The sequence below is a fragment of the Pongo pygmaeus genome, chromosome 10 (genome assembly GCF_028885625.2).
Source record: "Pongo pygmaeus isolate AG05252 chromosome 10, NHGRI_mPonPyg2-v2.0_pri, whole genome shotgun sequence".
Classification (NCBI taxonomy): Eukaryota; Metazoa; Chordata; class Mammalia; order Primates; family Hominidae; genus Pongo; species Pongo pygmaeus.
In genome coordinates, this window is record NC_072383.2 from 7,773,701 (window position 1) to 7,837,761 (window position 64,061).

At 40.7% G+C, this 64,061-nt stretch overlaps 1 long non-coding RNA gene and 2 pseudogenes across 1 annotated transcript; 2 read left to right on the plus strand and 1 right to left on the minus strand.

Annotated features, from left to right (window-relative positions):
* Positions 1–5,169: 5,169 nt before the first annotated feature.
* On the minus strand, positions 5,170–7,085 carry LOC129009904 (MKI67 FHA domain-interacting nucleolar phosphoprotein-like; annotated as a pseudogene).
* Positions 7,086–8,778: 1,693 nt separating this feature from the next.
* On the plus strand, positions 8,779–9,212 carry LOC129010381 (clathrin light chain A-like; annotated as a pseudogene).
* A 29,550-nt stretch (positions 9,213–38,762) lies between these two features.
* LOC134737639 (uncharacterized) lies at positions 38,763–52,206 on the plus strand. Its single transcript, XR_010122732.1, has 3 exons — positions 38,763–38,901; positions 49,560–50,171; positions 50,431–52,206. It is a non-coding gene; the product is annotated as an uncharacterized LOC134737639 (long non-coding RNA).
* Positions 52,207–64,061: the final 11,855 nt, after the last annotated feature.

Sequence of the window (64,061 nt, forward strand, 5' to 3'; positions counted from 1 at the left end):
CTGGAAACATTCCCTTTGAAAACTGGCACAAGACAAGGATGCCCTCTCTCACCACTCCTATTCAACACAGTATTGGAAATTCTGGCCAGGGCAATCAGGCAAGAGAAAGAAATAAAGCGTATTCAAGTAGGAAGAGAGGAAGTTGAACTGTCTCTGTTTGCAGATGACATGATTATATATTTAGAAAACCCCATCGTCTCAGCCCAAAATCTCCTCAAGCTGATAGGCAACTTCAGCAAAGTCTCAGGATACAAAATCAATGTGGAAAAATCACAAGTATTCCTATACACCAACAACAGACAAACAGAAAGCCAAATCATGAATGAACTCCCATTCACAATTACTACAAAATGAATAAAATACCTAGGAATACAATTTACAAGGAATGTAAAGGACCTCTTCAAGGAGAACTACAAACCACTGCTCAAGGAAATAAGAGAGGACACAAATAAATGGAAAAACATTCCATGCTAATGGATAGGAAGAAGCAATATCGTAAAAATGGACATACTCCCCAAAGTAATTTATATATTCAATGCTATCCCCATAAAACTACCAATGGCTTTCTTCACAGAATTGGAAAAAAACTACTTTAAACTTCATATGGAACCAAAAAAGAGCCCACATAACCAAAACAATCCTAGGCAAGAAGAACAAAGCTGGAGGCATCATGCTACTTGACTTCAAACTACACTACAAGGCTGCAGTAACCAAAACAGCATGGTACTGGTACCAAAACAGATATACAGACCAATGGAACAGAACAGAGGCCTCAGAAAAAACACCACACATCTACAACTGTCTGATCTTTGACAAACCTGACACAAACAAAAAACGGGGAAAAGATTCCCCACTTAATAAATGGTGTAAGGAAGAGTGGCTAACCATATGCAGAAAACTGAAACTGGACCCCTTCCTTACACCTTATACAAAAATCAACTCAAGATTGATCAAAGGCTTAAAGGTAAGACCTAGGACCATAAAAATCCTAGAAGAAAACATGGGCAATACCATTCAGGACATAGGCATGGGCAAAGACTTCATGACTAAGACACCAAAAGCAATGGCAACAAAAGCCAAAATTGACAAATGGAATCTAATTAAACTAAACACCTTCTGCAAAGCAAAAGAAACTATCATCAGAGTCAACAGGCAACCTACAGAATGGGAGAAAATTTTTGTAATATATCCTTCTGACAAACGGCTAATGTCCAGAATCTACAAAGAAGTTCAACAAATTTACAAGAAAAAAACAAACAACCCTACCAAAAAGTGGGCAAAGGACATGAACAGACATTTCTCAAAAGCAGACATTTCTGCAGCCACCGGACATATGAAAAAGTGCTCATCATCACTGATCATTAGAGAAATGCAAATCAAAACCACAGTGAGATACTATCTCACACCAGTTAGAACGGTGATCATTAAAAAGTCAGGAAACAACAGATGCTGGAGAGGATGTGGAGAAATAGGAATGCTTTTACACTGTTGGTAGGAGTGTAAATTGGTTCAACCATTGTGGAAGGCAGTGTGGAGATTCCTCAAGGATTAGAACTAGAAATACCATGTGACATGGTGATCCCATTACTGGGTATATGCACAAAGGATTATAAATCATACTACTATAAAGACACATGCACACGTATGTTTATTGTGGCACTATTCACAATAGCAAAGACTTGGAATCAACCTAAATGTCCATCAATAATAGACTAGATAAAGAAAATGTGGCACATATACACCATGGAATACTATGCAGCCATAAAAAAGGATGAGTTCATGGCCTTTCCAGTGACATGGATGAAGCTGGAAACCATCATTCTCAGCAAACTGTCATAAGAACAGAAAACCAAACACTGCATGTTCTCACTCATAAGTGGGAGTTGAACAATAAGAACACAAGGACATAGGGAGGGGGACATAGGGAGGGGAACATCACACACTGGGGTCTGTCGGTGGGGTGGGGGGCTATGGGAGGGGTAACATTAGGAGAAATACCTAACGTAGGTGACAGGTTGATGGGTGCAGCAAACCACCATAGCACATGTATACCTATGTAACAAACCTATGTAACAAACCTGCACATTTGCACATGTACCCTAGAACTTAAAGTATAATAATAAAAAAAAGAACAAATTGCAATTTGTTGAAAAATAAGTTAAATATTCAGGACACCCGATTAGTGAAGGGAAGTGGAAAATAAACCCAGAAAGAATATCAGGAATAGTGGGTCTGCCTTTGTCTAAGACAAAGTGAGAACTCCAAAAATGTCTTGGTTTAACTGGCTACTGTAGGTGCAGGCCCTCATTACAGCCCCAATCCTAGCCCTCCTATTTTTAGAGAAACTAGCCCATCTGTTTGTAATGGTAGACCAGGGTGTGGCCCTTGGGGTGCTCATTCAAACCTGGGGAGGGAAGAGGCAATCTGTTGCTTTTGTCTCCAAGCTACTGGATTCTGACTCTCAGGGATGGCACTAATGTGTGCAAGCAGTACCTGTCACTGCCCCACTGGTAGAGAAAGTTGAAAGATAATCTTTGGTGGGGCCCTAATAGTGAGCACCACACATCAGGTCAGGAATATATTAAATCAAATATCTGGGAGAGAGTTAATGGATTCTCAGATTCTAAAATATGAAGCTATATTATTAGAAAAAGATGATTTGGTTGTAACAACAGATACTTGTCTGAATCCAGCCAGTTTCCTATGGGAAGGAGAGAACAAAGAGGCATGAGACCATAACTGCTTAGATATCATAGAACACCAAACCAAAGTTAGACCAGACCTTAGAGAAGCTCCTCTACATAATGGGATTAGGCTGTTTGTGGATGGGTCATCCCAAGTGATAGATGGTAAGATACATAATGGTCATGCTGTCATTGATGGAAATGAACACTTCTTATGTGAGGAAGGTAGATTACCTAATGGCTGGTCAGCCCAAACCTGTGAATTATATGCTCTTAACCAGGCCCTAAATCTCCTTGAAGGCCAAGAAGGCACTATATATACTGACTCTAAATATGCCTTTGGGAGGTACACACCTTTGGAGAAAATATAGACGAGCAGGGCTTAAGAAATAGCAAGGGAAAGGAACTGATACATGGGAAGCTAATCAGCAGGTCTTAAAGAGCCTTCTGCTTTCAGCAGAGATAGCCATAGTTCATATAAGTGGCCATGAGAAAGGGAACACTATGGAAGCTGTAGGGAACAGGCTTGCTGATAAAGCTGCCAAACAAGCCTCTCTACAGGAAGAAATTAGACTATTTAACCTAATTCTAGACATCTTGAAGGTAATATTAAGGCCCCAATTCACTAGAGAAGAGAAAGAAACTAGGCAAGATAGGGGCCACTCAGACTGAAAATGGAAGGTGGGTACTTCCTGACGGGAGAGAAATGATAAGTAAACCCCTGATGACAGAACTAATGTCTATATTACACAAAGGGAGTCAATGGGGACCCCAGGCTCTGTGTGATGTAATACTTAAGAATTATGGGTGTATAGAGATTTACACCCTCACTAAATAACTACGTAGAAGCTGTGTAACTTGTCCAAGAATAAACAAAATGGTGATTAGAGAACAGGGCTTTGGAGGAAGACCTCCTGGACTAAGACCATTTCAGAGCATTCAAGTAGATTTCACAGAAATGTCCAAGGTAGGAAGACTAAAGTATTTGCTGGTGATCGTAGATCACCTTTCCAGCTGGGTGGAAGCCTTTCCCTTTCTGACAGCCACTGCTTGGAATGTGGTAAAAATAATATTAGAACACAGTGTACCTAGATTTGGCCTGGTGGAAAATATTGATTTGGACAATGGAAACCACTTTACCTCAAGGATGCTAAGGGGAATTATGGAAGGTTTACACATTAGATGGGATTATCACACTCCTTGGCATCTCCCTTCCTCTGGAGAGGTAGAGGGAATAAATCAAACTCTCAAAAAGCATATTAACAAACTAATCTTAGAAACTAAAATGCCTTGGAGAAAATGTATCCCAATAGCACTCCTTAGGATTAGGACAGCCCCAAGAAAATACTTGGGATTGTCCCCCTATGAGTTATTATATGGGCTCCCGTGTTTGGGCAGAGCTAGAGATCTTCCTACTAGGGAAACCAAGGACCAATTCTTAAGAAATTACATACTGGCCATATTCTCCATCCTGTCATCCCTTTGGTTAAAAAGACTTCTGACTGAAACTCCACCTCTTGAGTTCATGACTCACCACTTCCAGGCTGGTGACTCCATGCTGATTAAGACTTGAAAAAAAGACAACATCCACCAAAGCTGGAAAGGTCTGTATCAAGTGCTCCTGACCACCAAGACAGACATGCAAACAGCTGAACAAGAGTGGACTCACTTTACTAAGTCAAGGAACTGGTAAAAAAAGAAAAAAAAAAAAAAAGCAAGAAGGGAGAGGAAAAAAAAAATGGAGGCAGGGCAGTTTGGCTCATACCTGTAATCTAAGCACTTTGGGAGGCCAAGGTGGGTGGATCACTTGAAGTCAGGAGTTTGAGACCAGCCTGGCCAACATGGTGAAACCCTGTCTACTAAAAATACAAAAATTAGCTGGGTGTGGTGGTGTATGCCTGTAATTTCAGCTATTCGGGAGGCTGAGGTGGGGGAATCACTTGAACCTGGGTGGTGAAGTTTGCAGTAAGCCAAGATCACACCACTGCACTCCAGCCTGAACAAGAGAGCAAGACCCCACCTTAAAAAAAAAAAAGAAAAAAAAGAAAACCAATGCAAAGTGCATGGGTCACCTGAGGAAACCTTAAAATTAACTCTGAGAAAAACCTAAAAAGAAAACATGAGCTGACCTCATCTCTGAAAGTCAATATGGCTGGGATGGGTTACTATACAAAGAGCAGAAGGTCAAAATGGAAACTGGAAGGGGACTCCTCCATACCCAATCAAGTTAGTGATTAACGTGACCAAGACAGTAGCACCCCACACTATAAGATTTGATGCCTGCCACATTTTATCTCATGGGAATTTAGAAAACCAGAGACAGCTCTCACAGGTGGATAAATATCTTTGTCCTGAACCAGATACAGCTTATGACAGGGCATCAGCCTGCCCCAGCTGGGATGATGTATGGTGGACTACCAAATTTCATGGTTGGACAATAAATGTGGGGTGGGTAACACTGAGCTGGAGACCCTTGAAGAATAAACTACATCTGTCCAAGGGCTCCCCACCAAATAACTGCCAGAATACAGAATGCAGTCCTACACTCATCACCACTGACAATCCAGCCGTTCTCTAGACCAAGAACCAAAAGTAGTATCTTGAGTATATGGTTAGGGGCAAACATCACAGGAAAAGCCCCCATAGGGTGATTTGTTCTCAAACTGATTAAGAACTTGACCTCCCATTTGCCTGGGACTACTCCAACCCCAGACCCTAACAAACTTTAATCCACCAAATAATGACCCTAAAAGAGTAGAAATAATTGAAGTAAAGGATTTATGGCAGACCTTAGAAACTGAGACAGGGAACAGAGATGTGAATGCCTGGGTCAAATGGCTCAAATTTTTAGTATAAACACTGAACAAGAGCAACTGCTACACGAGTGCTGTGGCAGGACCTCAGGCACAGGTGTTTCTGTTTCCCCTAGGCTGGGATATTGATCCTGAAGGAATGTGTTGCATATTGGCTCTATACCAGGACAAGGATGCATGGGGAAATGAGACTCATAAGAGTCTGTCATTGATCTTTCCCACATTGTGGAGGTCAGATTCCAGAGCAATCCCCTCCTTCTCTATAGGGAATATGAACCACTCCTCTTGCCTCTTTAGGAAGGGGCAGAGTTCAATAAGCCTATGGGAGAACTCTTGACTTGTACCCACATCCTAAACATCACTGGTAAGTCAGGCAATGGCAATTACTCAGCTCTTATATACCCTGGGCTGATGTCTGATGGTATTATGGGAATAGAAACCTCGGTAACCTGTTACCATCTAATTGGACCAGGATTTGTGCTTTAGTTCAATTGGCCATTCCCTTCACCCTGGCATTCCATAAAATACCTGAAAATACACATGGCCATTGAAACCAGAGAGACTTGACAAATTCTTTTTTTCTCATAAAAATATTATATTTTTCAGAAGAAATATTACACATAATACACTGAAAATCACTGATTGCTTTTTCTTCTTTTTTCTGTGAATGTGTAGGTGTTTGAGTCTCTTGTATTTCTTCTTTTATACAGAATATGGGCTGTTTGAAAACTATTTCATTATATTTATCATCATCATTCATTTCAGCCACTTCAGATTTTTGTCTCTCCAAAAATGTTGGTGTACAAACTGGTGTGGGGCCCTGGCTATCCACAGTCTTCTCAGGAGTGTCAAGAGTGCCTAAAACCTTTATCTTCTTCTTACATAAAACCTTGCCTTTTGTAGATGTCTGATGATTAGTTTTTAAAATACTTTGTTTTCTGTAAAATCAAAGAAGGAAAATCATAATCAATTCCTTTTTTAGCTCATTTCTTCCTGAGTAATCTTTGTTTCTTTTTAAATTACTCCTCCATCCGTAGCTTTTGTGTTAGTGTCCGATTCTGATTATACCATTTCACTAATGATAAGATGGCTGCTTAAATGGAATATTCCAGTCTTTAAAGAGTTCTTTATGTACTTTTTCAGGTGGCATATAATGACACTCCAAGAGTCTTTCACTAAACAGGTAGTTGTTCATTGTTTCATCAACTATCTTGGCAACATCCTCAAACTCAAACTTCGCAGATGCATAGCCTTTGCTATTTCCAGTCCTTTTACTTCTGAACAGTCTGAACCATGTAACAGTGCCAAACTGGGAGAAATATGAGAATATCTGGGTTTCATTAAGTAGGTGGCACACAAAGACTACTCCAGGAGTAAGTTGTTCTTGTTCTTTTCGCTGGGTTGTGCACTTGTGAACCTGTACCACCTCCTTTTGAAACTTGACATCTTCCTGCAGGTTAAGTGACAGGATTGGCCCAGCTGGGACAGAAAAGGAAAGGCTGCCATGCCAAAAGTGGCCATCACTAACTCCATGAGGCACTCCTGGAAACGTCAGGTTCTCAGCTCCCCGACAAATTTTTTTGATCATAATATATATGTTGCCTTAATAGGAGGTAACATATATGTTGCCTTAATAGGAGGTAACATATATGTTGCCTTAATAGGAGGTAACACCCCTAGAGGGGGTGCCTAATGAATTTAAGGCCTGAAACCAAATAGCTGCTGGGTTTCAGTCAGCACTCTTCTCATGATCAACTGTTAATAAAAATGTGGATTGGATTAATTCTATTTATTATTATCAACAGAGATTCATCAATTATACTCGGGACACTCAAGTATAATTAACTAGCCAGTTACATGCCACCAGTTGAATGGCCTGGGAAAAGAGGCTTGAGCTAGACATGATACTAGCAGATAAAGGGGGCATATGTGTTACGCTGGATGAGAAATGTATTTTCATTCCCAACAATACTGCCCCAGATTGAACTATTACAAAAGCATTACAAGGACTGAAAACTGTCACCAACAAATTGGCAGAAAAGGCTGGAATTGATGACCGATTTACCGATGACCGATTTACTAGAAGGTTGGTTTGGGAAATGGAAAGCCATGGTAGCTTCAATCCTTACATCTCTCATAATTGTAGCAAGGGCCTTAACGGCAGTGGGATGCTATATTATCCCTTGTATAAGGGGACTAGCACAAAGGTTAATTGGAACAGCTATTAACAAACAAATTGCCCATGACCTACCAGCAAAATAACTTACTCTTGTTAGACACTGAACCAGACTATGAAGAAGAAAGTAAAGTAGTTCTAAAATGATTTGAGGACCAAAGGACCCAAAGATTAAAGTAAAAATAAGACCAAAAGATGAAAAGAAAGAAAGAAAAGGAAAGAAAGAAAGAAAGAGAAAGAGAGAAAGAGAAGAAAAGAGAAGAGAAGAAAAGAAAAGAAAAAAAGGGAACTTGTAAGAAAACATTTTAATGGTCCATTTTCAAGGCATGATAGACCTAAGTACTAGCAGCCAGCCTGCGGATATGACAAACTGCACAGCTTATGCATGTAGAAAGTCATAATAAGCAAACAGAATATAGAGGAGGGGTCAGCCCATAAAAGGGAATAAAGTTTCGCTATTGGGAAATAAAAACTTAAGCAAGGAAGAGGACCAGGGTGTGACCCTATAAGGAGATAATGAAACTTAGGTGACATCTGGGAAGATTGTAACCCCATAGTACTCGACCAATGAGGAACTGGGGGAGGGACTTGCATGCTAGGAAATAAATTGCCTGCTGTTACTGCCCCAGGTGTGCCTGCCTACCAGACACCTGATCTTGCAAGACTACCATTAAAAGTCTCACTCCCACCTGGTGCAGTGGCTCATGCCTGTAATCCCAGCAGTTTGGGAGGCCAAGGCAGGTGGATCACTTGAGGTCAGGAGTTCAAGACAAGCCTGGCCAATATGGTGAAACCTCATGTCTACTAAGAATACACAAAAATTAGCTAGGCACTGTGGCATGTGCCTGTAATCCCAGCTACTCAGGAGGCTGAGGCAGGAGAATTGCTTGAACCCAGGAGGTGGAGGAGGCTGAGGAAGGAGAATCACTTGAACCTAAGAAGTGGAGATTGCAGTAAGCTGAGATCGTGCCATTGCACTCCAGCCTGGGTGATAAGAGCAAAACTTTGTCTCAAAAAAAAAAAAAAGAATGACAAGGCCTTCACCATCCTGGAAGGTGGTGCCCCCAGGCCCCAGCCACATGGCAAGCTGCCTGGGGGTCTGGATGCTGTTAATGGAGTAATGAATGGCAAATACTACCAGGAAAGTAATGGTCCAACAGACAGTTGTGCAGCATTTCACAAGTGGATAGATTGCAGTCAGAGCCTGAAAGTATCCGTAAGTGGAGAGAAGAGCAAACAGAACGCTTGGAAGCCCTTGATGCCAATTCTTGGAAGCAAGAAGCAGAGTGGAAAGAAAAGGCAATAAAAGAGCTAGAGGTGTGATATGTGAGATAGGATGAGCAACTACAGAAAACAAAAGCAAACAGGGCAGCAGAAGAAGCCTTTGTAAATGACATTCACCAGTTCTTCCCAGGCACTGAGTGGGAAAGTGTGGCCTGGCTGTGTAACTTTAACCCCAAGTCCAGAAAGCAGGCTAAAGACATCTCCCAGAGGTGCTCAGTCCTCATCTCCCTCAAGCAGGCCCTGCTGGTGCACTGAGGAGCCACCCTGTGGAAACACTACATCTGCAATATCTTAATTCTACTCAGCGAAGTTCTTCACAGTTATTGGATTAATAATGTTGAGTTATTTTGGACGAAACCTTTTTGTCTTTAGAGTTGGTCATTGTTTGTGATTGCATGTTTCCTTCAACTGTGTTCTACCTGGCATTCAGAGAGTAGGGGGGGTAGGAAGAGGAAGGGAGAGAAGCCTCCCAACAGTAGCCTCAACCTATGCTTTTGTGCATTATTCTGAGAATAAATTTCTGTTTCAAACTATTAAAAAAAAACAAAACAGGCAAAGGATGTGACACTTCCCAAAGAAGTCATACAAGCGGCCAACAAACCTATTAAAAATACTCAGCGTGATTAATTATCAGATAAATGCAAAGCAAAACCACAGTGGGATACTATAACATGAGTCAGAATGGTCATTATTAAAAAGGTCAATAACCAACAGATGCTGGTGGCATTGTGGAGAAAGGTAATGCTTATGCACTGCTGGTGGGAATGTAAATTCATCTAGCCAGTCTGGAGATTTCTCAAAAAACTTAAAATGGAGCTACCATTTGACTCAGCAATCCTGTTGCTCTATATATACTCAAACCTTCCTAGCTAACACGGTGAAACCCCATCTCTACTAAAAATACAAAAAAATTAGCCGGGTGTGGTGGTGAACCCCTGTAGTCCCAGCCACTTAGGAGGCTGAGGCAGGAGAATGGCATGAACCTGGGAGGCGGAGCTTTCAGTGAGCTGAGATCATGCCACTGAACTCCAGCCTGGGTGACAGAGTGAGACTCTGTCTCAAAAAAAAAAAAAGAAGATATATTATTTTACCAAAAAGACACATGCACTGGTATATTCATCACTGTGCTACTCACAGTAGCAAAGACAAAGAATCAACTCAGGTGCTCATCAATGGTAGTCAATGACAGATTAGATAAAGAAAATGTGGTACATTGTTTTGCTGGTACATGTGCTTGTGGGCAGAACTTGCCTCCACTTCCCTGTCAGTGCCTGTGTGGGCATGCACCCTGACATGCTACAGCCGCTGGCATGAGTACACTGCACACCTTCAACACCCTGCTGTGCTGCTATTACCATTGAAAAAACACCATTCACAGGCACAGAAACCACCAGACTTGCACTCACCAGCACCCTTCCCCCATGCCAACACTGCCACTGGCAGAAAACTACCGAGGGAGACCAGCAGACCTGTCCCCAACTCAGTGGTAGATGCTGCCCATGTTAACGTGCACACAGAGGATGTACATAAGCCCATGCCAACCAGTGCTCTGCCAACACCACTGCCAGTGCAAATGTGTGCATGGGCACCACTGGGTTCCCCTACCCCCCATGCCATACAGCCACCACCAAAGCTGTGACTGCCTGCACAATGGCTGGCATATCTGCACCCACCAGCACCCCACTACAGTTGATGAGCATGCACCCTGCTGCACTGCTGTTGTTGCTGGTATATGCAAGTAAGGATGAATCCCACTGCTACCATGCTACAAAGTGCTGTAGCTGGCACTATCCATCAAAGTGTTGTGACCAGTGGTCCAGGAACAAATTGGCCCCTCCATATAGCAGGCTTCTAACCTTCAGGAGCTACAAAACAAAGCAAGGGGCTGATACCAGCTGCTCAGAATTACAGCACCACAGTCCAGTCCAGAAGTCCTGAGCTGAGCCTTGGACCCCTAAAATCTTCCAGAAACAAAGCCAGTTGCCTGAATCCACCTTAAATCACAATCAAATCCCCAAGGACATAAAGAGAATAAAAGAAAAAAAAAACCTACCCAAAGGTTAGCAACTTCAAAGTTGGAAGGAACATCAGACCACAAAGATGAGAAAGAACCAGTGCAAGAACTATGGCAACTCAAAAAACCAGAGTGTCTTACTTACAAATGACCACAGTGGTTTCACAGCAATGGTTCCTAACCAGGCTAAGATGGTGGAAGTGACTGACGTAGAATTCAAAATACGGATAAAAATGAAGATTATTAATATACATGAGAAAGTCAAAACCCAATCCAAGAAATCTAAGATTATAGAGCAATATAGGAGACAATGGATGAATGGCCATTGAAAAAAAAGAACTAAAATTATCTGAGAGAGCTGAAAAACACTCCACAAACATTTCATAATGCAATCACAAGTATCAACAGCAGAAGTGACAAAGTTAAGAAAATAATCTCAGAGCTTGAAGACTGGCTCTCTGAAATAATTCAGTCAGAGAAAAATAAAGAAAAACAATAAAGAAGAATGAACAAAACCTCTGAGAAATATAGGCTTATGTAAAGAGACCCAGTGTATGACTCATTGGTGTGCCTGAGAGACAGAAAGAGAAACTAAGCAACTTGAAAAACATATTTCAGGATATTGTCCATGAAAATTTTTGCCAACTCACTAGAAAGGCCAACATTCAAATTCAGGAAGTGCAGGGATAGGGAAGCCATGCAAAATACTACACAAGAAGACCATCCCCAAGACACAAAGTCATCAGATTTTCCAAAGACAAAATGAAAGAAAAACGTTAAAGGCAGCTAGAGAGAAGGGACAGATCATCTACAAAGAGAATCCCATCAGGCAAACAGCAGACATTTTAGCAGAAATCCTACAAGCTAGAAGAGATTGGAGACTATATTCAGCATTTTTAAAGAAAAAAAAATTTAACCAAGAATTTCATATTCAGCCAAAGTTTTACAAACAAAGGAGCAATAAGATCCTTTTTAGACAAGCAAATGCTAACAGAAATTGTTACCGCCAGACTTGCCTTACAAGGGTTCCTGAAGAAAGTGCTAAATATGGAAAGGAAAGACTGTTACCAGCCACTACCCCCCAAAAAAAACCGCAAAACTTCAGTGACACTATAAAGCAGGCACACAAACAAGCCTGCATCATTACCAGCTAACAACATGATGACAGGATCAAATCCACACATATGAGGGCTAACCTTGAACGTAAACAGGCTAAATGCCCCCATTTAAAGGCACACAGTGGCAAGTTAGATAAAGAGGCAAAACCCAGTGGTACGCTCTCTTCAAGAGACCCATGTCACATGCAATGACACCTATAGGCCCAGAGTAAAGGGATGGAGAAAAATCTATCAAGCAAATGGAAAATGGCAAATAGGAGTTGCTATTCTAATTTCACACAAAACAGACTTTAAACTAATGATGATCCAAAAAGGCACAGAAGAGAACTAAATAATGATAAAGGGCTCGATTCAACAAGAAGACCTGTTAAATATATACATACCCAACACAGGAGCACCCAGATTAATAAAGCAAGTTCTTAGAGACCTATGAAAAGATTCAGATAACTACACAATAATAGCGGTAGAATTTAACACCCCACTAACAGTATTAGACAGATCATTGAGGCAGAAGACTAACAAAGACATTTTGGACCTTAACTCAACACTTGACAAAATGGACCTGATAGACATCTACAGAATTCCCCACCCAAAAACAACAGAATATACATTCTTCTCATCTGTGCATGTCACATATTCTAAAATTGACCACACCATTGGACATAAAACACCCTCAGCAAATACCAAAAAAACCCAAACTAATACCAACCACACTTTCAAACCACAGTGCAACAAAAATAGAATCAATGCTAACAAAATTACTCAAAACCATACAATTAAATGGAAATTAAACAACCAGCTCCAGAACAATTTCTGGGTAAACAATAAAATTAAGGCAAAAATCAAGAAATTCTTTGAAACTAACCAGAGTGCCAAGCGCAGTGGTTCATGCCTGTAATCCCAGAACTTTGGGAGGCCGAGGTGGGCAGATCATGAAGTCAAGAGATTGAGACCATCGTGCCCAACATGGTGAAACCCCATTTCTACTAAAAATACAAAAATTAACTGGGCGTGGTGGCGCGCGCCTGTAGTTCCAGCTACTCAGGAGACTGAGGCAGGAGAATTGCTTGAACCTGGGAGTCAGAGGTTGCAGTGAGCTGAGATCATGCCACTGCACTCCAGCCTGGCAACAGAGCAAGATTCAATCTCAAAAAAAAACAAAAAAACAAAAAAAAAACTAATTAGAAAAAGATACAACATACAAGAATCTCTGGGACACAACCATATCAGTGTTAAGAGGGAGGTTTGTATCACCAACCACCCACATCAAAAAGTTAGATCACAAGTTAACAACCTAACATCACAACTAGAGGAACTAGAGAAACAAGAGCAAATTAACCCCAAAGCTAGCAGAAGGCAAGAAACAACCAAAATCAGAGCTAAACTAAAGGAGATTGAGATGTGAAAAACCGTACAAAAGATCAACGTATCCAGGAGCTGGATCATTGAAAGAATCAGTAAGACAGACTGCTGGCTATACTAATAAGTAAAAATGAGAGAAGATCCAAATAAACACAACCAGAAATGACAAATGGGATTACCACTGACCCCACAGAAATACAAAAAACCCTCAGGGACTATAACAAACATTTGTATGCACACAAGCTAGAAAACCTAGAAAAAAATGGATAAATTCCTGGAAACATACAACCTCCCAAGATTGAACCAGGAGGAGACTGAATCCCTGAACAGACCAATAATGAGTTCCAAAATTGAATCAGTAATAAAAAACCTACCAACCAGAAAAAGCCCAGGACTATATGAATTCACAGCCAAATTCTGCCAGATGTATAAGAGCTTGTGCCATTGCTTCAGAAAGTATTCCAAAAAAATTGAGGAGGAGAAACTTTTTCCTAACTCATTCTACAAAGCCAGCATCATCCTAATACCAAAACCTGGCAGAGGCACACAAACAAAAAGGAAGTTTCTGGCCAATATCCTTGATGAACATATAAGGTTGGTGCAAAAGTAATTGCAGTTTTTGCCATTGAAAATAAAGGCCAAGTAGCCAAGTGGCCAAGTGTGGTGGCTCATGCCTGTAATCCCAGCACTTTGGGAGGCCAAGGCAGGCAGATCACTTGAGGCCAGGAGTTCGAGACCAGCCTGGCCAACATGACAAAACCCCATCTCTACTAAAAACACAAAAATTAGCCGGGTGTAGTGGTGAACGCCTGTAGTTTCAGCTACTCAGGAGGCTGAGACAGGAGAATTGCTTGAACCTGGGAGGCGGAGGTCGCAATGAGCCAAATGGTGCCACTGGACTCCAGCCTGGTGACAGAGAGAGAATCCATGTCAAAAAAGAAAGAAGGAAGGAAGGAAGGAAGGAAGGAAGGAAGGAAAGAAACAAAGAAAGAAACAAAGACAGAAAGGGAAAAGAAAAGCCAAAACTGCAATTACTTGTGCACTAACCTCATAGATGCAAAATACTCAACAAAATTCTAGCAAACCTAATCCAGCAACACATCAAAAAGCTAATCCATATGAACAAGTACGTTTTATCCTTGAAATGCAAGTTTGGTTCAACATACATAAATCAACAAATTTGATTCATCACATAAACAGAACCAAAACCAAAAACCACATGATCATCTCAATAGATGCAGAAAAGGTTTTTGATAAAATTCAACATGCTTTCATGTTAAAAATTCTCAACAACCTAGTCATTGAAGGAATATACTTCAAAATAATAAGGGCCATCAGTAAAAAACTCAGAGACAACATCATACTGAATGGGCAAAAGCTGGAAGCATTCCCCTTGAAAACCAGTGCAAGAAAAGAATGCCCTCTTTCACCACTCCTATTCAACATAATAAGGGAAGTCTTAACCAAAGCAATCAGGTAAGAGAAGGAAGTAAAAGACATCCAAATAGAAAGAGAGGAAGTTAAACTATCCCTGATTGCAGATGATGTGATTCTATACCTAGAAGACCCCTATTCTCTGCCCCAAAGCTCCTAGATCTAATACACAACTTCAGCAAAGTTTCAGGATACAAAATCAGTTTGTAAAAATCAGTAACATTTCTATATACCAACAACTGTCAATTTGAGAGCCAAATCAGGAACACAATCCCATTCATAAAAGCCACAAAAAGAATAAAATACCTAGGAATATAGCTAACCAGGGAGGTGAAAGATATCTACAATGAGAATTACAAAACACTGCTAAAATAAATCAGAGATGACACAAATGGGAAAACATTCCACACTGATGAACAGAAAGAATCAATATTGTAGAAATGACCATACTGCCCAAAGCAACGTATAGATTCAATGCTATTTCCTTCAAACTATAAACATTTTCTTTACAGAATTAGAAAAAAACATTTTAAAATTCATATGGAACCAAAAAAGAGCTCAAATAGCCAAAGAAATTTATTTATTTAGTTAGTTAGTTAGTTATTTTACAAAAAGAAAAAACCTGGAGGCATCACAATACCTGGCTTCAAACTACATTACAAGTAATGAAAACAGCATGGTACTGGTACAAAAACAAACACATAGACCAATGGAACAGAATAGAGAGTCCAGAAGTAGTACCACACACCTACAACAATCTGATCTTTGACAAAACCCAGAAAAGCAAGCAATGAGGAAAGGACTCCCTATTCAATAAATGATGTTGGGATAACTGGCTAGCCACATACAGAAGATTGAAGCTGGACCCCTTCCTTACATCATATACAAAAATTAACTCAAGATGGATTAAAGACTTAAATCTAAAACCAAAAACTATAAAAACCCTGGAAGATAAGCTAGGTAATACCATTCTGGACACAAGACCTGGCAAAGAATTCATGGCAAAGAATTCATGACAAAGAACAAAAGCAATTGCAACAAAAACAAGAATTGGCAAATGGGACCTAGTTAAACTAAGAGCTTCTGCACAGCAAAAGAAACTATCAACAGAGTAAACAGACAACCTCCAGAATGGGAGGAAATACTTTCAAGCTAAGTATCTGACAAAGGTCTAATATCTACAATCTACAAGGAACTTAAATGAATTAAAAATCCAACAAACAACCCCATTAAAAAAAAAGTGGGCAAAGGACATGAACTGTCACTTTTCAAAATAAGGCACTCATGCATCCAACAAACATATGAAAAAATGCTCAGCATCACTAATCATTAGAGAAATGCAAGTCAAAAGCACAATGAGATATCATCTCACACCAGTCAGAGTGGCTATATTAAAAAGTTAAAAAAAAAAGTAACAAATGCTGGTGAGGTTGAGGCAAAAAGGGAATGTTTATGCACTGCTGGTGGGAATGTAAACCATTTTAGCCATTGTGGAAAGCAGTTTGACCATTCCTCACATAATTACCATTTGACCCAGCAATTCCATTACTGGGTATGTACCCAAAGGAATACAAATTGTTCTACTATAAAGACATATGTGCATGCATATGTTTGTAACTGTCCTTGATCCCCGGTGGATTGAGGAGGGAAAACGTGGGAATAAAGACGAGACAAAAGAAGACAAGCCTGGCCAACATGGTGAAACCCCGTCTCTACAAAAAATACAAAAAGTACCGGGCATGGTGGCCGGTGCCTGTAATCCCAGGTACTCAGGAGGCTGAGGTGGGAGAATCGCTTGAACCCAAGAGGCAGAGGTTACAGTGAGCCTAGATTACACCACTGCACTCTAGTCCTGGGTGACAGGGTGAGGAAGGAAGGGAGGGAGGGAGGGAAGGAAGGAAGGAGAAGGGGAAGGGGAAAGAAAAAGAAAGAAAGAAAGAAAGAAAGAAAGAAAGAAAGAAAGAGAGAGAGAGAGAGAAAGAAAGAAAGAAAGAAAAAGAAAGAGAAAGAGAAAGAAAGGAGAAAAGAAAAACAAAGCAAGAGAAAGAAAGAAAAAGAAAGAAAGAAAAGAAAGAAAAAGAAAGAGAAAGAAAAAGAAAGAAAGAAAAGAAAGAAAAAGAAAGAGAAAGAAAGAAAGAAAAAGAAAGAGAGAGAGAGCGGGAAGAAGGAAGGGAAGAAAAGTTGAACTCAGAGAAACAGAAAGTAGAAAGGTGCTTAATAGGAGTTAGGGGTTTGGGGAAATGGAGAGATATTGGTCAAAGTGTACAAACTTGCAGTTATAAGATGAATACATTCTAGAGAGCTAATGTGCTACACAGGGATTACAGTTAACAATTTGTTCTATACTTGAAATTTGCTAAGAGAGGCCTTAAGTATTCTCATCATAAAAAAGGTAACTGTGTGAGATGATGGATATGTTAATCAGCTTGATAGAAACAGTCGTTTCACAATGTGCTTCAAAACGTCAACAGTGTACACCTTGACTATATAACATTTTGTCAATTATACCTCAACAAAGCTGAAAAACATATGTAATAAAATAAAAATAAAGACATCTTATATACTATATGTTGTTGATTCATTAACATTGAACTCATGGCCAACTACACTATTACTCATGCCCAAACAAAGCTTATCTGACACATATTTTCTCTTTAAAGCACATCACAGACTTCTCAAACTTAGGAACACTATATAGGACTTTAGTACTGGGCTTGGGGATCATTTTAAACAGCAAAGTCACCAATAAAGGCACTCTCTCAGCCCACATCTTTCTCCTGTGTTGGATGCTTCTTGCTCTTGAACATCGGACTCTAAGTTTTTCAGCTTTGGGACTTGGGCTGGCTCTCCTTGCTCCTCAGCTTGCAGACAGCCTATTGTGGGACCTGTGATCATTTAAGTTAATACTTAATAAACTCATATATATTTATATAATAAACTAATATACATATAAACTCATATAATAATATGAATTCATTAGTTTTGTGTTATATATTATTACATTAGTTTGTTAAACTCATATGAGTGTATTATATAAACATATATAATACTCATAAACTCATATATATATGAGAGATATATATGTATCCTATTAGTTCTGTCCCTCTACAGAACCCTGACTAATACAGGCACAAAAATGAAAAAAACGTATCACCCCTAATAAACCATGAAAAAGACACAAAGACACGGACATAAGTAAGAAGCCAGTTTCCCCTTGTTCACTCTCAGCTGGGAATGTGCACATTGACAGACACAAATTTTTTGCTGCTCTGCACGTTTTAATGAATGACCTTGAGTATTAATTTTGGAGTTACAATCTTAACAAGCAGGCATATTTGCAAATGCAGTATCCATGAATAATGAGAATTGACTGTACATGTAACTAGCCACAGAGTTCTAATCTGTCATCTGGGTTTTGGATACAGCATCTTTTTTTTTTTTTTTTTTTTTTTTTTTTTTGAGACAGAGTCTTCCTCTGTTGCCCACCTCAGCTCACTGCAACCTCCACCTCCTGGGTTCAAGTGATTCTCATGCCTCAGCCTCCTGAGTAGTTGGGATTACAGGTGCACGCCGCCATGCCCAGCTAATTTTTGTATTTTTAGTAGTCAGGGTTTTGACGTGTTGTTCAGGCTGGTCTGCCTGCCTCGGCCTCCCAAAGCGCTGGGATTACAGGCATGAGCCACTGTCCCCAGCTTGGATACATTATCTTATCATGCCATTAGGGCCAATTGTCATATTATCTCCAGGCAAAAGTGATCAAGCATCAAATGTGCACTGTTACATTCCAACTATGGAGTGATAACCAGACTGTTAGTCTGCACAGGCTGTAATATCTCTGATACAAGCTCTGAAGGCAACTGAGCATGGCAATTCTGGCCATGGTCTACAATAGTATGATAGAGATCATCTGGCTCAAAATTTAAATTTAGCTCCTATACTGTAGTCACCTTGAGAGCAAAAAATCCCTTTGTGTCCATCAAGACTTATTACTCAAGGCCTTGTATGGTGTCTAATAGACCAATTGCTTTAGTATAATGTGACCATGGCTGCAGAAGGCTTACTGTACCTCCTTTCATGGGTAATAGGTGTCCCATTTAATAGAATTATTCAAAACTTTGATAGGCACACTTCAAACTGAAATTCCATGAACTCTGGTGGCTATGTGAAAAAAAGTTTTAAATGAGGTGCAAAGAAGATGCACTGTTACTTCTCAAGTCATGCCATGCCTAACAGTTCACTTGCTTCCCATAAGCCCCAGATTCCACTGTTACTTGGCTTGTAAGGCCATTTATTTCCTGAAAACAATTTTCTTTTCTGAGAAGATACATTAGCTTCAATTCAATTTGTTATGGAATCGTACCAAAAACAGGATAGATTCTGATTCCAAATTGTTGTTAATGAATTAAAAAGCTGAGGATTTCCTTATATCTTTAAGTGACATTCTTCTTCAAGTCTCATTACCATCTTTATGTCTCTTTGCAAGATGTAGTAAATTATTTGTTTGGGAAAGTTTTGGATCACAGAAAGTTGTTCTCAGGTTCATGTCATTTTATTTTGTTTAGAAATTCATGAAAGACGTTTTAAGAAACAGAATGAGAGCTGTTCTTGGAATCATGGAATTTTAAAGCAGAAACATAAATTTTGACATGATTTTTATATAACATTACATAATTTATATAAGTACTATTAACCTCATTTTATTTATTAATTTATTGATTAAGACTCAAAGAAGTTTTCAGCATGGTTCAAACTGTGGAGTGATGACATATTGAGTCATTAGCAGCTAGTGAAAACCTTTTAGCTGTTGGTGACCATTAATAAAAAATAACTACAAAGCATTACAAAAGAAAATAGAGTACTTCACATATAATCCTGGTAACTACGGTTTTATAAAACTTTTATTTGTACTTTATGAAAGTGTATGTGTGTGCCATACACATGTACTTGTGCATTTGTGTGTATGCACCGGGCCATGCTATTTCTTACTTTGGGCTGTCTCAGTCAAAAAAGTACAAAAATCACTGATGTAAATGAATTACCCAAAGGAAATAAATAGTGTATTAGGAAATCGAACACAGGTTGCCTACTCCACATTTGGTACAATTTATTCTGTACCAAAATTCAGAAAGACATGATAAAACTGTAATTTAAGGGATTTGGTATATTAGATTTATGAAGTCAAAATAGAGAAAACACTATAAAGTACAATAATCAAAATGATTCTGTATTTCCAATAATTTTATAAATTATTAGTTTGAGTGTAGATTGAAGTATAAATTGGCGGCTCTTATCAAAATTTAATTATGCATACCTTTTGCCCAAAAGTTCTATTTCCAAGTACACTTTAAAGAGATATACTAATATGTGAGCATATATCCACAAGGATGCTTATTGCAGTATTTATTAAGCAAAGCAATAAAGGGAAGAAAAAGGAGACTCATGCAGTAGCCATCAATAGGTGTCACTGTGGGACAACACAAAAATTGAAATTAGGTGTTAAGGTTTCATTCTGTAATAATCAATATTTTTGTTAGAACTCGGTTGAGGCCAGGTGCAGTGGCTCATGCCTGTAATCCCAACACTTTGGGAGGCCAAGGCGGGTGGATCACGAGGCCAGGAGTTCGAGACCAGCCTGGCCAACATGGCGAAACCCCGTCTCTACTAAAAATACAAAAATTAGCCGGGTGTGGTGGTGGGTGCCTGTAACCCCAGCTACTCAAGAGGCTAAGGCAGGAGAATCGCTTGAATCCAGGAGGCAAAAGTTGCAGTGAGCCGAGATCGTAACACTGCACTCCAGCCTAGGTGACAAGAGCAAGACTCCATCTCAAAAAAAAAAAAAAAAAAAAAGAACTCGGTTGATAAAATATATGAATTAACTTTTTTTGTGTATGCTTGCATCAGTCTCTTAGCAAAAAGACTTTGTGCAAACATGCCTATCTTAACCAGACCCTTTTATGTATAACCTTGAACTGTGAAGGCCAGGATCTGTAGATAAAAGGATGTATAAAATTAAGTTATTCCAAATATTGAAATAGAACTCTGTTTTCTGTTGGCCACAGTGATCTATTTTCCATGTAGGAATTTCTGCCACACAATATAAAATTGTTTAGGTACATATACTACCTTGCCTCAAAAAATCCAAATTGACACAGATATATAATTTAAACTGTGATTTCAAAACTCAAATTATCACATGGTAAATATGAGTAGATGTTGAGGAAGAACAGGTGCTATATTTTTATAGTATCGATATGTTTTTTAGCCAACAGATACAACAGATATCTAAATCTAGAAACTTTTTTTTCCATGACTTTCCCAGGGTAAATAAGTATACAAGGAGTAATGGCAGATGAAAATGCCCTTCTTTAATTTTCTTTTACTTTCCTAGTAGCATTTTGTCTTGACTACTGAAAGAATATATCTTCTAAATTTTTTTTTTTTTTTTTTTTTTTTTTTAGTTTTTAATGACTGCCTTCCACAAGGGGCTGCCTCAGATACTGAAAGCTTGGTTTTTCCTCCAACTCTCAGCTTTGTTGATTCCTAGGGTGAGTGATTGCTGAAATTAGCCTATTGCAGAGAGGGGTCTATTAAGTTTGATACTTAATCCTAGCATTAAAGTTACATAGGAAATATAGTTAGAGTTATATAAGGAATAATTCCCTATAACCTTTCTCTATCTCCCAAGAAAATAAAACAAGCCATATATAGTAAGTGTTCTCATTTCTCTACATTAACTTCACCCACATCTGTAGTTGAAACAGTCTGGGCCTTCGAAACTTACAATCTTTATAAAGCTTTACATAATAAATAAGCCAGAGACAAATTTTTTTTACTCTCAGTCTTTAACTTAAAAGGATGTTATTTAGCTTCACAAGGATATTATTTAGCTTCACAAGGATATCTATATAATAATTATATAGATATTGATTAATTTTCAAAACGTTCTGATGGTACTAATTCAAGTACATTGTACTTGAAATTTGATTCACAAATTTCTGAGCATTGCCCATAGTATTAGCCTGGCTGTGTATATATATTGAAGTTTCTTGATTTAAACATATGAAAATTGTGTCAGTTTTTAAGCTTAATGAAGGTATGGCTCATGAGTGTAATATATCTTTAAATGAGATTAACACACAAATTGACTTTTCTATGGTTATTGACCTTGATTAGTTATGCTTCTCTGGCTTTTAGTCAGCTGTGGGAATTATATAAGGGTTGCAATTTAGGTCTTCATAGTTTTTGTATTCATAACTTCAGTAATATTGATGGCCTATGTTTTTTAGAGTCAAAGAAGGATTTTAATAATTGATAATTTATTAATTTTAATAATATAATAATATTCATCTATTATATTAGTTAGCAGCTAAATATCTTAACCAACTGGCTTTAATCTACTTTTCCCTCCCTGGAGAAAAAAAGGCAGGAGAAGTGCCCTGCCGACCACTCCAGAATTGAAGCTGCTCCTTTAACTTTGCAAATTCAGTGTGAAATTTCACCTCAGGACTTGGTGAAAAGAGGTTTAATCTCTGTCTTTAGATTTACAGACTAATGCTCACTCAGCCATTTTTACCTTGCTTCTCCCTATGTTCATTAATCGTTGATTATTCTCAACAAACCAGAAAACATTGACACATTATAATTTGGTGCCTAAGCCAGAATAGTGGGGACTGCCCTCCATTTTCTTTTTGTTTGCTTGTTTTTTTGTTTTTGTAGCTTGTGGGCTTTTTTAAATTTTTATTGTTATTTGAAGTTCTAGGGTACATGTGCAGGATGTGTCCATACCGAACTGGGTCAACCAGAAGCTATGTGTTAGGAGATGATCAAATCTGTAATGTTATCATTGCTGCCAATACATTTGCAATAATTTTTTATGGTTTTATGTATTCTAATCAATGGTTTCAGTAATTTATTAATTCCATTAATAATTGGGGCCCCAGATAAAGTATTCCCAGGAATACAGAATAGGTTTCTGACTTCTGCCCCTATCATTCCTCCTCCTGCAATAGTCTAACCTGCTGCTAAACAGGGTGACTAAACACCTGTTTGGGGCTTTGCCACAGTCTGAGCTGCCAAAGTGTCTGTCAAAATCTTAGGTTTATATGTATTTTGGAGTTGAGGTCAATTACTCACATATGTGGTCTGATGAGGTGTGATATAACACCCTTGCAGGAAGGGGGAATTACAATACATTTTCCTATCACGTCAAAATATATGTCACTCACATAGCAAACTATGGAAGTGGAATCATTTTAAAGCTTTAAAACAGCACTTTTAGCTGGAAATTTAGCCCAGGCAGGAGCCTCTGTAAATCAAACCATTTTCTCATTATGTTTAGCAAATATTTCATCAATGTTAGATGCCACTAATTTTATTATAACAGTTATTAATATTCAACCACAAACTATATCCAACATCAAAAATTGATATTTGATCTGTATTAATTACAACTGTGCTCTTGCTACTTTCTCTTCTAGTTTTAGCACTGGCATTACTATACCTGTGCTATTCACAAACATAACCTAATACTACTATGTCTGATCCCACAAAAAGAGGAGACTCAATTTTATATCAATGTTTTTTCTGATTTTTTCTCTTACAGAAGTTTATATTCTTATTTTACTCAGATTTAGAAGAGTTTCACAGTTGTAAAATATTCAGGAAAAAATTATTCAGTTACATAGGAGTAGTCTAAAACATAATATCTATCGGTTCCCTAAGATTCACTGTGTAAGCCTGCTATGGCTTATACAAGATTGAAAAGGCAAGCCATAGGCTGGGAGAAAATAATTGCACATCAAATATTTAATAATAAGTTTGTATCTAGAATACATAAAGAACTCTCATAACTCAATTTTAAAGAGTAAACAATAGGCAAAAAGATTTGAACAGACACTTCCCCAGGGAAGATATTCAGATGGAAAATAAGCACTGAAATTAACACCATTAGTCATTAGAAAAATGCAAATTAAAACCACAACCAAATACCAATACACAATGATTAGAATAGCTAAAATAAAAAGACTTTACAATACCACATATTGGTAAGGAAGAGGAATAACTAAAAATTTCTTATTGTTTAAATGCAAAATGGTACCATCATTTGGAAAACAATTTGGTGGTTTCTTATAAAGTTAAATATAAATGTACCACACAACTTAAAGACCCCACTCCTACATATTACCAAAATGAAATGCTTACACAAAAACCTGTACAAGATTGTTTATAGCGGCCTTATATGTAACTACCCAAACCAGAAGAACCCAAATGTCTCTCAACTAGTTAATGGATTAACAAGTTGCAGAACATCCAAACAATGAAACACTACTCCTCAATAAAAAGGAAGAACTACCTATACATGCTACAACAGGGATGAATCTCAAATTCACTGTGCTAAGTGAATGAAGCAAGACACAAAAGTGTCCATACTGTATGAATTCACTGAATGACATTCTGGAAAAGACCAAACTATAGGAATAGAAAGCATAGGGTTTGGCAAAGGAAAAGTTAATCACAAAAGGACGGAGGGAAATTTTTTGTTGTAATTTAACTGTTCTGTATATTAATTATGGCAGTGGTTACATGACTGTATCCCTTTGTCAATACTTGCAGAACTAATACACTAAAAGGATATATTTTGCTGTATTATACTTTAACATAAAGTACATAAAAAGATAAAGCAATAAACTTTTCAGAAGAAAACATAGAACGTCTTCATGACATTGGAGTAAGTAGTTTTCTTAAATAGTATACAAATACCACAGGAAATAAAGACAAGTTCCAACAATATTAACATTAAGAATTTCTTCTACTCATTTATTTATTTATTTTGAGATGGACTCCAGGCTGGAGTGCAAAGGCACAATCTTGGCTCACTGCAACCTCCGCCTCCCGGGTTCAAGTGATTCTCCTGCCTCAGCCTCCCAAGTAGCTGGGATTACAAGTGTCTGCCACCACGCCCAGCTAATTTTAGTATTTTTAGTAGAGACAGGTTTCACCACGTTGGCAAGGCTGGTTTTAAACTCCTGACCTCAGGTGATCCACCCGCCTTGGCCTCCAGAAGTGCTGGGATTACAGGCATGAGCCACCATGCCTGGTCTACATTAAGAATTTCTGTTCATTAAAAAGCATTACTAAAAAAGCTTTAAAGGTATCTCTCGTAATGGGAGAAGTTTTGCAATTCAGATGTCTATGAAGGGCTTATATGCAGAATATATAAATGATTCCTACAGGTAATAAAAAAAAGATAAGCAACTTAGAAAAAAATGGGCAAGATACTTGAACAGGTATGTCACAAAAAGTGATTTTCCAATAAACAAAGAGCATTTGAAAATTGCTCAATTTCATTAATCATCAAAGAAAACTCAAATGTGATATAACTACATCCTACCATAATGGTTAAAATGAAAAATACCTGAAAATTCCAAGTGTTGGTGAGGATGTGGAGCAAATAGATTTCTCAGGCTTGAGGGAGTATAACTAATACTGAGAGGTGAAGCCAGCTGGACATCCTGGGTGAGTAGAGACTTGGAGAACTTTTCTGTCTTACAAGAGGATTGTAAAATGCACCAATCAGCACTCTGTAGCTAGGATTGTAAAACGCACCAATCAGCGCTCTGTAAAATGGGCCAATCAGCAGGACATGGGCGGGGACAAATAAGGAAATAAAAGCTGGCCACCCCAGCCAGCAGTGGCAACCCGCTTGGGTCCCCTTCCACACTATGGAAACTTTGTTCTTTCGCACTTCACAATAAATCTTGCTGCTGCTCACTCTTTGGGTCTGTGCCACCTTTAAGAGATGTAACACTCACCCGAAGGTCTGTGGCTTCATTCTTGAAGTCAGCAAGACCACGAACCCACGAGAAGGAACCAATTCCATACACAATACATCAAAAGACATGTACAAGATAGCCATAACGGTTTTATTCATAATAGCAGCAAACTAGAAAACACCAGCAGTAAAGTGAATACATGAAATGCAGTCTATTCACACAATGGAGTGCAATATAGTAACAAGAATGAAAAAACTACAACCACAGCCAACGAGATTATACATGGATCTCACAAACAATATATAAAATAAAAAATCCAACAGAGAGGATTATATCCTTTATAATTCTATTTATATGGATTTCCAAAGTACACTGGAAACTATATTGTTAGATGTTTACCTATGGGTTATGTGATGGAGGATGGTAACTGAAAGAATGTACAAATGGGATTGGGGGTGTCAGCAATGTTTTTTTCTTGACCTGGATGACAATTACATGAGTGTGTTCAATCTATGAAAGGTGTAGAAGAGAACAATGTAATTGTATGGTTTTTCGTATGCATTCAAACTTCAAAAACAACTTCAAAGTGTACTAAAAATTCTACTGAAGAAACTAGAAAAATAGTTTTAAGTAACCTAGAATGTAAGAGATATTTCAGTGTCTGAATGGATCCCACATCCCCTTCAATTTTACTTTCAAGGCATTTCCCTTTCCGAAGTTGAGCAGCAGCTAAAATTCTTTCATGCTCTTGGTAGAAAATGTAAGGCTTCAGGCCCTGTGGAATCCTCACAGAGATAGCTGATGCAACATTGTCATTTCTCTGGGTTAATGAGAGTTTATTATTTTCAGAAGGCTCTGGGGCAAGGATGAAGCATAGTGAATTGTAAAGTAACTGTGACTCACAGGGAGAGGGAGAACCCTGCTCCCTGTGAGCATGGCTTGTTCCTTCTTCTTCAACCCATCTGAAGAGGATTGTTGCAGATTGGATTTTTCAGAAGCAGATGCTAAAACAAAGTGGCGGTGGCAAAACATTTATTAGGAATTAACACCTTTGAAAGAAAGCAGAGTCAGGGAATGATGAGACAACAAAATGTGATACGAGAAGAATTTGAAACGTGATCCAGGCACAGTAGAGACCAAGCTGAGTACCTGGACCAAACTGAGGGTCGGGCTGCTATTTCTCATGGCCCAATAACAAGATGACGATGTACTGGGGAGGAAGAGAGTTTTTATCTCTGTAACCAGTTACGGGGAAAAGGCCCAGAAATTATCGCCAGACCAACTCAAAATTACAAAGTTTTCCAGAGTTCATATACCTTCTAAGCTATACGTCTACATGTAAGTGTGCATTCATCTAAAGACGTAAGTGATTAACTTCTTTTAATCTATAACTAAGGTCTGAGTCCTGACGACCTTCCTCTAGAACCTCAGTAAATTTGCTTAATCTAAATGAGTCTAGATGCTGGGGTGATTACCCTTATCTTGTCTCCTGATAAATCACAGAGGTTTGGGGAGTTCCTTCAGACTTCCAACAGACGTGTTTAATCATGCTTTAAGGTTCAGGAAAGGCCTAGGCAAAACTCTTGCTGGGCTTTTGTTACATTCCAACCTGTGTATAAGAGCACTGGCTTTTAATAGTTAACCACTCTGAAACAGTTGTTATGGAGGCCTGCATTAGTGAGACATGGCCTGCCACAAAGCCATCTTGGTAGGGAGGGCTGGAGGTGCTGAGTATTCCAATAATAAATTGTTCTTTTTTTTTTTCTTCTTTTGAGATGGAGTTTCACTCTTGTCACCCAGGCTGGAGTGCAATGGCGTGATCTCGGCTCACTGCAACCTCCGCCTCCCAGGTTCAAGCGATTCTCCTGCCTCAGCCTCCTGAGTGGCTGGGAGTACAGGCGCACACCACCAGACCTGGCTAATCTTTTTGTATTTTAGTAGAGACAGTGTTTTGCCATATTGGCCAGGCTGGTCTCGAACTCCTGACCTCAGGTGATCCATCCACCTCAGCCTCCCAGAGTGCTGGGATTACGGGCGTGCCTAGCCATAAATTGTTCTGATGATGTACTTCCGGTTCATAGAGAGGAAAAACAAATTACAGGAGCCACAGAGATCACAATAAGTATGATGGCGGGGGAGAAAGCTACTCTTCGCACCATCAGAAGTATAATTCAAGGCGATAACTGTCGCATTCATTTTCTGCCCTCAGAGCTGTGTTTGCTACTTAAAATATCTGTGAACCAATGAAAATTTCAAATGAGCAGCAGGATGTAAAGCAAATGAGAAATTTAAGCTGTTCTCCCAGAAGGCAATTATTATTAAATATATGTACCACAGCATTATCATCATCATACACATGAAATAAATTATCACCCTAAGCAACCACAATTTCAGTTACCTTATTTTCCTTAGGAAGTCTACCATCACTTACCAGATTTTTACCTAAATGAATTATTATTCATGTCAAAGAACAACAGTTTATTATACCAACATTTGTAGCTATCATAGCTTTACTTAGTTTATATTTTTATGTATGACTAATTTACTCTACATCACTTACAATATTGCCAACCACCAACAACATAAAAACAAAATGCTCGGTCAAGAATACAAACAAAATAGCCTTTCTATCTCCACTTAGAACAACAACCCTCAAAGTCTTAAGCAAGTCTATCATACTTAATTCCTGAAAAATAAGGATTGTAAAACTTTATGCCACATTAATTGAATGAAAATTAAACACTTTTATTAAGCTAAAACCTCATTAGACTAGTAGGCTCCAACCCCATGGTACCATTTTGCATTTAAACAATAAATTTTTAGTTACTCCTCCTCCTTGCCAGTATGTGGTATTGTAAAGTCTTTTTATTTTAGCTATTCTAATTATTGTGTATTGGTATTTGGTTGTGGTTTTAATTTGCATTTCTCTAATGACCAGTGATGTTAATTTCAGGTGCTTATTTTCTATCTGAGTATCTTCCCTAGGGAAGTGTCTGTTCAAATCTTTTTGCCTATTGTTTACTCTTTAAAATTGAGTTATGAGAGTTCTTTATGTATTCTAGATACAAACTTATTAAATATATGATGTGCAATTATTTTCTTCCAGACTATGGCTTGCCTTTCAATCTTTTAATGGTCTTTTGAAGAAGTAAAGTTTTTAATTTTCATAATATCTACCTTATCAGTTTGTCCTTTGGTGTTGGTCTTATGTCCAAGAACTCTTTGCTTACCCAAGGTGACAAAGACTTTTCTTTTAAATTTTCTTCTTCCTAGTGTTGGTGATGAGAAATTGGAAGTCAATATAATTGTATTTCCTTTGAGTATTATGTGTTTTTCCACTCTGAAGTTTAGATGAAGATTTATGTTTTAGCTAAATCCTGAAAATTTCTCATCTATTGTTGTTATAATTATTATTGATTGTACTCTACTCCATTTAATATTTCCATAACTTGGATGTATATTGAAATTTCTGTATATGTATCCTCCATATCTCTTTTATATTCTTTGTCATTATTCCCCTTTTACTGTATTTTGGGAGAATTACTTATTTAAGTCTCTCAGGTCAAAATTTTTCTGGCGTTATCCATTCTGTTCTTCACCTACTATTTTAAGGATTTTCTATTTTCATAGGGCAAATTTTTATTTTTATAATCTATGGCTTTTAAAATTAATAAAATATCGTTTAATTTCTCTTTGAATATATAACTTATACTTCTTTTCTATATCTTATCTGTTTTTTAAAACATGTTTCCTTGAGTGTCAAGTATTTCATTTGTTGTACTTATTGTTTTCATGGTCTTGCAAACCAAAAATGAAGATTTCTTCCTTCCCAGGGGAATCAAGGAAGAAGCCTCTCACTCAATTATGAGCCCCCAAAGCTGAAATTCTATTTAAGCCATTCCCTGCATTTTCTACATAAGAAAACAAATTATTTTCATGTGCCATATCACTACCAAAAATAAATATTAAATACAGTTCCATTATGTACGGGGTATGTTAGTGCTCTTCAACATTTAATAATCTACTACTGTACATAATCATATGAATGCATATATGTAATTGTACGTGGAAGAATATACTCCATTCACGTCAAGTGCAAGTGCCTGGGCCAGGCAATTTCCAAAGCACCTCTTCAGGTAGTCAGTTTCCATCCTGGGGCCCAAGTTCAATTTCCAGGGGTTTTTTTTGGTTTGGTTTGGTTTTTGAGCTTTTTATGTTGCCGCTGTTTGTTTTGAGACAGGGTCTCACCATCCTGGCTGGAGTGTAGTGGCGCGATTTTGTGTTGTTGTTTTGTTGTTGTTGTTGTTTTTGGATGGAGCCTAGCTCTGTCGCCCGGGCTGGAGTGCAGCGGCGCGATCTCTGCTCACTGCAACCTCCGCCCCCCAGGTTCAAGCGATTCTCCTGCCTCAGCCTCCCGAGTAGCTGGGACTACAGGCACGAGCCACCGCACCCAGCCCCCAAGTTCGTCTTGATTCTGCCTCTTACTAGCTGTGTGATCTTCAGCAAGTCACTCAGTCTCTCCGAACCTCGGTTTCCTCCTCCGTCAGTCCCGCTTCCTCTTTGCTGCGCGCGCTCTGGTTGCCTGGCAACGGGAGGCGACGCCCGGATTGAGAGAGCGTAGGTGGGTGCATTGGGTGAGGGCCCACGACAGAGGCGGCTTTGACCGTTGGGCCTTGTGAGTTGCTTAGGACTCGCCTGGGTCTCCAGTCAGAGGCCGGAGGCGACTCCCGGATTGAGCGTAAGTGCGTGCTTGGGTGCGCGCCTACCACAGAGGCGGTTTTGACCGTTGGGCCGTGTAAGTTGCTAGGACTCACCTGGGTCTCCAGTCAGTGCCGGGCTGCTGCCGCCGCCCTCTCTGCTGCCGCCGCCCTCTCTCTGCTGCCGCCGCCCTCTCTCTCTCTGCTGCCGCCGCCCTCTCTCTCTCTCTGCTGCCGCCGCCCTCTCTCTCTCTGCTGCCGCCGCCCTCTCTCTCTCTGCTGCCGCCGCCCTCTCTCTGCTGCTCCTGGAGCGCTCCTCCTCTGTGGAGAGCGCCGCGGGCACCTGGAAGACAGGGGGCGCCCCTTCCACAAACCCGAGTAGGAAAACCAACCTAAGGGCTCCAGGTGGAGCGTTGCCGAGACAATACAGTAACGCATGCGCAGTCAACTTTGAATGTCAGATAAAGGAGTTACTTTTGAGTACAAATATAGTATCATACAAAGTTATTCGTTGGTTATCTGAAATTCAGGGTTACCTGGGAGTGCTGTGTTTATATGCTGAGTCTGGCACCCCGGCCCGGGCCGCCTCCCTGTCCACTCTGGCTGGGTCTCCCAGGCGTGGGCAAGCGACCTCCTTCTACCTCCTGTGGCAACTTCTTCGGGCTGGAGGCAGCTGTCTCTGTGGAAAGGGGCTTTCGTATGTTGAGCCGAGATGCCTATTGGTGTATGTGAAAAATAACACTACTAGGCCGGGCACGGTGGCTCACGCCTGTAATCCCAGAACTTTGGGAGGCCGAGGCGGGCAGATCACAAGGTCAAGAGATCGAGACCATCTTGGCCAATATGGTGAAACTCCGTCTCTACTAAAAATACAAAAATTAGCTGGGCATAGTGGCTCGCGCCTATAGTCCCAGCTACTTGGGAGACTAAGGCAGAAGAATCGCTTGAACCCGGGGGGCGGAGGTGGCAATGAACCGAGATCGTGCCACTGCACTCCAGCCTGGCGACAGAGTGAGATTCCTCTCAAAAAAAGAAGAAGAAGAAAAAGAACCCTACTTAAAACAGGAAAGTTGAGTTATTCTCGTCGTTCATGGACAGGAAACAAGTGCTCAGGGAAATGACAAGCCTTGCACACTTCCCACTGATACGCTCAGAATTCCCACACAGAACCTCGACTTGGCCCAACCCTTAGGCCGGAAGTTTTCCCGTTAGAGATAATGGTCCCCTTCTCATGTTCATCTTTCCGGAGCAGCAGCAGGAGGCTGTTCCCATTTTTATGTTATTTCACTTCAAATGATATTGAGATGTCTATGCAGTATTTTTGTCTTTGGAGTATATCATACTGAAGAAATACAGTGAAGATACTGTGTTCCAAAGTCAGATGTAATAATTCTTTCCTCTGTGTGGTTGAGACAGCAATGCAAACTCGATAGGGAATTAGGCTTATTTGTGCCATTTTGTTTTCAGTTTTAATGACTGTATTTACATATACATGCATGCACCTTCCTTTCTCTGCTGCTTTGTATTCCTTTCCCCAGTACAAAAGATGGCATACTGTGTGCAATTTCTGCACCTTGCTTTCTTCACTTCACTCTGTGTCCTTGAGTTCACACTCTACTTTAGAGAGCTTCCGCATTCTCTTGTATATCTACATAATAATCCATTGTGTTGCTCTGCCTCATTAGTCCTGAATTTGATGAATATTCAGATAGGGCTCCACTTTTACTATTGTAAGTAATAGTGCAAATAACCATGTGCATCTGCCATTTCATATTTTTGCAAGCATATCTTTGAGATAGGATCCAAGAAGTGAGATTGGTGGGTCAAAGGATAAACACATGATTTTGTAGATTTTGCCAAATTCCCCTCCATAGGGGTTATATCATTTTGTTCTTTCACAGCCGCCATATGACAGAAGAGCAGTACTGGAGCCTATGAACCTCAGGATGTCAATATTTCTGAAATTTTATGCAAATATTAGGTACATTTGTCCAGGGGATAGGTCTAGATGCATTGGCATTCTGTCCTCTGTAATTGCCATGCTCATTCCTGTATCAGGGCCCTTCTTCATACCTGGAAGACTCTTCTCTTCTTTGCCTTGTTTTCTCTTCTTTCAGTAAATTTAAACTGAGCTCAAATGTCACCCCTCAGAAAATTTTTAATTCACTTCCCTGACTTGTTCAGATCTCCTTTTTTGGGTTAATTTTAAACTCAGGAGTTCATGTGCATGTTTGTTACATGGGTATACAGCTAATGAGGGAATTGAACATTGTAATCAATCGGCAATTTTTCAACCTCTACCCTTCCTCTACACATGAAAAAAGGTAGGGTCCCCAGTGTCTTTATTTCTGTCTTTATGCCCATGTGTACCCATTGTCAAGCTCCCACTTTTAAGAAAGAACATGTGCTGTTTGATTTATTGTTTCTGGATTTGTTCACTTAGGATAATGGCCTCCAGTTCCATCCATGTTGCTGCAAAAGACATGATTTCATTCTTTTTTTCTTTTTCTTTTTTTAGATGGAGTCTCACTCTGTCACCCAGGCTGGAGTGCAGTGGCCCAATCTCAGCTCACTGCAACCTGTGCCTCCCAGGTTCAAGCGAGTCTTCTGCCTCAGCCTCCCGAGTAGCTGGGACTACAGGAGCATAGTAACCAGCTAATTTTTGTATTTTTAGTAGAGACAGGATTTCGCCGTGTTGGCCAGGCTGGTCTCAAACTCCTGACCTCAGGTGATCCATCCGCCTTAGCCTCCCAAAGTGCTGGGATTACAGGCATGAGCCACCATGCCCGGCCGGATTTCATTCTTTTCTATAGCTGCATAATATTCCATGGCGTATATATACCACAATATCTTTATCCAAACAGCCATTAATGGACACTTAGGTTGGTTCCATGACTTTGCTATTGTAAATACTGCTGCAATAAACATATGTGTGCTGGTGTCTTTTTTATATAATGATTTCCTTTCCTTTGGGTAGATACCCAGTAGTGGGGTTGCTGGGTTGAATGGTAGTTCTATGTTTAGTTCTTTGAGATATTTCCATGCTATTTTCCATAGAGATTGAACTAATTTACATTCCCACCAATGGTATATACGTATTCCCTGTTCTCCACATCCATGCCAACATCTGTTGTTTTTTGACTTTTTAATAATGGCCATTCTGACACGTGTAAGATCATATCTCAGTGTGTTTTTAATTTGCATTTCTTTGATGATTAGTGATGTTGAGCATCTTTTTTCATGTGTTTGTTGGCTGCTATTTATTCTTTTGAGGAATATCTGTTCATGTCCTTTGCCCAGTTTTTAATGGGGTTGTTTGTTTTTCACTTATTGAGTTCCTTGTCAATTCTGGGTATAAATCCTTTATTGGAGGAATAATTTGCAAATATTTTCTCTCGTTCTGTAGGTTATTTCATTTGCTATGCAGAAGCATTTTAGTTTAATTCAGTCTCATGTGCCTGTTTTTGTTTTTGTTATATTCATTTTTGGAGTCTTTTTCATAAAATATTTGCCTAGGTTGATGTCCAGAAGACTTTTTCCTAGGTTTTCTTCTAGATTTTTTATGGTTTTAGGTATTCGATTTAGGTCTTTAATCCATCTTGAGTTAATTTTTAATATGGTGAGGGATAGAGATCCAGTTTCATTCTTCTGCATATGGCAATCCAATTTTCCCAGCACCATTTATTAAATAGAGTGTCCTTTCCGCATTATTTGTTTTTGTCAACTTTGTTGGTTGTAGGTATGTGGGTTTATTTCTGGTTTCTCTTATTCTGTTCCATTGATCTAATTGTCTATTTCTGTACCAGTACCATGCTGCTTTAGTTACTATAGACTTGTGATATAGTTTAAAGTCAGGTAATGTAATGCCTCTGGATTTGTTCTTTTTGCTTAGGACTGCTTTGGCTATTCAGGCTTTTTTTGCTCCATATGAACTGTAGAATTGTTTTTTCTAAGTCCATGAGAAATGAAGTTGGCAATTTGATGGGAAATGCATTGACTGTAGATTGCTTTGGGCAATATGGTCATTTTAAGTATATGGATTCCTCCAACCCATGACTATGGAATGTTTTTTTGTTTGTGTCATCTACAATTTCTTTCACCAGTGTTTTGTAGTTCCCCTTGTAGAAATGTTTCACCTCCTTGGGTAAATGTATTCCTTGGCACTTGATTTTTTCATGGCTATTGTAAATGGGATTGAGTTTGATTTGGTTCTCAGATTGAACACTATTGATGTATACAAATGCTACTGATTTTTATATGCTGATTTTGTATCCTGAAACTTTACTGAAGTCATTATCAGGTCTATGAGTCCTTTGGAGGAGTCTTTATGGTTTTCTAGGTATATGATCCTATCATCAGTGAATGGAGATAATTTGATTTCCTCTTTTCCAATTTGGATCCCTTTTATTTCTTTCTTCTTCCTGATTGCTCTGGTTAGGAGTCCAGCACTATGTTGAATAGGAGTGGTGAGAGTGGACATCCTTTTCTTGTTCCAGTTTTTAGGGGAAATGTTTTCAACTTTCCCCCATTCAGTATGATGTTGTTTGTGGGTTTGTCATATATAGCTCTTATTATTTTGAGATATGTTCCTTTGATGCTTCATTGGTTGAGGGTTTTTATTATGAAAAGATGTTGAATTTTATCAAATGCTTTTTCAGAATCAGTTGAAATGATTGTTTTTTGTTCTGCATTTTGTTGATATGGTGCCTTACATTAATTGACCAGCATATGTTGAACCATCCTTGCATCCCTGGAATAAAGCCCACTTAACTGTGATGAATAATCTTTTTGATGTGCTTTTGGATTCAGTTTGCTAATATTTTGTTGAGAACTTTGGCATCTATGTTCATCAGGGATATTGGACTACAGTCTTTTTTTGTTGTGTCCTTGCTTGATTTTGGTATCAGGGATTGGTAGTGGATTTGTAGCATGAGTTAGGGAAGAATCTCTTCTCCTCAGTTTTTTGTAACAGTTTCAGTAAGATTTGTCCCAGCTCTTCTTTGTAGGTTTGGTAAAATTCAGCTATAAATCAGTGTGGTCTTGGGCTTTTTTAAAAAGATTTTTAATTACTAATTTGATTTCATTACTCATTATTGGTATGTTCAGGATTTCTTTCTGGTTCAATCTTGGGAGGTTGTGTGTTTCCAGGAATTTATCCATTCCCTCTTGTTTTCTAGTTTATGCACACAGAGCTGTTCTTCTTAAGTAGTCTCTGCTGATCTTTCATATTTCTGGGGTATCAGTTTTAATGTCATCTTTATCATGTCTAATTGTACTTATTTGAATTTTCTCTGTTTTTTTGGTTAATCTAGCTAGCAGTCTTTCAATATTCTTTATCCTTTCAAAGAACCAACTTTTCATCTCTTTGATCTTTCATATCATTTTTATGCTCTCAATCACATATAGTTCTGCTCTAATCTTTGTTATTTCTTCTAGCTTTGGGTTTGGTTTGTTCTTATTTTTCTAGTTCCTGGAGGTGCAATGTTAGGCTGTTTATTTGGGATCTTTCTGTCTTTTTGATGTAGGCATATAATGCTATAACCTTTCCTCTTAGCACAGCTTTTGCTATATCCCAGAGGTTTTGGTATGTTGTGTCTGCATTTTTATTTGTTTTAAATAATGTTTTATTTGTGCCTTACTTTCATTGTTTACTTAAGAGTCCTTCAGGAGAAAGTGGTTCAGTTTCCATGTACTTGTGTAGTTTTGAGAGTTCCTCTTAGTATTGTTTCTAATTTTATTCTGCTGTGGTCCGAGAAGATACTTGATATGATTTCATTTTTTGAAAATGTATTGAGACTTGCTTTATGGCCAAGCATATGGTCAATTTTAGAGACTGTTTCATGTGCAGATGAGAAGAATGTATATCCTACAGTAGTTTCATAGAATGTTCTCTAAATATGTAATAGGTCCATTTTATCTATATTCTAGTTTAAGTCCAGCATTTCTTTGTTGGTTTTCTGCCTACTGATGTCAGTGAGGGATTGAAGTCACCCACTATTATTGTATTGCTATCAATCTCTTTTCTTAGGTCTAGTGGTATTTGTTTTATGAATCTGGGCACTCCAGTGTTGGGTGCATATATATTTAGGACAGTTAAATCTTCTTCTTGTATTGAACTCTTTGTCATTATCTGCTGTTCTATTTTTTTCCCCTTTTTTTATTTAAAAAAAAACTGTTGTTGGTTTAAAGTCTCTATTATCTGATATAGGAATGGCTACTCCTGCTTGCTTTGTTTTCTATTTTCATTATATATCTTTTTCCACCCTTTTAACTTGAGTCTGAAGGTGTCTGTAGCCAGTAGGTGGTGTCTTATAGGCAGCAGATGGTTGGGCCTTGCTTTTTATCCAATATGCTACTCTGTATTTTTTAGGTAGAGCATTTAGGCCCATTTACGTTTAAGGTTAATATTGATATTGTTCCCATTATATTGTTGTTAGCTAGTTGTTTTGGAGTTTCTATTGCATAGTTCCTTTATAGGGAATGGGAGCTTTGAACTTAAGAGTCCTTTTATGATAAGTATTGTTCTTTCTTTGCTACGTTTAGTACTCCTTTAAGCATTTTTTATAGGACTAGCTGAGAGGTGACAAATTCTCTTAGTATTTGCTTGTCTGGGAAAGACTGTTTCTTCTTCATTTATGAAGCTTAGTTCAGCAGGATACAAAATTTTGGCCTGGCATTTTTTAAATTTATTTAAGGAAGCTAAAAATAGGCCCCCAATCTCTGCTGGCTTGTAGGGATTCCCCTGAGAAGTCTGCTATTAGTCTGATGGGTTTTTCTTTATACATAATTTGTCCTCTTTTCTCTAGCTGCCTTTAAGTTTTTTTTTAGTATTGACCTTGGATAGGGATAATCTGATACTTATATGCCTTGGTGATGTTCGTTTTGTATAATATCTTGCAGGTATTCTCTAACTTTCTTGTATCTAGAAGTCTACTTCTCTAGTAAGATTCAATAATTTTTTCTGAATTATTCCCTTAAATATGCTTTCCAGGTTGGTTACCTTTTCTTCTTCTCTCCCAAGAATGCCTACAAGTCATAGGTTTGGCCACTTTACATAATCCCGTATTTCTCAAAAGCTTTGTTCATTTTTAAAAATTTTTCTTTTTCTTTTTATTTGACTGGGCTAATTTGAAAGAGCAGTCTTCAAGCTCTGAAGTTCTTTCTTCTGCTTGATCTAATCTATTATTAAAGCTTTCAAATGTATTTTGAAATTCTTTAAGCGAATTTTTTGTTTCCAGAACTTTTTTTATTTTTTTATTTTTTTAGAGACATCTATCTCTTCCTTCATCTCCTGGATTGCTTTCATGGTTTCTTTGTGTTGGTTTTCAACCTTCTCTTGGATCTCATTGAGCTTCCTTGCAATCCATAATTTGTATTGTTTATCTGTCATTTCTGAGTTTCCATCTTGGTTAAGGTCTGTTGATCCTTAGGTGGTGTCACAACATTCAGATTCTTTGTGGTGCCAGAATTCTTACTCTGGTTTCTTCTCATTTGGAAGACCTGACACTCCTTTTTTTTTATTTTTTATTATTATTATTATTTTTTTGAGTCGGAGTGTCACACTGTCACCTGGGCTGGAGTGCAGTGGTATGATCTCGGCTCACTGCAACCTCTGCCTCCTAGGTTCAAGTGATTATCCTGCCTCAGCCTCCCAAGTAGCTGGGACTACAGGCACCTGCCACTACGCCCAATTAATTTTTTGTATTTTTAGTAGAGACAGAGTTTCACTATGTTGGCCAGGCTGGTCTCAAACTCCTAACCTCGTGATCCACCCACCTCAGCCTCCCAAAGTGCTGGGATTACAGGTGTGAGCCACTGCGCCTGGCCGACACTCCTTATTTTTTAATTTATTTTTATTTCGATGGGATTTTTTTTTTAACTATTATCCCCCTTTCCCTAGGGGTGTGACTGTGGAATATGTTGGGCAGGGTCTTTTGGCTTTGCCTCTACAGACATCCAGTTGCACTTTGCAGGTTTTATTTTGGGCTGTGCAGTTCGACCTGCAGGCCAGTAGGTGGTGCCTATGGGTAATAGCCAGCTGGGACACAAGCAGATGGGTATGTACTTGATATTTGTTTACTGTGAGGTGCTCTCTGTTGTTTCTAGTGATGGACTGGAAAATGCAGTGCCTGGTCCCTGAGCTTCCTGTTTAGCAGGGATTGGGAAGATGCAGCTGGGCATAGCTGGACTCCCTGGCTTGCCCACAAATACCCCAATGATGAGCAGGCACCAGCTCTAATAGGAGTGGCTAAAGAAGTTCCTTGTGAAAAGCACTGAGGTCTCTGCAGGTGCTGGGGGAGTGAGGAGGCTGCACCAGCTCCACATCCTAGTTAGGCAACAGTGTGCTCTGTTCCCCTATTATGCCCCAGTCCCAGGGTTCATGACTCTCAGCTGAGATGTACATTGTTGTCTATCTCCAGGCCACAATATAGCTGAGAGCCACAGAAAACACCTGTCCCATGGCTCTCCACAGGAGCAGTGTCCAGGCAGAACCTGTCCACTCAGCCCAGTACAGACAGCTTTATGGTCCAGCTATTCTCTGATGTGGTAATGCTGCTGCTTCATGTAGAGACGGGGAAGGGCTTTACCTTTTGGCTCATGTAAGATGAGTGTCAGTTGTGGTGGTGTTGGCTGGTTGAGTTGCCCTAAGCTCAGGTCCTGGTAGGAGTGGTCAGATGCCAGAGGTGTTTGATAATTCCCCAATTCTCAGGCCTATAGATGGCCCACTAAACAATATATATGAGTTCCATAGGGGCTGGACTAGGATCAGGCCTGTGGACTTGTTCTCAGGGCCCCAAGGTTCAGGTGCCAGTTGTGATTGGGAAGGATATGCTAGTCCCTGGGTCATTAGAAGAACTTTCAAGTGGGGCCAGGCAGAACACTCAGACAGTGGGAGCCTGAGTGCAAATCACAGTCCTATGGTGACTGGGCTCTCAGAAGGGCTCTGGGCTGCAGCTAAAATGGGCAGGCGGGAGCAGGGCAGCTGTGCTGTGGGCCTTTCACTTTAGAGGGCAGACCTCTCAGCTGGGACAATGGAAACTGGCAGTTGTCAGGCACGTGGCCCACTGTCACTTCCCTCCCACAGAAGTGGCACTAGACATTGCTGTTAGAGGTGAGCAAAGGTGCCCAGCCATCCCCCAATGCCCAACTCTGTGGTCCTGGGGCAGATGGGGAGCAGGAAGCAATGGCTGTGACTGTTATGGGAGCTGAAGGGCTTATCGGTGGCCTTTAGTGACTGGGTTGTCAGAAGAATGCCAAGTCACAACTGTATTGCTCAGGTGGGAGTGGGGCGGCTGCACTGAGGGCCAGTCTAGATGAAGGAGCCCATTTGGCAGGGATTGGCAGAGGCAGGGAGTCGTGCAGTATGTAGTCTGCCCTTTCCTCTGTACCAGGGCCACAGTATCTGTCTTTGGGATATGCAAAAATGCCTGGCCTTCCTCTTTGGCAGGGCAGCAGCAGCTGGCCCCGGGCTGCTCAGGAATCCAAAACCTGTGGGTTTCCATGGGGGCTCGAGTGGTGCCTCTGGACAGTCTCCTGGTGGCTCTGTGTTACTCTGGAGGCCCAGGTGGTTGAGGGGACTCTCCTGAGACTAGAATTGTAAAGGTCCATGGCAGAGGTGTAGAAACCCAGGATTCTCTCACTCACTTACCCCTTCCCCATATGAGGAAGCTTCCCCTGACTCTGTGCTTGTCCCAACTCTGCTGGCTGTCCAGCTTCGCTCTCTTCTGCTTTCCATGGTTCCCATCACTTCTCTGGTGAATTTCAGTGTGCTCTCTTAAATTATCTGCTTGAAGTCTTAGTCTTTACTCACTATTTTGATTCTATGCTGTAAGAGAGGTGCCCACTAGCTGCTTCTAGTCAGGTATCTTGGAGCATAACCTCTCCTTGGCAGTTTCTTACAAAGTTAAACATAAATTGACCACACAACCTAGAGATCCGACTCATACATGTTGACCCAAATGAAATGTTTACACAAAAACCTGTACATGATTTTTTATAACGGTTTCATATGTAACTACCCAATCTGCAAACAACTCAAATGTCTCTTCACTGGATAATGGAAACAAGCTGCAGTACATCATACAATGAAATTTTACTCAGTAATAAAAAGGAGCAACTACCTATACATGCTACAGCATGGATGAGTCTCAAATGCATTATGCTAAGTGAACAAAGCAAGACACAAAAGTTTATGTACTGTGTAAATCCACTTACATGGCATTCTAGAAGAGACAAAACTATAGAAACAGAAAGCAAAGGACTTGGCAGACAAAGGGTTGATTACAGAATGGGGAAAGGGAATGTTTTGTTGTGAATTAACATCTATATATTGATTATGGTGCTGGTTACATGACTGTATGCCTTTGTCAACAGTTGCAGAACTATACAATAAAAAGGGTGACATTTATTATATTTTACTTTAATACAAAGTACAAAAAAAGTAAAGCAACAAAATTTTCAGAAGAAAACATAGGACAACATCTTCATGATGTTGGAATAAGTATTTCTCTTGAACAGAAACCATAGGAAATAAACACAAATTCCAACAATATTAACATTAAAATTTTCTGTTCATTAAAAAGCACTGTTTTAAAAAGTATCTCTCATAACAGAAAATTTTGCAATTCAGATGTCTATGGAGGACTTATATTCAGAATAAAGAATTCCATAGGTAAACAGGAAAAAGATAACTTTAAAAAAATAGGAAAGAGACTTGAACAGATATGTCACAAAAGGTGATTTTCAGAGGGCCAATGAGCATTTGAAAATTGTTCAATTTAGGCTGGGTACACTGGTTCACGCCTGTAATCCCAGCACTTTGGGAGGCCAAGGCGGGTGGATCACAAGGTCAGGAGATTGAGACCATCCTGGCCAACATGGTGAAACCCTGTCTTTACTAAAAATACAAAAATTAGCCGGGTATGGTGACACGCACCTGTAATCCCAGCTACTCGGGAGGCTGAGGCAGGAGAATCGCTTGAACCTGGGAGGCAGAGGTTGCAGTGAGCCGAGATCGCACCACTGCACTCCAGCCTGGCAACAGAGCGAGACTCTGTCTCAAAAAAAAAAAAAAAAAACAGGGGGGAGGAGCCAAGATGGCCGAATAGGAACAGCTCCGGTCTACAGCTCCCAGCGCGGGACCTGAAGAAAAACAGAGCAGAAGATGGGTGCTTTCTGCATTTCCATCTGAGGTACCGTGTTCATCTCACTAGGGAGTGCCAGACAGTGGGCGCAGGTCAGTGGGTGAGCGCACCGTGCGCCAGCCGAAGCAGGGGCGAGGCATTGCCTCACTTGGGAAGCACAAGGGGTCAGGGAGTTCCCTTTCCAGGGGTGACAGACGGCACCTGGAAAATCGGGCCACTCCCACCCGAATACTGTGCTTTTCTGACGGGCTTAGGAAACGGTGCCCCAGGAGAGTATAGCCCGCACCTGGCTCAGAGGGTCCTACGCCCACGGAGTCTCGCTGATTGCTAGCACAGCAGTCTGAGATCAAACAGCAAGTCGGCAGCGAGGCTGGGGGAGGGGCGCCCGCCATTGCCCAGGCTCGCTTAGGTAAACAAAGCAGCGGGGAAGCTTGAACTGGGTGGAGCCCACCACAGCTCAAGGAGGCCTGCCTGCCTCTGTAGGCTCCACCTCTGGGGGCAGGGCACAGACAAACAAAAAGACAGCAGTAACCTCTGCAGACTTAAATGTCCCTGTCTGACAGCTTTGAGGAGAGCAGTGGTTCTCCCAGCACGCAACTGGAGATCTGAGAACGGGTTGACTGCCTCCTCAAGTGGGTCCCTGACCCCTGACCCCCGAGCAGCCTAACTGGGAGGCACCCCCCAGCAGGGGCAGACTGACACCTCACACGGCCGGCCAGGTACTCCAACAGACCTGCAGCTGAGGGTCCTGTTAGAAGGACAACTAACAGAAAGGACATCCACACCAAAAACCCATCTGTACATCACCATCATCAAAGACCAAAAGTAGATAAAACCACAAAGATGGGGAAAAAACAGAGCAGAAAAACTGGAAACTCTAAAAAGCAGAGTACCTCTCCTCCTCCAAAGGAATGCAGTTCCTCACCAGCAATGGAACAAAGCTGGACGGAGAATGACTTTGACGAGCTGAGAGAAGAAGGCTTCAGACGATCAAATTACTCCAAGCTACGGGAGGATATTCAAACCAAAGGCAAAGAAGTTGAAAACTTTGAAAAAAATTTAGAAGAATGTATAATTAGAATAACCAATAGAGAGAAGTGCTTAAAGGAGCTGATGGAGCTGAAAACCAAGGCTCGAGAACTACGTGAAGAATGCAGAAGCCTCAGGAGCCAATGCGATCAAATGGAAGAAAGGGTATCAGCCCTGGAAGATGAAATGAATGAAATGAAGCGAGAAGGGAAGTTTAGAGAAAAAAGAATAAAAAGAAACGAGCAAAGCCTCCAAGAAATGTGGGACTATGTAAAAAGACCAAATCTACGTCTGATTGGTGTACCTGAAAGCGACGGGGAGAATGGAACCAAGTTGGAAAACACTCTGCAGGATATTATCCAGGAGAACTTCCCCAATCTAGCAAGGCAGGCCAACATTCAGATTCAGGAAATACAGAGAACGCCACAAAGATACTCCTCGAGAAGAGCAACTCCAAGACACATAATTGTCAGATTCACCAAAGTTGAAATGAAGGAAAAAATATTAAAGGCAGCCAGAGAGAAAGGTCGGGTTATCCACAAAGGGAAGCCCATCAGACTAACAGCCGATCTCTCGGCAGAAACGCCACAAGCCAGAAGAGAGTGGGGGCCAATATTCAACATTCTTAAAGAAAAGAATTTTCAACCCAGAATTTCATATCCTGCCAAACTAAGCTTCATAAGTGAAGGAGAAATAAAATACTTTACAGAGAAGCAAATGCTGAGAGATTTTGTCACCACCAGGCCTGCCCTAAAAGAGCTCCTGAAGGAAGCATTAAACATGGAAAGGCACAACCGGTACCAGCCACTGCAAAATCATACTGAAATGTAAAGACCATCGAGACTAGGAAGAGACTGCATCACTAATGAGCAAAATAACCAGCTAACATCATAATGACAGGATCAGATTCACACATAACAATATTAACTTTAAATGTAAATGGACTAAATGCTCCAATTAAAAGACACAGACTGGCAAATTGGATAAAGACTCAAGACCCATCAGTGTGCTGTATTCAGGAAACCCATCTCATGTGCCAAGACACACATAGGCTCAAAATAAAAGGATGGAGGAAGATCTACCAAGCAAATGGAAAACAAAAAAAGGCAGGGGTTGCAATCCTAGTCTCTGATGAAACAGACTTTAAACCAACAAAGATCAAAAGAGACAAAGAGGGCCATTACATAATGGTAAAGGGATTAATTCAACAAGAAGAGCTAACTATCCTAAATATATATGCACCCAATACAGGAGCACCCAGATTCATAAAGCAAGTCCTGAGTGACCTACAAAGAGACTTAGACTCCCACACAATAATAATGGGAGACTTTAACACCCCACTGTCAACATTAGACAGAACAACGAAACAGAAAATCAACAAGGATACCCAGGAATTGAACTCAACTCTGCACCAAGCAGACCTAATAGACATCTACAGAACTCTCCACCCCAAATCAACAGAATATACATTTTTTTCAGCACCACACCACACCTATTCCAAAATTGACCATATACTTGGAAGTAAAGCTCTCCTCAATAAATGTAAAAGAACAGAAATTATAACAAACTATCTCTCAGATCACAGTGCAATCAAGCTAGAACTCAGGATTAAGAAACTCACTCAAAACTGCTCAACTACATGGAAACTGAACAACCTGCTCCTGAATGACTACTGGGTACATAACGAAATGAAGGCAGAAATAAAGATGTTCTTTGAAACCAACAAGAACCAAGACACAACATACCAGAATCTCTGGGATGCATTCAAAGCAGTGTGTAGAGGGAAATTTATAGCACTAAATGCCCACAAGAGAAAGCAGGAAAGATCCAAAATTGACACCCTAACATCACAATTAAAAGAACTAGAAAAGCAAGAGCAAACACATTCAAAAGCTAGCAGAAGGCAAGAAATAACTAAAATCAGAGCAGAACTGAAGGAAATAGAGACACCAAAAACCCTTCAAAAAATAAATGAATCCAGGAGCTGGTTTTTTGAAAGGATCAACAAAATTGATAGACCTCTAGCAAGATTAATAAAGAAAAAAAGAGAGAAGAATCAAATAGATGCAATAAAAAATGATAAAGGGGATATCACCACCGATCCCACAGAAATACAAACTACCATCAGAGAATATTACAAACACCTCTACGCAAATAAACTAGAAAATCTAGAAGAAATGGATAAATTCCTCAAAACATACACCCTCCCAAGACTAAACCAGGAAGAAGTTGAATCTCTGAATAGACCAATAACAGGAGCTGAAATTGTGGCAATAATCAATAGCTTACCAACCAAAAAAAGTCCAGGACCAGATGGGTTCACAGCCGAATTCTACCAGAGGTACAAGGAGGAGCTGGTACCATTCCTTCTGAAACTATTCCAATCAATAGAAAAAGAGGGAATCCTCCCTAACTCATTTTATGAGGCCAGCATCATCCTGATACCAAAGCCTGGCAGAGACACAACCAAAAAAGAGAATTTTAGACCAATATCCTCGATGAACATTGATGCAAAAATCCTCAATAAAATACTGGCAAACAGAATCCAGCAGCACATCAAAAAGCTTATCCACCATGATCAAGTGGGCTTCATCCCTGGGATGCAAGGCTGGTTCAATATACACAAATCAATAAATGTAATCCAGCATATAAACAGAACCAAAGTCAAAAACCACATGATTATCTCAATAGATGCAGAAAAGGCCTTTGACAAAATTCAACAACCCTTCATGCTAAAAACTCTCAATAAATTAGGTATTGATGGGTCGTATCTCAAAATAATAAGAGCTATTTATGACAAACTCACAGCCAATATCATACTGAAGGGGCAAAAGCTGGAAGCATTCCCTTTGAAAACTGGCACAAGACAGGGATGCCCTCTCTCACCACTTCTATTCAACATAGTGTTGGAAGTTCTGGCCAGGGCAATTAGGCAAGAGAAGGAAATCAAGGGTATTCAATTAGGAAAAGAGGAAGTCAAATTGTCCCTGTTTGCAGATGACATGATAGTATATCTAGAAAACTCCATTGTCTCAGCCCAAAATCTCCTTAAGCTGATAAGCGACTTCAGCAAAGTCTCAGGATACAAAATCAATGTACAAAAATCACAAGCATTCTTATACATCAATAACAGACAAACAGAGAGCCAAATCATGAGTGAATTCCCATTCACAATTGCTTCAAAGAGAATAAAATACCTAGGAATCCAACTTACAAGGGATGTGAAGGACCTCTTCAAGGAGAACTACAAACCACTGCTCAAGGAAATAAAAGAGGATACAAACAAATGGAAGAACATTCCATGCTCATGGGTAGGAAGAATCAATATCCTGAAAATGGCCATACTGCCCAAGGTAATTTACAGATTCAATGCCATCCCCATCAAGTTACCAATGACTTTCTTCACAGAATTGGAAAAAACTACTTTAAAGTTCATATGGAACCAAAAAAGAGCCCGCATCACCAAGTCAATCCTAAGCCAAAAGAACAAAGCTGGAGGCATCACGCTACCTGACTTCAAACTATACTACAAGGCTACAGTAACCAAAACAGCATGGTACTGGTACCAAAACAGAGATATAGATCAATGGAACAGAACAGAGCCGTCAGAAATAATGCCACATATCTACAACTATCTGATCTTTGACAAACCTGACAAAAACAAGCAATGGGGAAAGGATTCCCTATTTAATAAATGGTGCTGGGAAAACTGCTAGCCATATGTAGAAAGCTGAAACTGGATCCCTTCCTTACACCTTATACAAAAATCAATTCAAGATGGATTAAAGACTTAAATGTTAGACCTAAAACCATAAAAACCCTAGAAGAAAACCTAGGCAATACCATTCAGGACATAGGCATGGGCAAGGACTTCATGTCTAAAACACCAAAAGCAATGGCAACAAAAGCCAAAATTGACAAATGGGATCTAATTAAACTAAAGAGCTTCTGCACAGCAAAGGAAACTACCATCAGAGTGAACAGGCAACCTACAAAATGGGAGAAAATTTTCGCAACCTACTCATCTGACAAAGGGCTAATATCCAGAATCTACAATGAACTCCAACAAATTTACAAGAAAAAACAAACAACCCCATCAAAAAGTGGGCAAAGGACATGAACAGACACTTCTCAAAAGAAGACATTTATGCAGCCAAAAAACACATGAAAAAATGCTCACCATCACTGGCCATCAGAGAAATGCAAATCAAAACCACAATGAGATACCATCTCACACCAGTTAGAATGGCAATAATTAAAAAGTCAGGAAACAACAGGTGCTGGAGAGGATGTGGAGAAATAGGAACACTTTTACACTGTTGGTGGGACTGTAAACTAGTTCAACCATTGTGGAAGTCAGTGTGGCGATTCCTCAGGGATCTAGAACTAGAAATTCCATTTGACCCAGCCATCCCGTTACTGGGTATATACCCAAAGGACTATAAATCATGCTGCTATAAAGACACATGCACACGTATGTTTATTGGGGCATTATTCACAATAGCAAAGACTTGGAACCAACCCAAATGTCCAACAATGATAGACTGGATTAAGAAAATGTGGCACATATACACCATGGAATACTATGCAGCCATAAAAAATGATGAGTTCACGTCCTTTGTAGGGACATGGATGAAATTGGAAATCATCATTCTCAGTAAACTATCGCAAGAACAAAAAACCAAACACTGCATATTCTCACTCATAGGTGGGAATTGAACAATGAGAACACATGGACACAGGAAGGGGAACATCACACTTCGGGGACTGTTGTGGGGTGGGGGGAGGGGGGAGGGATAGCATTGGGAGATATACCTAATGCTAGATGACGAGTTGGTGGGTGCAGCGCACCAGCATGGCACATGTATACATATGTAACTTACCTGCACGTTGCGCACATGTACCATAGAGCCTAAAGTATAATAATAATAATAATAATAATAAAAAGAAAAAAAAATTTTTTTTAAATTTTAAAAAATAAAATAAAATGTACCCGTACAACTTCATCACAATATATTTAAAACTCTAGTTTAAATAAATATGTTTCTAATGTAATAGATATTAAAAATGGGCTCCAGTTAGAGTAATATAAATAGACTAATATATCTTAAGAATATATATTATTAATATATCTTAAAATAGAGCTAAATTTCTCCTCACTTAGGAGTTCCAAGAATAGGCATTTTAAGAATATTGTGATAGGGAGCCTTCAAGATGCCTAACCTTCATCCCCTCCAAGTAATTCTTGCCTCCTAGAATTCACACATTTGGATAGAATTTATTCATATTCTTGCTGAATAGGGCTAACTTTTGTAACCATAAGATATTGTGGAAATGATGCATTGTGTGTGACCTCTGAGGCTATGTCATAAAAATACATTGTAACTTTAAAAAAAAAAAAGAAAAGAAAAGAAAGAAAATTGCTCAATTTTGTTAATAATCAAATAAACGCAAATGAAACCCATAATATGATACAACTACATCCCCACTATATGGCTAAAATTAAAAATACCTGAAAATTCCAAATGTTGATGAGGATATGGAGCAAATAGATCACTCAGGCTTGTGGGAGTAGATTACTAATCATCAAAAGACATTTACAGGCTAGGCGCGGTGACTCATGCCTGTAATCCCAGCACTTTGGGAGGCCAAGGTTGGAGAGTCAAGGCCTTGATCACAAGGTCAAGAGATTGAAACCATCCTGGCCAACACGGTGAAACCTCATCTCTACTACAAATACAAAAAATTATCTGGGCATGGTGGCGTGCACCTGTAGTCCCAGCTACTCAGGAGGCTGAGGCAGGAGAATTGTTTGAACCCGGGAGGCGGAGATTGCAGTGAACCAAGATCGCGCCATTGCACTCTAGCCTGGCAACAGAGCAAGACTCCATCTAAAAAAAAAAAAAAAAAAAAAACCACGTACAAAATAGTCATAATAGCTCTATTCATGATAGCTCCAAACTGGAAAACACCAGGAGTAAAGTGAATACATAAAATGTGGTCTATTCATACAATGGAGTGCTATACAGTAACGAGAATTTAAAAATACAGCCACAGTCCACGAGATTATACATGGATCTCACAAACAATGTATAAAATAAAAAATCCAACAGAGATTATATTCCTTATAATTCTATTTATATGCATTTCCAAAGCATGTTGGAAACTATATTGTTAGAGGTTTACCTATTGGTTATGTGATGGAGGATGGTAACTGAAAGAATGTACAAATGGGATTGGGCGTGTCAGTAATGTTTTTTCTTGACCTGGATGACAATTACATGAGTGAGCTCAATCTATGAAAGGTATAGGGCAGAACAATGTGACTTGGATACTGTTTTTCTATGCATTTAGACTTGAAAGATAAGTTCAGAGTGTACTCAAAATTCTACTGAGGAAACTAGAAAAACATTTTTAAAGAACCTAAAAAGTTAGGTGGATATGTCAGGAATATTTCAGTGTCTGAAGGAAACCTTCCTCCCCTCCAATTTTAATTTCAATGCATTTTCCTCTCTGAAGTTGAGCAGCAGCTAAAATCACCAGTCCAGCAGGTCCTTGACAGAACATGTAAGGCTTCAGGCTCTGTGGAAATCCTCACAGAGATAGATGATGCAAGCCTGTCAATTCTCTGTGCTCAATGAGAGTTTATTTTCAGAGAGCTCTGAGGCAAGGATGAAGCTTAGTGAATTGCAGAGTAACTGTGACCTCCAGGCTGGAGAGAGAACCCTTCTCTCTGTGGGTATGGCTTGCCCCCCCAGGCATCCACAGATCTGAAGAGGAATTTTACAGTTTATGTTTTTCAGAAGCAAATTCTGAAATACAGTGAAGAATTCAAAATATGTGTTAGAATACCTGCGAAAGGAAGCAGAGTGGGGGATGGTGAGAGAGCAGAATGGGATTGAGGAAGAATCTGAACTGCAGTTCAGGCACAACAGAGCCCCAGCCATCTTGGTAGGGAGGGCTTGAGCAGGTGTTGACTGTTACAGTAGGTTAATAATAAATTGGTCTAATGTTGTGTTTTTTGGTTCATAGAAAGGAAAACAAATCACAGGAGCCACAGAAGTCATGACAGACCTACTGGGAAACAAACTGCTCTTCACACCATGAGATGTGTAATTCAAGGCAATAACTGTCTTATTCATTGTCTGCACTTAAAACTACGTTTGATGCTCAAAATATCTGTGAACCAATGAAAATTTCAAATGAGCAGCAGGATGAAAAGCAAATGAGAAATTTAATCTGTTCTTCCAGTAGAAGGAAATAATTATTATATATTGATTCATTCTTCCTGATTGGTTAGTCAGAAACAGGTTTTGAAATTGGCAAAAGGCTTTGGAAATGTTGGCTTTAGGAATAGCCTGAAATGATGCCAATGAGTCCATTTACCCGTCTCAAACAAGTACTTCTCACAGAGAAGTGGTGAAGACTCCCCTTCAAGCATTTGCATCCAGATACCCATGGGAGTTCTATGGCAGTTGGAGCTGTCATAGCACTGTTGACTGAAGTGGGTTGTTTGGCACAGGTTGGTATGTAACTTAGAAAAAGAAGGAAACAACACTGAGAATTTGCGATGAGAGAAAACAGGATAGATAAATATCTAGAGGGCTGAATAAACTATGGAAAGAAGTTGGAGAATAAAATCAGGTAAGAAAGACAGACTGCTAAGAGAAAATTAGAAAAAGGAGTTCATAAATGAGAGAATAATAAGAAATACTATGAAATAGGCCTATTTCTCTTTGACACTCTCCTAAAATGTCTTTGGCGTGCTTCTCTCACCTAAGACAATTGACTACCCTCGCTGAGAGTACTTATCATGACAACAGCAGAGACTGTATGTATATATATGCGCTGAAATGCAGTCATTCTTTCCACCTGATGCTACTTTGTTTTTGTCTTCTGTTAGGATTTCATGAAGTTCCTTTATCTCTGACAGAATGCCACCCGTGAGTGAGCTCATGGTGTATGTACATGAAGCATGTAAGACGGAGAGTCATGATAAGCACTGAAAGTGTAATCAGCAGTATGATGGACGTTATCTTTTCCTGTGTCCCCATTAACACACATGAATAAGGCCCAGGACACAAATGATTACTGCACCAAATGGGTTTTGTGGTCAGTGGTCGGTGATAGTGAGGAAGGATGGCCAAGAAGATCACCTGTACAGACATGTGCCCCAGAAAGTAGACAAGATACTTTTTCAACAGGGACTTTTGCTGGGATAGGTCAAAAGTCATGTCTTCTTCCATCTTTGTGTGGTCTGCATCACTGACAATGTTGTGGGATCTTTCTTCATCTACAGACTTCTTCTTATGCATCTCGGTTTGTTTATGCATATTCTGAGAGACAACAAACTCTATCACAAAAAGGATGGAGGAAAAGATAAAGCCAACCATGTACCACACTCCTAGAACAGGCCATGTGAAGTGGTTCTCATAGCACTCTGCTAGACAAGCTTCCGAGATATTCCCATGGCACTGGAATTCTTCCTTGATATCAAGCCAGGGGATGTGCCCTACACACACAACTGAAGCATAAAGAAGAGCAATAGTGAACTACAGTGCTCATGCTCGCCCTATGTAGAAGTTAGTGGGATCTCTGCTCATCTGCAGTATGACAGGTGCCACACCCACAACTTCTGATCTCTCAGCCATCTTGGAACCTAGGAAGACAAAGTAGCATGTAGTACTAGAATGACAGCCTGAGAATCAACATATCTTGTTCTGAACTCCATTTAAGGTCAATAAGGTAAAATGGCAAGACTAACCTCTGGCAATTTGTGTGTCCCTCCACTCAAGCTCCTCCTGTCACACTAACTGGATTGTGCTTAAGTCACACTAACTGGATTGTGCTTTAGATGATCCCAGATCTCTATAATTTGTGACATTGCAATATAAGACACAAGCAAAATTATCTCTGTGGCCTATTTCAGAAAAATCTAGAACATATCTTCTCAGTAGAAATTAAATACCTATTGTGCTATGAATTTGCTGCTTGTAGGTAAATTCTTCTCAGGTCTAATAACTGTCTGTCCAGTTTTCTCCATCATCACTCTCACTCCTTACTATCACATGATCGTATCTCTCAGCTTTCAACAATAGCTGCCTAATGCCAATTTCCTCTCATTCTCCACTATTGCCACAGGCTTTCTGTAGCAAACCTTATTTTCCTTTTTCCATGCTTTTCTAAAAAAAGGTTTACACTCTTTCAACATCATTCACAAGGTCCTACTATGTTAAATCCCCACTTAGCAAGTTTCGACTATGACCTCCAAACCCATTCACGTCACGCTTCACCCAACTTTTAGCCTTGCACCTGCGATGTTCTCTTTCACTCCTGGGTCTTCACATTGCTTTACTTTCCAAGAGTGACAATTTTCAGAACAGCCCTCATTCAACTCTCCAGCTGTGTAACTTCTACTAGTGACCTAATTCTTTGAGATGTCATTCCCTGCAGGAGGACATCTTTGCTCTTCCAAGTCTAAGTTAAGAGGCATTATTTGGTTTTCTTACCTCATCTTAGGCCTTACAACACTGCCTGTTTATTTGCTTTTAATATCTACTCATATGTAAATGTAACCTCTGCATAATAGGAAATATGTCTAATTTGCTTCCTAATTTATACCCAAGGCTGGCACATTGTAAGTGTTGAATAACTATTTGGGGAATAAATTCTTACATGGAAACATAACTGTTGCCCCTGTGTGATATATGTACTTTCAATATACTGGCATATTATCTACAGAAATATTAGAAGCTAAAGAAAATTAGAAGCTAAGAGAAAATTCTTAAAATCCCATATTCCCATTTAGCATATTGATTGTGATCTTATAAGCCAAGTTAGACTTATATGACATGGAAAAGGACATATGTAGGACCTAATTGCCTTTTTTCTTTTGTAGCTTGAAAATGACAGCCTTGGTTTATTTTTATTTTTTACTGATACATAATAGTTGTGCATATTTATAGAGCACATGTAATATTCTGATACCGGCATATAGTATGTAATAATCTAATCAAAGTATTGCGATATCCATTAGCTCAAACATGTCATTTTCAGGGACATGGCTGGAGCTAGAGACTATTATTCTTAGCAAACTAATGCAGGAACAGAAAACCAAATACCATGTGTTCTCACTTACAAATGGGAGCTAATGATGAAAACACATGTATACATAGAAAGGAACAACACACACTGAGGCCTGTTGGAGGGTGAAGGGTGGGAGGAGAGGATCAGGAAAAATAACAATGGGTACTAGGCTTAATATCTGGATGATGAAATGATCTGTACAGCAAACCCCCATGACACAAGTTTACCCATGTAACAAACATGCACATGTACCCCTGAACTAAAAAGTTAAAAAAATTGCTGGGCACGGTGGCACACGCCTGTAATCCCAGCACTTTGGGAGGCCAAGGCGGGTGGATCACAAGGTCAGGAGATCGAGACCATCCTGGCTAACACGGTGAAACCCCATCTCTACTAAAAATACAAAAAATTAGCCAGGCGTGGTGGCAGGTGCTTGCAGTCCCAGCTACTTGGGAGGCTGAGGCAGGAGAATGGTGTGAATGTGGTGGGGCAGAGTTTGCAGTGAGGGGAGATCGCACCACTGCACTCCAGCCTGGGCGACAGAGCGAGACTCCGTTTCAAAAAAAAAAAGGTTAAAAAATTTTAAAAAAAGAAAGTCTATAGGGCCCAGACTTACCCAGCATCTTTACACTTTATTGCACTGTGGCCCTATTAGACTTTCCTGTGAGTTGGATCCTGTCCAACTTCCCAAACAGATGCTGATACTTTGTGGGTTGTGTAGTTATTGATAATTTGTCACCATCTTCTCATAACTGAAAGCTCATGGAGAAACTTTGCCATCTAGTTTTGCTATAAATGGGTTTTGCTCATTGCTCCTTGGTTTTGCTGCCCTAGATGTAGATTTTTAAAGTGCACTGTACTAGAACCACCTACCTAGAATCTTCCCCATCTTCATTCTTAAAACGCTTTTCTCTCCACTTGGCTTCTGGGATAAAAGTTTTCTGATTTATCTTTTATCTTATTGGCTACTGCTACTCAGCCAACTTTGCTGTTTCTTCATCTTTGTCTTGATCTCCAGATGTTGGTAAATCCTGTAGATTGGCCTTCAATTTTCTTATCTCCACAATTCATATTCACATGTCTAAGTAAGATCAACCATTCCTGTGACTTTAAGACAATGCATGTGTTGATAAAGCCCACTTTTTTAATCCCCAGATTTTACCTTTTCTATCAAATTCAGACATGAATAACTGTCCACTTGTATGTCTAATAAACATTTTAAAAGTTAACATAATTAAATGGAACTCTTGACTTCACTTTCAAACCACTCCTAGCCCTGTGTTCCTCATTTCAGTAAGTGACAGTATCATTCATCTGGTTGTTCTTGCTAAAAATGTAAAAGTCATGAGTTTTCCCTTTGTAGCATACATTTATTCCATCAACAAATCCTGTCAACTAAACCTTTAATATGTATCCCAAATCTTACTACTTCTCACCACTTGTATATTTATTTCAGTAGAGCTAATAGTCATATTTCCTAGTATGGATGAAAATAGTCAAACTCTGTAAAATATTTGAAGAGATTTATTCTGAGCCAAATATGAGTGACCATGGCCCATGATGCAGCCCTCAGGAGGTCCTGAGAATACGTGCCCAAGGTGGATGGGGTACTGCTTGCTTTTATATGTTTTAGGAAGGCATGAGACATCAAATACATTTAAGAAATACATTGGTTTGGTTCAGAAAGGCAGGACAACTCAAAGCAGGGGTTTCCAGGCTATAGGTAAATTTAAACATTTTCTGTATGACAGTTGGTTGAGTTTATCTGAAGACCCGGGATCAATAGAAAGGAAATGTTCAGGCCGGGTGCAGTGGCTCATGCCTGTAATCCCAGCACTTTGGGAGGCCGAGGCAGGCGGATCACCCGAGGTCAGGAGTTCGAGACCAGCCTGGCCAACATGGTGAAACCCCGTCTCTACTAAAACTACAAAAATTAGCTGGGCATGGTGGTGGGCGCCTGTAACCCCAGCTACTTGGGAGGCTGAGGCACAAGAATCTTTTGAACCCAGGAGGCGAAAGTTGCAGTGAGCCAAGATCGTGCCATTGCACTCCTGCCTGGGTGACAGAGCGAGACTCTGTCTCAAAAAAAAGAAAGGTATATTCAGGTTAAGATAAAGAATTGTGGAGACCAAGTTTTATTGTGCAGAGGAAGCTCTGTGATAGCAGACTTTAGAGACAGTAGGCTGTAAAATGTTTCCTATCAGACCTAAAAGGGTGCCTGGCTCTTAGTTGATTATCTCCTGGATCCAGAAAGGAAAGAAGGAAAACAAAGGGGAAAGGGGATTCTCTATAGAATGTGGATTTTTTCCCACAAGAGACTTTGCAGGGCAATTTCAAGGTATGGCAAGAAAATCTATTTTGGGGTAAAACATTTTTATTTCCTTTCTAGTTATGCCAGAGTCAGACTGGAAAGTAAGTTGCAATACACAGGATTAAATTAAACCCATCTGATGAGAATTTATGGTTTGTAGGTCATGACTCCCCATACCCCTCAATAAGGAATTTGGGCCAGATAAAAAATCAGAGCTTAGTCCTCACTAGATATCTGCTGTATTTCTAATGGGACTTCCTTACTTCACTTTTGCCCCACTATATCCGTTTTCCACACAGCAAGCAACGAGTTCTTGTTAATACATAATAAATCCTGCACTACCACAAATTTCTAAAATCCAGTTTACTCAAAAGAAAATCCCAATTTCTCTTTCCATGGCCTGTACTTCCCTACACAATCTTACCCTTGCTTGTCTCCTGGCCCTATTTCCTACATTTTCTCACCTCATTTATTCCACTCTAACCACATTTTTTATTCCTTAAACAACGCCAAGTTTGTTTTGTTCCGATTTCAAATGCCTGCACCTTCTTCCATCTGCTTGAAATAATCTTTCTCCAGATTTTCACATGGCCTGCTCATTTACTTTATTACCAGTATCTGCCCAGGTACAGTGGCTCATGCCTGTAATCCTAGCACTTTGGGAGGCCGAGGAGGGCAGATCACGAGGTCAGGCGTGCGGGACCAGCCTGGCCAATATGGTGAAACCCCATCTCTACTAAAAATACAAAAATTAGCCAGGCATGATGGCACATGCCTATAATCCCAGCTACTCAGTAGGCTGAGGCAGGAGAATCGCTTGAACCCCAGAGGCAGAGGTTGCAGTGAGCCAAGATCAAGTCACTGCACTCCAGCCCGGATGACAAAGAAAGATTCCATCACAAAAAAAGAAAAAAAATTTACCAGTATCCTTGGCAAGTTCATCTAAAATAGGATTCACTGCTTCCAACACTCTCTAGCCTTTTACTTTGCTTTACTTTGCTTTTACTTTACTTTCATTTTACTTTGCTTTACTACAACAATATCTATCATGAAGGTTGATGTCAAATGATAATTTAGCTGATACGATTTTTGTTGGGCCTCCAACTGTGAATGAGAAAATAAAGCCTAAAGTTCATAGTACAGCTAATGACCATTAGATATTTTCTCTGTGAAAGTTTGCTAATCAGCTGAATAATTTTTCTCCTATAGGAATCGCAGTAATTATAGTGGCTCATGTAAAATATGCTCATGTATTAACATCCATCTCTACTGTAAATATATAATGAGCTTTGTGTTAGTCTGCTTGCATTACTATAAAAGAATACCTGAGGCTGGGGAATCTATAAAGAAAAGGGGTTAAGTTGACTCATAGTTCTACAGGCTGTGCATGAAGCACAGTGCCAGCATCTGCTTCTGATGAGGGCTTCAGGAAGCTTACAGTCATGGTGCAAGGCAAAGGGGCGACAGTGTGGCACACAGTGAGAGCGGGAGCAAGAGAGATGCCAGACTCTTAAACAACAAGCTCTTGTGTGAATGAACAGTGAGAACTCATTACCTCATGAGGGATCTACCCACATGACCCAAACACCTCCAAATAATACAGGAATTATTAAGAAATAATTTTTAGGCTGCTAGAAAGGGTAAAGGTTCTCAGTGGAAATTTTCCTGTAATAAGAAGCAACCCGCAAACCATTTCTTTTCTAACAGAAAGGCAGCTTGAAAAACCAGGCCGGCAAGCTTTGATAGGCAAATGCTGGCGATTAGAAACTGGGTCCACCCAACATGGCCAACATGACAAGTGCCACCCTCTCCTCCTCATCACTACATGTGCCAAGTGTCATGATTGCCTCCAGATAACATGGATATCATGGTGACCTGCATTTGCATATTAAAGGACTAAGGTAGGAGTGCTAGGTTTTTCACGGGCTATGTGAATGACACGTCTGGTCACACCAATCTCCTGGGCCCTATGCAAATTAGACACCTCCTCCTCCAGCCTCCTACTATAACAAACTACTCTGCCACACACGGGATTTCTCTCTGGGAGCCCCCCTCCCTCTGTCTCTGTACTGGGAAGCTTCTTCCTTCTTTCTTGCTTATTAAACACTCCACTCCTTAAAACCACTCTACATGTGTCCATGTCGCTTTATCTAAAACGATGCTAGACCAAGGACCCTGCTGTTGTTCCATTCATCAGAGCAGTATCATTTTGGTTGCATTGACCAGGAATTCATTCACTGGAGTGGTGACTATGGAGCGAGCCCCAACCTCAAATCTCTCCTTCAATTTCAAGGCTCTCTTCTTACTGTCCTGTTGCAAAACTTTCCTTCTTTCTCTTTCCACAGTCTCTTACTCTCGCTCTGTGAAAAGTGCAGGGAGTTTTACAGTTCAGTGAAACAGGTCTGCTAGGAAAGATGACAAGCACAGCAGGCCGTAACTCAACAAGCCCGCTCTCTCTGTGGGTGCGCTGGTGAGCATATAGTATTTCTAAGCCAACTGCGCCACCTAGTGGAAGTGGAAATCCTCTTCGGGGGCACATTTTTAATGGTAACACTGAACTTCCTTTTGCACCTCTAGAAATCAGGCTCTAAGCTACTTCTGTGAACCGGAAAGTTCTACCTTCAGCAATTAGAAGTAATATGTCCTCGACCGGGCATGGTGGCTTACGCCTGTAATCCCAACACTTTGGGAGGCCAAAGCGGGTGGATCACGAGGTCAGGAGTTGTAGACCAGCCTGGCCAATATGGTGAAACCCCATCTCTACTAAAAACACAAAAATTAGCTGGGCGTGGTGGTGCACACCTGAGGTCCCAGCTGCTTGGGAGGCTGAGGCTGTTGAATTGCTGGAAACGGGGAAGCAGAGGTTGCAGTGAACTGAGATTGCATCACTGCACTCCAGCCTGGGTGACAGAGTGAGACTGTCTCAAAAAGAAGCAATATGTCTGCTGCCAAATTTTAGTCTCGATATTGTCCCACAAGCAGGAAAATGGCCATTCTGTTCCTACGTTCTTTTAAGACATCTAGTCTGTTTCCTGTTAAAATGGTATAATTAGTAGGGAGATTTTAAGTTCAGAAGTTAACCAGAACCATTTTTCCGAGGGTAAATGCTTTGGCATGGGCCATAATAGCAGGCAGTCTAGCACATTGCCTCTGTTAAAGGAGCCTTGACCAAAAACAACACAGTCTCTGTAACCCATTGATCCAAAGATCAATTTTTCGGGGAGCCAGATCGCATAGGCTTAGGAAGTCAAAGGGAATCACACAAGGCAGATAAGCTAAGGTCGCGTGGGTAAAGCTTGGTTAGTCCCATTGAGAGGTGACAGCCTGCTGGCAGTCCTCACAGCCCTCGCTCCCTCTTGGCGCCTCCTCTACCTGGGCTCCCACTTTGGTGGCACTTGAGGAGCCCTTCAGCCCACCGCTGCACTGTGGGAGCCCCTTTCTGGGCTGGCCAAGGCCGGAGCCCATTCCCTCAGCTTGCAGGGAGGTGTGGAGGGAGAGGCGCCAGTGGGAACCGGGGCTGCGTGCAGTGCTTGCGGGCCAGCTGGAGTTCTGGGGGTGTGGGCTTGGTGGGCCCCACACTCAGAGCAGCCGGCCGGCCCTGCCGGCTCCAGGCAATGAGGGACTTAGCACCCAGGCCAGCGGCTGCGGAGGGTGTACTGGGTTCCCCAGCAGTGCCAGCCCGCCAGCGCTGCGCTCGATTTCTCACCGGGCCTTAGCTGACTTCCCGCGGGGCAGTCCTCGGGACTGGAGCCCGCCATGCTTGAGCCTTTCCCTGCCTCCATGGGTTCCTGTGCAGCCCAAGGCTCCCCGACGAGCGCCGCCTCCTGCTCCACTGCGCCCAGTCCCATCGACCACCCAAGGGCTGAGGAGTGCGAGCGCACGGCGCGGGACTGGCAGGCAGCTCCACTTGCAGTGCTGGTGTGGGATCCACTGGGTGAAGCCAGCTGGGCTTCTGAGTCTGATGGGGAGGTGGAGAATCTTTATGTCTAGCTCAGGGATTGTAAATACACCAATCAGCACCCTGTGTCTAGCTCAGGGTTTGTGAATGCACCAATGGACACTCTGTATCTAGCTACTCTGGTGGGGCCTTGGAGAACCTTTATGTCTAACTCAGGGATTGTAAATACACCAATCAGCACCCTGTGTCTAGCTCAGGGTTTGTGAATACACCAACGGACACTCTGTATCTAGCTGTTCTGGTGGGGCCTTGAAGAACCTTTGTGTCGATACTCTGTATCTAACTAATCTGATGGGGACGAGGAGAACATTTGTATCTAGCTCAGGGATTGTAAATGCACCAATCAGCACCCTGTCAAGACAGGTCACTCGGCTCTACCAATCAGCGGGATGTGGGTGGGGCCAGATAAGAGAACAAAAGCAGGCTGCCGAGCCGGTAGTGGTCACTCACTGGGGTCCTCTTCCACACTGTGGAAGTTTTGTTCTTTCACTCTTTGCAATAAATCTTGCTACTGCTCACTCTTTGGGTCCACACTGCTTTTATGAGCTGTAACACTCACTGCGAAAGTCTGCAGCTTCACTCCTGAAGCCAGCAAGACCACGAGCCCACCGGGAGGAACGAACCACTCCAGATGTGCTGCCTTAAGAGCTGTAACATTCACCGCGAAGGTCTGCAGCTTCACTCCTGAGCCAGCAAGACCATGAACCCACCAGAAGGAAGAAACTCCAAACACACCTGAACATCAAAAGGAACAAACTCCAGACGCGCCACCTTAAGAGCTGTAACACTCACGGCGAGGGTCCGCGGCTTCATTCTTGAAGTCAGTGAGACCAAGAACCCACCAATTCCGGACACAACATCACTTAGTTCATCCGGTCCCATGGCTTGGAGGACCATGCCTACAACCATGGGTGGCACATTTAACAGGGTGCCAGGACCCAGGAACCAGGGAAGGAAAACAGGAGGACACTCCACTGTCTTATTCTCCATCGGGGGTCATAGGGAAACTAGATGGGTAACAGATTATCTTCAGCTTGTGCCCCTCTGGAGTGCACTCTGAAACACTGAAACTTCCTTAACCTCAGGACATTAAAGAGAAGAGCAACTCATTGTATTTTGCACAAGGGCATGGCATTTTTACTAAAACTTTGCAAGCATTGTAAGATCAACCCACCTCTTTTAGCAATCATATCAGGCAGGCTCACTGAAAATAGTTTCCCAAAATTAGAAAAGCAACTTCCAGAGGACCATCTGAAGATCCCCCTTATTTGGAGGCCCCTTCAAGTTCCCTTCTCATTACAGGGAACTTGTAATAAGGCCCTTAGGCCTGTAATAAAGGGAGACTTAGGCCAATTTTCTCACAACCCTGATAGGTATATAAAAGCTTTCCAGGCCGGGCGCAGTGGTTCACACCTGTAATCTCAACACTTTGGGAGGCCGAGGCGGGCAGATCATGAGGTCAAGAGATCGAGACCATCCTGGTCAACATGGTGAAACCCCGTCTCTACTAAAAATACAAAAATTAACTGGGCATAGTGGCGTATACCTGTAATCCCAGCTACTCGGGAGGCTGAGGCAGGAGAATCGCTTGAACCCAGGATATGGAGGTTGCAGTGAGCCAAGATCATGGCACTGAACTCCAGCCTGGCAATAGAGTGAGACTCTGTCTCAAAAAAAAGCTTTCCAAAATTTAACTCAGGTATTTCACCTCACATGGAAGGATGTTATGTTGCTCCTAAGTCAGACCTTCACTGCAGCTGAAAAGCAGGCAGCTCTGATTTCGGAGATCAGCAACATATCTCCTATAATACATCAAGAAGGAAGAAAGCAGATAAGGAAAGAGAAGAAATAGCAGAAATGCCATTCCCAACTGGGAGGAAAGCAGTTTCCCTTGACAACCCTAATTGGGACCCCAATAACTCAGGAGATGAAAAGGAAGCTCTTTTTTAAGTGTGCATTAGTGGGCCTACGGAAAACCAGGGCCAAACCTCTCAATTACTCTAAACTGTCCATGATAAACAAAAAGCCAGATGAGAATCCTGTAGCCTTTATGGAAAGGCTGAGACAGGCACTAATAGAACACCCCTCCTTATCCCCGATTCAGTCGAGGGACAGTTCATCCTAAAGGACAAGTTTATTACACAGGCAGTTGCCAATATTAAAAGGAAACTACACAAGCAAGCTATAGGACCAGATAGCACCTTAGAGAACTTCCTGAAAGTGGCCACTTTGGTCTTTTGTAATAGGAACCAGGAGGAGGCCCAAAAGAGGGAATGGCCAGAAGGACAGAGACTCTAGCAGCAGCTTTGCAGGCTTGCAAAGTCCAGGATCCCGGAGGTGCATCTGCTAGTTGCTATCAGTGTGACAGGCCAGGGCGTGTTAAGAAAGAATGCCCGTACAGCAAGACAAAGCCACTTCAACCCTCTCCAGCCTGTGGCAGAGACCACAGGAGATGGAACTACCCCCAGAGATGGAGGTCACTGGGTTCAGAACCAGTCTTACAGGGATCCAGCAGAACTGGATCCCGGGGCTCAAACTCCAGCTTCAGCGGCTCAAACTGCCATTATAGCACAGGAGCCCCAGGTGATTCTGGAAATTAAAAGAAGGAAAGTAGACCTCCTTCTAAACAGTCAGCCAGTCTCTCTTTTTTCTCCTCTCTAATCCAGGCCTCCCCTCTTCCCATAGCACAACCAGAAGGGGCATCTCAGCAAAAACTCTAATCCAGTATTTTTCTCAACCTTAGTTGACACCTGCTTCCAAGCCATTATCATGACAGCTCGCTAATCAGAAAAGCCTCCAAGTTAACCCTAGGAAATAATTTAACTGTTTACACTCCACATAATGTGGCAGGATTACTGTCCTCTAGGGAGAGCTCTTGGCCAACAAACAGCCAGTAAAGCAAGAAGTACATAAGGCAGGATAAACAGTAGTCGCTCTAAATAACATCTCTCCCCCAGGCACAAGCGCTCAATTAGCTGAGCTAATAGCTCTTACAAGCACACTTGGATTAAGCAAGGGAAAGGTAGCTAACATTTATACCAACTCCAAGTATGCTTTCTTGGTTCTCCATGCTCATGCTGCCATTTGAAAGAAAAGACATTGTCGGCCAGGCGGTGGCTCACGCCTGTAATCCCAGCACTTTGGGAGGCTGAGGCGGGCGGATCACGAGGTCAGGGGATCGAGACCATCCTGGCTAACACGATGAAACCCCGTCTCTACTAAAAATACAAAAAATTAGCCAGGCGTGGTGGCAGGCACCTGTAGTCCCCGCTACCTGGGAGGCTGAGACAGGAGAATGGTGTGAACCCGGGAGGCGGAGCTTGCAGTGAGCCGAGATGGCGCCACTGCAGTCCAGCCTTGGCGACCGAGCGAGACTTCGTCTCAAAAAAAAAAAAAAGAAAGAAAGAAAAGACATTTTCTTACCATTAATAGATCCCCTATTAAAATATCACCAGGAAATTAGCAGGTTATCTTCAGTTTTTCTTCCACAAGAAATAGCAGGAATGCATTGTAAGGAACATCAAAAGGGAACAAATGAGGTAGCCAAAGGAAATAGGTTAGCTGATCAGGCAGTTAAGTCAGAGGCAAGGAAGCCTCAAGCCGTTAAGGCACTTAAGCCCCTTCTAATCTAGGAAGGCTCCACAAGAAAAATTAAACCTCAGTATTCCCCTGCAGAAATAAAATAGGCCACTTCTCCAGGACATAGTTCCCAGCCCTCAGGAAGGCTACAGTCAGAGGATGGCAAACTCCATTTGCCAGCCTCCAGCCAATGTCCTTAAAATCCTTCACCAAGCTTTTCACTTGGGAAAGGATAAAACTTATCAGTGTGCTCAGAGATTGTTTTCAGGCAGGAAACCTCTTAATTGGTTAAGCATGTAAGCGCTCTAGCTCACTTCCAACAAGAATTAATGCAACTAACAGAAGTCCAACCCCAGGAAACAGAACCACCTTTATTTAACCCAGGAAATTTGGTGTTAGTGAAAACTCTCATCTCTGTCTCCTTCCCTAAGCCAAGCTGGGAAAGGCCCTACACTATTCTTCTTTCAACCCCATTGGCAGTAAAAGTTACAGGAATCAACTCCTGACTTCCACATTCAAGTCAAAGCCTGAACAGCTGAGGGAGCGACTCCTGACAGCCCAGAGGAACGTCCTGCCAACATCAATGTGGGGAAACAGAAGATCTTAAACTGAAAATCATAAAAGATAAGTAACTGAGTGAGGGCTACTCCTGCCTCATCGGATACTTTTTATTATTTCTGCCTTTCCTCTCAAAATCTGCCACCAAATATTAAAACTCCTTTTAAGGCATATTTGCAGCGAGATTTAATTATACATGGGATTGCATTTGTAACTTTGTAGATCCCCAAAGGGAAATGTTATATCTAGGCAAGTAAAGATTTAAACGAAAATTATTTACTGTGCCACTCTTGTGGGAAATGTTATAGTTACACCACTATTTGCAATGGAACTATACACCGTGGCACCCACAATGCGGAATTTTGGTTGTAAAATTCTAATTGTTGTAATATTTTGCCTGATTATCTTCCTTATCATAGGATTAATAATTGCAAGAAAGATTTAGTCAAGGTTATTTTGCTTATAGCAGGAGTGATAGTTATGGATAAGAAGCAAGCATAAGGCTGGGTGCGATGGCTCATGCCTGTAATCTCAGCACTTTGGGAGGCCGAGGCGGATGGATCACCTGAGGTCGGGAGTTTGAGACCAGCCTGACCAACATGGAGAAACCCCATCTCTACTAAAAAATACAAAATTAGACGGGCGTGGTGGCGCATGCCTGTAATCCCAGCTACTCAGGAGGCTGAGGCAGGAGAATTGCTTGAACCTGGGAGGAGGGGGTTGTGGTGAGCTGAGATTGCGCCATTGCGCTCTAGCTTGGGCAACAAGAGCGAAACTCCATCTCAAAAAAAAAAAAAAGCAAGCATGAAAGTATAAAAGTTTTACTATCATTAAGTTTGATAGGACTTTTTACTGAAAGTTGGTAATAGGATGCACTCTAAACTATTAAAAGAAGTTTATAAAGAAAGAGATTTTATATAAGGAAGGATTTTGTATGGTAAATTCTTGTCCTAAAAGGAAATGACTGGTTGTTTACAGGAAGGATGTTTAGGACAAGTCAGAGAGTTTGAGTATGTTGTAAGAGGGTCTGTGAAAGTCACGA